At 33.3% G+C, this 72,089-nt stretch overlaps 2 protein-coding genes across 3 annotated transcripts; both read left to right on the plus strand.

Moving 5' to 3' along the window:
* Window positions 1-24,947: 24,947 nt before the first annotated feature.
* On the plus strand, window positions 24,948-27,945 carry LOC105783142 (ureide permease 1). Of its 2 annotated transcripts, none has more exons than XM_012608388.2 (8): window positions 24,948-25,181; window positions 25,818-26,120; window positions 26,200-26,338; window positions 26,419-26,563; window positions 26,674-26,717; window positions 26,795-26,892; window positions 26,975-27,349; window positions 27,454-27,945. In XM_012608388.2, the coding sequence occupies exons 2-8, from the start codon at window positions 25,884-25,886 to the stop codon at window positions 27,604-27,606; spliced, it is 1,191 nt and encodes a 396-aa protein (XP_012463842.1). In that variant the 5' UTR covers window positions 24,948-25,181; window positions 25,818-25,883; the 3' UTR covers window positions 27,607-27,945. The 2 variants fall into 2 exon arrangements, with proteins under 2 accessions (XP_012463842.1, XP_012463841.1); XM_012608387.2 differs by lacking the exon at window positions 24,948-25,181 and adding an exon at window positions 25,241-25,361.
* Window positions 27,946-39,304: 11,359 nt separating this feature from the next.
* Window positions 39,305-40,640, plus strand: LOC105783143 (F-box/kelch-repeat protein At1g15670). The gene has a single exon (XM_012608391.2). It carries the CDS (start codon window positions 39,321-39,323, stop codon window positions 40,422-40,424), a length of 1,104 nt encoding a protein of 367 aa, XP_012463845.1. The 5' UTR covers window positions 39,305-39,320; the 3' UTR covers window positions 40,425-40,640.
* Window positions 40,641-72,089: the final 31,449 nt, after the last annotated feature.

A 72,089-nucleotide genomic window follows, 5' to 3' on the forward strand; every position in this document is an offset into this window, starting at 1 on the left:
TTGGATAATTAGATTATGAATGCATGAAATGACAGTGTAATGATTCATGAAATACTCATGTTTGAGTTGAATAATGAAGTTATAATTGATGAATGAAGAATTATATGCTTATTGTCATTTCTCTTATTGCATTTTAATTAAGCAATTGAATGTTTTGTTTTATGTTTAATTATTCAGATTATAAAATCACACTAAGTTATACTTAGAGTACGTTGTTTTTCCTGTGTGCAAGTTAGGTACCTAGTAGTTCTATCATCGATTCAGCATCTAGCAACGATCCCGAACTCAACAATTGGTGAATGGTCTTTTTTTTTGTTTCGTTTTGGCATGTACTTAGGTTTTGATATTCTAATTTTGGTCATTTTGTATTATGTTAGTCCTTAATGGTATGTAATTATGTATAAGTGGGATGGAAATGGTCAAATTGTTGTTAGCTTGAAAGTGGTTTGCTTTGGTTATGTAACACCCCTAACCCGTCTCCGTCATCGGATTAGGGTTATTGAGGATTACCAAACAATTGGGAAACATTTATCAATATAAAATTAAATAAATAAAATACAATAAAAAAATATAGAACATGAGCATTTCGTCCCTAAATCGGGCCTTCGAGACCTTAAAATAGCTTTAAGGAAATTCGAGACTAATTTGAAATAGTTAAATTTGCAAAATGTTGAAAACAAGGGTCACACAGCCGTGTGGCCAGGCAGTGTAACTTTCGAACAAGGGACACACGGCTGTGTCCCAACCAGTGTCTTCACTCGTGTAACTCATTGAGATGCCCCACACGCTCGTGTGCCAGGCCGTGTAACACACTGACTTGAACACTAAAAAACTCACAAATGGCACACGCTTATGCCGCCAAGCCGTGTGTGTCACACGGCCATGTGACAACCCGTTTCTCAGGCCATGTGAACCAAAAATTTACCTAAAATTAAGCCATTTCACAACCAATTCACACCTAACCAATCTAACTATTTGAGCATACATCCAATAGACTTAAATGTCATTCACACCCACATAAACATGTCATTTTAGACATCCTAATTCAACTAACCAATATGTCATTCAAAGGCACCACAATTATATAAAATATCAAGTATCAAAACATGCCAATGTTGCCTCATTTCATACATGATAATCTAGTTCAAATAAGTACCACAACATACCACAAATAACTATTTCCAAACCATTCTAATCATATCAAGAAGAACCTTATTTACAAGCATATTAAAATAACTAAAATGACATAATTTGGTAAGGTATCAAAGTATACCAAACCAACATATTTATCTATATATACATGTCACTACCCTAGGAGATACAAAAACTACCAACTTAGATGGATAGTGTGAGCTGATTGATTGGCCCTTCCAAAATGTCAGGAATGAGTATCTACAATATAACCCACAAGAACTGGTAAGCTTACAAAACTTACTAAGGACATAGTATAACATTTAATCTAAATACAATTAGAAACAGTTCACATACAATTTACTTCAGGGTTACCAAAGTATAAATAGGGCACGTATGTGTATTTAGGAGTACCGAAGTATAAACAGGGGCATGTATGTGCATTCAGGCGAACCAAAGTACAAACAAGGGCACATATGTGAATTCAAGGGTATCAAAGTACAAACAGGGGTACGTATGTGCATTCAGGGGTACCGAAGTACAAACAAGGGCACGTATGTGCAATCATCAATAATTATATATATAAGCATATTAATTAAAGAAAAATAATATAAGATTACAAGTAAAAATTTATTTGCGTATTGAAAAACTATGGACTTACCTACTATTCAATTACGATCAACACGCAAGGACTATTATGTTATTTTCTTTTTCCTCGGGTATTGTATCTCTGATTCAAATCTTGATCTATATAATAATTAAACACAATATATTAATCTTATACACATTTCACATTCCATTCAATGCATATGACCCTTAATTTTTCATTAATTACACATTTTCCCTAAACTTATACAACTTTGCAATTTAGTCCTCTAACCCAAAAATCATCAAATTAACTATTTTCTAAAAATCAAATTACAGTTGAATATTCTAGGCCCTTTAGAAGTCCCTATTATATATCAAATTCACCATCAAACCTTGAAATTTTGACATTGTAACAAGTTAATCCTTAAATCAAAATCTAACAAAAAATCATTTCACAAAACAACCAAATAACACCATCAAAGCTTCAAATACATAATTATCATCACAAAAAACCAAGATTCGTCAATGGTCACTTCTAAAAATTTTTACAGATTTAAAAACGAAGGTACGGACCTAGTTGCAATAATCTCAAAAACATAAAAATTACAAGAAACGAGTTGGAAATTACATACATCCAAGCAAAGAACATAGACAAACTTCAAGCTTGATAAAAATGGTGTTTTAACACCCTAATTTTCGGTGGCTCCTCCTTTAGGAAGATGATAGCATTTTTATTTTATGTTACTTAAGTTTTATTTAATAAATTACAACTTTATCATTTAAATTACCATGCATTTTAATGAATTCAAAGTCCAAAGCCGTCCATATACTTTTACTATGGTCTAATTATCATATGATTCCTCCCTCATATAATAATTAAACTAGTTCATCATCTTAATGTTATAATTAACAAGTTTTACATTTTAACAATTTAGTACATTTTTCTTAATTAGTCTTCTAAACGTTAAAATTTCTTAACCAAATTTTAATATGATGCTTATGACTCCGTAAATATTCATAAAATAGTATTTACGTGATGACATAACAGAAATTTATGGTCTTGAAACCACTGTTCCATCACTACTGAAAAACGGGTTATTACAACTATCCCCCTTAGGAAATTTCATCCTCGAAATTATTACCTAAAAATATATTCGAATATTGTAATTCCATGGATTCCTCAGTTTCCCAGGTAGCCTCCTTAGTACCAAGCTGATGCCACAAGACTTTCACCAACGATACTTATTTATTTCGAAGTTCTTTGACTTCCTGAGCCAACATTTTCACTGGTTCTTCAAAATACGTCAAATCTGGCTGTAATCTATTCTGACTGGAATAAAATGGGCTGACTTAGTCAATCTGTCAACAATTACCCAGATCGAACATAACAATCACCCTGAAATTTGTTTGCTTTGGCTATATAACAGCCCTAACCCATCTTCGACGTCGAATTAGGGTTATGGAGTATTACCAAACAATTGGGAAACATTTATCAATATAACATTAAATAAATAAACGAAAATCAAAAACATATTGGACATGAGCATTTCATCCCTAGATCAGGCCTTCGAGACCCTAAAAATAGCTTTGAGGCAATTCCTGTCTAATTTGAAACAGTTCAGAAGTTTTAAGAAAAGGTTTCAAAATGTTGAAAACAGGGGTCACACAACTGTGTGGCCAGGCCGTGTGAAATCACCTCAGGCCATGTAACTTTCGAACAAGGGACACCTTGTCCGTGTCTTCACCCGTGTAACTTACTGAGATGCCCCACACGCCCATGTGTCAAGCCATGTGCTTGGCCATGTAACTTACTGACTTGAACACTAAGAAACTTGCAAATGGCACACGACCGTCTCGCTAGGTCGTGTGTGTCATGGGACCATGTGATAGCCCGTGTCTCAGGCTCTGTGAACCAAAAATTTACCTAAAATTAAGTCATTTCACAACCAATTCACACCTAACCAATCTAACTATTTGAGCATACATCCAAGAGCCTTAAACATCATTCACACCAACATAAACATGTCATTTTAGACATCCTAATTCAACTAACCAATATGCCATTCAAAGGCACCACAATTATATTAAAACATCAACTAACAAAACATTCCAATATTGCCTCATTTCATTCATGATAATCTAGTTCAAATAAGTACCACAACATACCACAAATAACTATTTCCAAACCATTCTAATCATATCAAGAACAACCTTCTTTACAAGCATATTAAAATAACTAAAATGACATAACTTGGTAAGGTATCAAAGTATACCAAACCAACATATTTATTTATATATACATGCCACTTGTAACAACCTATTTTTTAATGGTGTCAAAAATAGTGGTTTTAGGGCCACTAAATCCGACGAGTAAGTTCATAAATATCATTATTTAATATTTATGAGTCAAATATGGTTTTAAAAGGTTTTTGATTTGATAATTTATGTTATATAAGCGATTTATTAAGTTCAAGTGGTAAGACCCTAAGGTCAAGTGGTTTTAGAAAATGAGGTATCAGGACCTCGTTTTTATAAACTGAGCCATAAATATTTGTATAAATATTTAAAAAGTGTCATTAAGGTGGTATTAAAGCTTCGTTAAAAAATCTTAATGTTTCAATGGTTAATTAATTAAAAAGGACTAAATCGTAGAAGATGTAAAATTTGATCACTATTTGATTTGAATGATTAATTGACTTATTGAATAAAGGAAAAGGGAATTAAATGGTAATTGAACCATTTAAGGAGTTATTGGACTAATATGGATTTGGATTTGATGTTTTAATTACTTATTAACAAAGGTTAAAATGGTAATTTGATAAATTAATTAAATTAATTAAAACATAAATAAAAGATGAATGGTTGTCATCTTCCTTTCTCTTTTGTTTCAATCGAATGTCCATGGACGTTTTAAGCTAGGTTCGGCCATGCTTTGTATGATGCATGTAAGCCCATTTTAGCCCCGTTTTAATAATTTTTATGTTTTTGAGATCGTTGCAACTAGGTCCAGCTAGCCCGTACCTTTGATTTTGAAACCGTTAAAGATTTTGAAGGTTTCCATTGATGAATCTATATTATTTTAGTTATTAAATGATGAATTTGAATTGTTGGTTGATATTTAAAAGCATTTTGTTAAGTGATTTTGATGAATTTTTCAATTAGTGACTAAATTGTTCAAATAGTAAAACTACAAGGATTTGATGCTAAACTGCTGCAAATATGGGCTTTATTGGATGCTAAAAAAATTCAAATGTTATGAATTTGCAATAAAAATGGTTAATTTGCATGTTTTAGGCTCAGAGACTAAATTGAATAAAAATGAAAAGTTGAAGGCAATTTTGTAAAAGTATCAAAATGACTAAATTGCATAAAATACATTTTTTACTGTCTAAATTAGTATATTGAATAAAATTATTAATTTAAATCAAGATCGAGTGGAAAATCGAGAAGAATGAAAAATTACAAAATTACCCCTATACTTTGTCATTTCTGCAATTTAGCCAAGTAAGTTCGTATGAACTGTATTTTGTATAATGTTGATTAAATTAAGTTTTAATATGTGATTCTATTGTGATTGAATCAATATATATTATTATGCATTTTATTTTGTAAAGAAAATATAGAAATCCAACGACGTATGACGACTATCGAGCCCTATTTGAACCTTAGGAATATTAAGGATACAAATTACATTTCGTTACAGTTATCATGTTTCGAGTGCTGGTCCTGAATGTCCTATAGGTGGCTGGGTTCTGGCATTTGTTGCGGATTCTCGATAGCTTGTGTGAGCAGTACCGTGTGGCTACGTTCCGACCGATAGCTTATGTGAGTAGACCCAGGTTACTATGTTTCGGGTGCTGGTCTTGAATGTCCTACCGATGACTGAGGTCCTGCACTAGTTGTGAATACTCGACAACTTGTGTGAGCAACATCATGTAGCTTATATTTCGACCACAGCTTGTGTAAGCAGGCCCATTTGACAGCTCGTGTGAGCTACGACTATATGTTTAGCACACTTTGTGTGAGCTTTCCCGTGTATCCGGTATTATTCTAAGTGGTTCAACGGGAATAAAAAGGGAATGAGAGGTAAGTATTCACATGACTTATGTCCTGAATTTATGAAATGGAATGAAAAGGTAATGTTTAATTAAAGTATGCATACCCTCATGAAATTGAAGATTTCAAATGATGTTCATGTATATGACTTACCTTATGTTAGTTCAAGTGATTTATGAGTTGATGCTCATGACTTGTGGATGATGCTTAGGCTTGTGCCAAGCTTATGATTGGATTATGTCATCCTTAGTCTTAATGAAATACATTGAAACGGTAAGTGTTCAATTGCTAATATGTTTATGCATATGAAAAAGTGGTATAAATTAAAGTATGTAATTTCTTATGAAATGATTTATCATGTAGTTGATTTCAAAAGAGCTATGTTAAATGCACTAGCTCGTAGTCATGGATGATGCAAAAGAAACGGGTATAAAAAGCTAATGTAAATGGTAGGTTCATAGTTGAAAAGAAATATGATGAAATAAAAGGGAATTTATATGTTGAAAGATGTACTTATATGTAGGAAGCTTACGTATGTTATGGATGAATATACCTAGTTCACAAAAAATATGCTAATAAATGACTTGATGTTTTTATTTAAACTAAAGTAAGTAAACGCAATGGAAAGTAAGTAAATGGGAGGGTTCAAAGTCTTATGAAATCCTACTATGCTAGGAACGATAAGAATATATATGGTGTTGATAGACTTATCCCATTGTGAGTTGATGATTATGGTTCAATAAATATTGAGGCATTGGTATAGGTTTATAATTAACCTATAATGTTTATTATTGAAATGTAATATTATGCTTATGGTTTATATGAGCTTACTAAGCATTCATTGTTTATGTGGTTATCTTTCTCTTACTTTACAGATTACCAAAAACTCGATCGGGTTGGAAGCTCGTTGAAGATCTATCACACTATCCAGCGATTATATTGGTAGATTTTGATGTTTTGATCAAGGTTATAATGGTATGTATAGGTGGACTTGTAGTTTATGGTAACTGATGAGTTTGGCATGTATATATCATTTTGGTTGATGTAAACTTGGTACTTTTGATGCCTTGTCGATATATGTTTTTTTTTTCAAGGTGTTAATGCATGTTTAAATGGAAAAAGTGATAGGTGATGAATTAACCTCAACATGGTCAAGTTCTGGTATGCTTTAGAAAGGTTTTGAATAGATGCGCATGATTTAAATATGGTATGAATATAGGTTGGATGTTGGTACCATTTGGAAATGGCTAGATTTGTGTCATTTATATGGTTTTGATATATGTGAGAAATGGTCCAGATGATAATGTTACTTTGACATGGCATGAATCTAATATGGTATGGTTGTTTTGGCATGGAAACAAATTAGTTGATAAATGGTAAAAGTGCACATATTTAGGTTAATTTGATGATTTATGTTTGATGTGTCTTTTGGCATATTGGTTGTATGAATAAATGACCTATTGAATTGGTCTTAATATGGATATTTTGGTATGTTTTGATGCTTTGGTTAAAAGAGCAAATGGAATGTAAGTGCATGCTTTGAAAACGTGAAAGCAATGGTTTGAATTTGGCCTATTTCTTGTCCACGTGACCTAAGACATGGGCGTGTGTCTCAACCGTGGTGACACATGGCCATGCGACACGGCTATGTGTCTCCTGTAGGTTTTAAAGGCTGCTTTTCAACAGTTACACGGCCTGGCACACGGGCGTGTGGCTTAGCTGTATGACCCAAGGCAAAGAGTTACATGGGCACGGACACAAGCTGGGACACGACCGTGTGTCCCTACTTTGAATGTTCACACGGCCTGAGATACGGACGTGTGTCTCAGCCGTGTGAGTCACACGGCCATGTGACCCCTACAGTGTGAATTATTCCATCTTTTCCATAAAGTTTTAAATCTTCCCGATTTAGTCTTAGATTGTTTCTAAAGTGTTTCTAATGCCTCGAGGGCTCAAATTAGGGACGTTATGCATGTGTTTGAATGGATTTTGCAATGATTATGAAATGTTTAGAATGAATGATTTGAGTTAAATTTTTATGATAATGCTCCGTAACCCTATTCTGGCGATGGATACGAGTTAAGGGTGTTACACCACTACCCTAGGAGAGGCAAAACCTACCAACTGAGATAGATAGTGTGAGTCAGTTGATTGATCCTTCCAAAATGTCAGGAACGATTATCTACAAAATAACCCACAAGAACCAGTAAGCTTACAAAACTTAGTAAGGACATAGTATAACATTTAATCTAAGTACAATTAGATACAGTTCACATACTATTTAATTCAAGGTTACCAAAGTATAAATAGGGCACGTATGTGTATTCTGGGGTACCGAAGTACAAATCGGGACACGTATGTACATTCAGGGGTACCGAAGTACAAACAAGGGCATGTATGTGATATTAGGGGACCAAAGTACAAACAGGGGCATGTATGTGCATTCAAGGGTACCGAAGTACAAACCGGGGCACTTATGTGCATTCAGGAGTACTGAAGTACAAACAGGGGCACGTATGTGCAATCATCACTAATTATATATATAAACATATTAATTAAAGAAAAATAATATAAGATTACAAGTAACACTTTATTTACGTATTGAAATACTATGGACTTACCTATTATTCAATTTCGATCAACATGCAGGGACTATTTTGTTATTTTCCCTTTTCCTCGGTTATTGTCTCTTTGATTCAAATATTGACCTATATAATAATTAAACACAATATATTAATCTCATACACATTTCACATTCCATTCAATGCATATGACCCTTAAATTTTCATTAATTACACATTTTCTATAAATTTTACTACTTTTGCAATTTAGTCCTCTAACCGAAAATCATCAAATTGACCATTTTCTAAAAATAAAATTATAGTTGAATATTCTAGGACCTTTAACAGTCCCTATTATATATCAAATTCACCATTAAACATTGAAATTTTAACATTTTAACAATTTAATCCTTAAATCAAAATCTAACAAAAATCATTTCACAAAACAACCAAATAACACCATCAAAGCTTCAAATACATAATTATCATCACAAAAAACCAAGATTCATCAATTGTAACTTCCAAAATTTTTAACAGATTCAAAAACAAAGGTACGGGTTAGATGAACCTAGTTGCAACGATCTCAAAAACATAAATATTACAAGAAACTGGTTAGAAATTACTTACATGCAAGCAAAGAACATAGCCGAACTTCAAGCTTGATGAAAATGGTGTTAACACCCTAATTTTCAGTGGCTCTTCATTTAGGAAGGTAATAGCATTTTTATTTTATTTTTTCTTAAGTTTTATTTTACAAATCACAACTTTATCCTTTAAATTATCATGCATTTTAATGAATTCAAAGTCCAAAGCCGTCCATCTACTTTTACTATGGTCTAATTACCATATGAGTCCTCCCTCGTATAATAATTAAACTATTTGATCATCTTAATGTTATAATTAATAAGTTTTGCACCTTTTAAAATTTAGTCCTTTCTCCTTAATTAGTTATCTAAACGTTAAAATTTCTTAACCAAATTTTAATAGGAGGCTTACGACTTCATAAATATTTATTAAATAGTATTTACGTGCTGACATAATAGAAATTTATGGTCTTGAAACTATTGTTCCGTCACTACTGAAAAACGGGTTATTACAGGTTAAATTCTTAATGTTGTCATGAATGAGTTGGTTAAATGCCTTGCTTTATGTTTGATGATTGCTTGAAACCAGTTGATACATGATATGCCTAGATTGTGTTAGTATGGAATTGGTAAAAATCAAGTTTATGACTATGTTTTACCTTTTTAATTTTGGTAGTTTTTGGTATCTAGGTTGTAAGGTCAAGATGAAAATCTAATATGGAATAGTTAAGTGACTTAATGTGTTCAAAATTGGTATGTTTGATCATATTCATTTTGGTTGTTTTGATTTGTTGAAATGTGGTGCCAATGAGGGCATATTGGTTAGGCACTTAGGTTGAATGATTTGGTATATTATAAGCATGTTGGAATGTGTTTTGAAGGTATGAAAGTGGTTGATTTGGGTTTGACTTGGTACTCAAGTGAGGAGTGAAGATTTGCCTTGTTTTGGAAGCCATTTTAGGTGCACACGGACTGTCACATGGCCATGTGTCTAACATGTGTCTTATTGATTGTAGGTGCAGGTTTTTCCACACAAAATCAGGCTGTTACATGGCCTAAAGGCATGGTCGTGTGACCCTATTTCGACTTGTACACAATCTAGCCACACGAGCTGAGCTTTGTCACATAGCCTGGCAACACGATCGTTTGACCCCAAAACCACATGACCTCAAGTTTTTACACGTACGGCCATGTGAGTCATCCACATGACTTTGGCCATTTTACACGGGCAAGGGACACGACCGTGTGTCTTTTTTTATTTTTTAAAAATTTTTATTTTTTATTCAAATTTGTCCCTATTCATTCCCTAATCTTTTTTAAGCTTTAGTTTCCTCTATATTTACCTGATTTATCGTATACATACCTATATGAATTATGTAGTATTTATTTATGAATTTTGAATTGTAAATTGTTTGTAATTATATGGTAATTGTCCGTAGCACCTTACAGCTCAGGTCCGACAACTGGACCGGGTGAGAGGTGTTACATAGTGCATCATCGGGCAAGCCAAAGAAATTATACTGACACACGAGGTGCATCATCGAACTAACCGAAGTAATTATACTAACAAGCATAGTGCATCATCAGATAGACCGAAGAAATCATGTTGGCATATAAGTGCATCATCGGATGTATTGAAGCAAATATATTGGCATGTAAGTGCATCATCGAATATACCGAAACAGTTATACTAGCACATAAGTGCATCATCGGATAAACCAAATCAAATATACTGACACGTAAGTGTATCATCGGCTAAATTGAAGTATATACCTTTACAATTAATAGAGTAACCAATTTCCAATGTTATCATATAGTTCAATTCATGTCTCATCATTCTCAATTCAACATCAATTCATCATTTCATTGTATAATATAACATAATTAAGCTCAATTTCATACCAATTTCCTATATTAGTTAAGTCATACAACTTTTTATTCTATTCAATTTAGTCCCTTTCTCGATATTCAATTTCAACCATAGCATTTCAAATAAATAATCGTTAACATCTCACATCAATATTATATAATGCAAAATGTAATGAATATGCAATAATTAGATTGACCTCAAGTCATAGAGATACAAACCGAAAACTCGTGTCACTCGTCATCGCTTCTCACCTTTGCTTTCCCTATCGACAGTCATGCATCATCTTTAGCTACGAATAATAATTAAATAATAATAAAACATCAAATTATAGACAAATTAGAATTAAATACTAAATCTCACATATTTTACAAAATATTCATTTTAGTCCCTAAAATCGGGACAAGCATAACTTCCAATTTAGGGCATTAGATTAAAATTTGATTTTACTAAAACTAATTAAAGATCCTCTATTTTCTATCCCTACCAACAATTCTTGACAGTTTTTTATTTTATTCAATTTGGTACCTAATGTACGAAATTAACAATTAAACTTTACAGTTTAGTCTTTTTTACATACTAAGCTTAATTTTTAACAATTTGACACCTAAATCATTCAATTCTCAACCATGGAAACTTTCAAAAACTTTAACAGTTTTACAATTTAGTACATGGGCTAGCTAAATTAAGCTTTCATGATTCAATTTTCATAAAAATCAAAGAAAATGGCTATAGACTTACTTGAAATTAATGCCAAAAAGCTTGAAAGCTCTTTAATGGCTTCCTCCCTTCTTGCTTCAAAATTTTGGATGATTGGAGAAAATTATTTTCATCTCTCCGTCCACTATAGTTTAATTTAATTATGTTTTAGTTAATTTAAACCTTAATTACTAAAACTAATTTACATACATCATGTGGTCCACTAACATTTTATCTTGGGTGAATGTCAATCTTTCTAATGAACTGAATTTACAATTCAAAGATGTTAATTGGAACACCTTGTTGGGTATACTATGCTGGTTTGTATGAAAACAAAGGAATTCATTTGTTTTTGGAAATGTTCCTCATAATTCTAGTATGCTTGTGGGATCGACTTGGAGTTTGGTTGTGAATGTTAAAGCTAATAAGGAACCAACGGTCAAGGTTAAAAATCAAATCAGACCAAGCACCTGAAAACCACCAATAGTTGGCTGTGTCAAACTGAACACATACGGTGCAAGGAAACCTTATACCGGACTTGCCTGGTCAACTGGGATTGCTAGAGAAAACCATGGCAGATGAATATTTGGCTATGGTCGCAACATTGGGAAATGTAGTGTTGAACAAGCAAAAATTTAGCCAATCTATGATGGACTTAAACTGTTTTGGTCTAAAGGGTGGAAACTGGTTGTCTTGGAATGTAATTGTTTAATTGCAGTTCAAGCAATCAATGGTGGCTATAAAGGCCTAGTGAACAGGACATTGATATGTAAAATAAAAGAGCTTTGCGCTTAAGCATGGGTTGTTTGCATCGAGCATATTTACAAGGAATCTAATTGAGTGGTTAATGCCTTAGCTGGTATGATGTTTGACTATCAATTGGTTCTCCATGAGTTTGCTTTTCCTCCCCAACAAATTGATACTTCCATTCTGAATAATTTGCAAGATGATATTGATGTAATTATTGTTCTGTAATTTGCTACTCTTCTTCTTCTTACAAAAAAAAGGTCTATTTGTTATTTTGGTCCTTTGGTTGATTGTTATTTAAGTCCTCAAGCAGGTCTAATTGAAAATATATAGCAATTGAACTTGTACAATTTAGTCCCTGAGCCATTATTACTCACAATTTTGATTAAATCACTTACTTAAATTTCAATTCATCAATATGATAACCCCGTAAATATCTCTATTAAATATTTACGAACTCGATTTATGGAAACAGGCTCCCGAAATTGCCTTTTCCAACACCAATGAAAATTGAATCGTTACAGAAATTGTATTTTAAATTGCAATAAAAAGACAAATTAATTTCTTATATTTATTATGGCCTGCATTATAATTTAAAAAGGCATTTTAATTAAGGGATATATTATATTTTAAAAGTTAAAGATTCATAGTAAATTTTTAAAAAAAATCATAACTAATATTAGTTAAAATATGCATAATAATTATTTAAAAGCATGCCTAATATAATATTATTTAAGAAAAAGGCTTAATGACAAATTTGGCCACTAACGTTTGCATATTCTGTCAAAATGGCCCTAATTGTATTTTTGAGTGTTTGTTGGCTATCAACTTTTTTTTCTTTTTTTCAATCTACTTTTTCTAACAAATTTAATGAAAGTGCCATTAAAAAAGCTAATGGGGATGATGTGGAATTTCATATGTGGAATATTTTTAATGAGATGTAATTTGTTACTTAGATAACCCAATAAGATAATTACATGGGGAAAATAATAAAATAAATAAATAATACATTAAATTAAAAATTAACTCTTAATTCAGAGAAAATAAACATAATTATCTAAAAGAGTTAAGTTAGAAGAAAACTTCTCAAGAAACAAATGTATGAAAATGGAAATCTTGAATTTATTCATTAAACACGCTAGAAAAGAAGATTGAAAAAAATAAAGGTTGATGGAAAAAAATCAAGAATACAAATAGGGCCATGATGACAAAATATGCAAACATTAGTGGCTAAATTTATCATTAAGCCTAAACAAAATACCCATACTTTATTTTTATGACAGTTGGCCATTTCCAAATTTAAATATAACCTTAACATAAGAACATTAAGAAAAACCGTGAATACCTAAATGTCAATTTACAATTAAAAATTTATATTATTTTAAAATTTCATCCCTATATATATTTAATCAAAATAGTAAAAAGAATGTGATTTTAAAAATAGCATTAAAGAACTAACATAAAATTATGTACAATTATAAAAAAAAGTCTTTTAATATGTAATATGCCAAAAATAATATGAATCTTTAACATGGTACATTAATATTTAGGTAATTAAGTTTTTTATATGGAAAATATGTTTGTATATTAATATTATATTTAAAGTTAGAATAAGCCAACATTTATATAAATTGATTACGAGTGTTTCTTTTAAATTAATATTATATTAGGTATGATTTTATTAACAAGAAATCAGAAAAATTTATTACTTCCTTATTAATTGATTAGAATAAGTCAACATATATATGAAATGATTATGGGTGTTCTTTTTATTTAATATTTTACTAGGCATGATTTTAATAACAATAAATCATAAAATAATTATTCTTTATTAATTAATTTTATTGACTAAATTACATAATGTTTCTCATAATATCATAATTCCTAACCGTAAATTAGGGATTATATCATTAAACATATTATTTGGTCAAATATTACAAAAATTTCATAAATAAAATTTTCAAACCACTATCAATATTAGGCATACATTGGCATTGTTAAGTAAAAACCTGTAACATCCCTCGCCCGACCAAATCGTTGGGTCCGAGCTATAAGATGCATCATTCGTTGCCGGAACAACTACAGTCAAATACGCAATAAAATAATCATACGCACATGCAATCAACAATCAAGTGTCAATCACATTCAAATTATGTTAAACAATAATTTTCGAGTCTAAATCGAGCTTATGAAAGCTCTTTTGTCAACCCGAACACAAAATAGGACCAAACTGTAAAGTTTTAAAAATTTAGGGTCGATGTTGTGACATCATATCTTCCACGTCATGATATTTCTAAAACAGTACGCTACGTCATGATGTCAGGCTACTTGACGCTAGGACGTCACTTACTGTTGGCCAACGTTGGGACGAGGGAGGATGGTCATCAGGACATGGACCCTGTTTTTGATAAAAACGAATCATTTTAGTACATATTTCAAGTTTCAATCAATAACCATTCAATATGCTCAACAATCACCATTTTTACTTTATTCAAAACTTACCAAATCATGCTAAACAAGCTCAAACATTCTAGTTCAACATCTTAACAAATTAAACAACACTTATTCATCAATTAAACTATAACATTTCAAGGCTATTCAATCTAATGATCAAGTCATGAAATTTCCAAACTATAATTATACCATACCATTTTGAAATTTACCTTTCCACTTCAATTACCTAAACTTGTGTACTTTATGCACATTTATGACATACGAGCTTTAAGCTTAACCATCAATCAAAAAAGTAAGCCACATTTTACAAGTATGTTTCAAGTTGCTAATGTTCAAATACATTTCCATTTCATTCACCAATCAAACAAGCAACCATTTCTAACTCATTTCGTACCATTCCATATGACATTCACATAGTTATTGAATATCACATATTTAGCATAAAAATACATATATGTCCAACACCATTGACAATTCAAGACACCAATTTAATATGATAGGCAACAGTTAAAAAAACTTGCCATAAGTAAACACATTTACACACTAAGATGCACTTCATGTCACCTATATACATGTCACAACACTTGACACAAAATGACTAAATATCTACCGAATTGGGGGTAGTGTGAGCTTCAGGACGATCATGCTTGACATGTTCCTCAAGGTAACGATCTATAAGGAAAAAGAGAAAAATAACATAAGCATATACATGCTTAGTAAGTTCATAGGCATTAAACAAAACTTACCTTAGCTTTCAATTAATACAATAAGCTACCATAATTTGGCATAGTTTGCCTAGACATTACAAATCACAACATTAACAATGTGAGTTTTAACATATAATCAAACCATGTAATATCACAAGTATTTATCATGCCAATTCATGTCACAATAGATAATAAACATAAATCTCATTCAATCCAAGATGTAATGTAATAACATATGAAAATATCTAAGGCTTTGTACTCAAATCATTCAATAATCTTTCATTAAAACATCATGTAATTTCCAACTTATTTCAATTTTCTCATTTCATATAAATTGTTTCACCCAATGAACCCTAGTAAATGGACTCGAATACACAGGTAACTACACCACACCAGTTGCTCATTCGAGCTAAATAAATTCGTGTCAAGTTACTCATCAGGCTAAACCTTTATAACAAAAAATTCGATTGCATATCCAAGTTAAATATATATACATGTCAGGTTACCCGTTCGGGCTAAACCTTTGAAATGACATCAAGTTACTCGTTCGAGCTAAACTTATGTCACCTGTATTTGCGAGTCTGCAACAAATGTTGGATCTTGGTAACATCTGTAATCAATCCTGTACAAGCGCGCACAAAACCCTTTTGGCATGGCAATTGTATCCTCACCTTTACTAAGTTCACATGGGTATTTATTACATATATTATCAATACTTTTCAATTTAGTTCAATTTTCACCTTTTGTACTAATTCACAACCAATTTGATTTACAGTAAAACATATGCATATAATTCAAATACATACAATCTAAGTTATAAATACCGTATGAACTTACCTGGTCAAAACAGCAAACAAATTGAATATTTAGGGACTAATCAACATTTTTAATTTTTCCTTGATTATCTTTGATTTGATCCAATTCTTGCTTTATACAATTATTCCATTAAATTTATCAAATACCAAACATTTATACACTATTCCATGGCATGTATAAACCTATATAGTTCTATTTTTCAATACCCTTAATTTTTACATTTTATTCAATTTAGCCCTCAAATCAAAATTACAATATCTTTCAATTTTGAGTTTCGATTTAAAACCAATTCCAATGACATCCCTTAGGGACCCTATACCATCTATTTATACCAAAATTTGACCTCAATTTCACAATTTATTCACTTTAGTCATTACATACAATAAACATTACAATTTAGTCTTTTTCCATAATCTAAGCTTAAAATCTATCAATTTAACACCAATTTCTTCAAGAAATCAACAATGACAACTTTCAAAAGCTTTAACAGTTTTGCAAATTAGTACATGGGCTAGCTAAATCAAGCTCCTATTACCTAAAAAATATAAAAATTACAAGAAAATGACTTGAAATTTCTTACCAATCAAGGGTCGAATGCTTAAGCTTCAAAATGGTTTTGCTTTAGGTTTTTATTTGTTAATTCGGTGGAGAGGAAGGAAGAAAAAGATGACAATTTCCACTTACTTGACATATTTATACATAGATTAAAATTTAATTAAGTTTAATTAAATTAAACTTAATTAACTTAATCTAATTACTTCTATACATCACATCCCACTAACCCAAGTTGAGAATTGGTTCAATAGTCATTTAGAATCCTTGACTAGTTCAAATTTAAATCCCTAAGTCTTTGGCTAATTAAAAACTTATAGCAATTGGACTTTTACAATTTAGTCATTTTACCCCAATTAAGCAATTAATGGAATAAATTGAAAGACCAAACATTAATATTCTTTTATACCAACTTTGTAAATATTCATATTTAATGTTTACAAACCCAATTTACGAAAATTAGGTTCTGAAATCACCCTTTTCGACACCACTAAAAATCGAGTTGTTACAAAAACATATATTATTTTCCCGCATTAAAGATAACGAAGCAATTGTTTCATGGCATAAATATTCCACAATAAATAAGAAGAGGTAATTCTTTTTATTTTAAATATATATATTTTTTAATATTATTTTTTACATCAACTTTATTTTAAAATTTTTATTTTATTCATCACATCGATAATATTTAATTTAATGGAGGAAAACACATAAAATATTATGCCTAACCCTAAACCCTAAAACTCAATATTATAATGTAACACACCTTACACGACCTGATATTTGGATTAGAGTATGGTATGCCACAACTTAATATCAAATGATTGTAGTAAAAGTTTTTGAAATTTTTAATAACTTAAAATATTAACGTAGTCCTCAAAACGACAATTACAAAACAAACAAATTAATTATGCGCCAAGAAATGTATTTTAGATAAAACGTTTAGCGGAAGCATTATAAATGTCGATAAAGTTATTTCTTTTACAAAAGCTTCAAGTGCATCATTGGCGGTTAATAATCAGTCAAAACAGTTTAGCGTACACGCCTAAAACATTATCTCATAAACCATAGTTCATTAGATAAAACACACACACACATATACTGTGAAAGTTTACAAAAGACTTCATAAAAACAGAGTTTAACAAAACTACAAATCATTACAATAGTTGATACAAAACATTTCAACATGCCACTTTGCCCACAGAATGCATGATAATGAAATTAACAGAAGGTTCACAATCAACAATACTCTGGCGTAGTCCCTTCAAAATTCTCTTCCTTTAATTAACACTCCTAAAAAGGAAAAGATAACAAATTAAGTTCAATTGAACTTAGTGAGTTCTAAAGATATAGGAAGCTCATATAAAACATAAACATTGAAACCCAAGATGGTACCCAACCTTTCAGGGAACTGCAACACAATGATCACAATACGTCAAATGGCGTTTACAGAATATAAACTGATTCAATATGCCAAATTAACACAACACATAGGCGGTTACTATCCACCAACTAAACCATAACTTATAAACACAACTCATCCTTATGCCAGCCTCATACCCAGAATTCAGAATCAAAATCATGTCGATTTATCATATTCATATGCATTCACACCCTATTAACTCCACATTCATTTATGTTCAACCAAGTATGTTTCCTTGTGATCTGTCAGTTTGGTTTGCAATATAGTTTCCCTACTAGAGGCATCACAACCATAACCCCCTTCTTCAACATTACATCTCACATATCACCTATTGGTGGTATTGGCTTGTGCAATAATGAGGGTATGTATTTCATAACACGGACAAACTGGTGACATACCCAAACTGGTGTGATAATTATTATTGTATGCAAATTTCGGCAAAGGAAAATATCTTTCTCAATTCAACCCAAAATTCATCACACAACTTCTGAACATGTCTTTTAGGACTTGAATCACTCTTTCAAACTGTCCATCTAACTGAGGGAGAGAGGCATTACTAAATTGTAGTTTAGTTCTTAACGATTCTTGCAGTTGCTTCCAAAATCTCGATGTAAATCTTGGATCACGGTCTGAAACTATGGATGTTAAAATCCCATGAAGGTGTACAATTTCTGAGACATGGAACTCAGCCAAAATTTCTAATGGATAATTGGTGTGCACAGGCAAGAAATGAACTGACTTAGTGAGTCGATCCACGATCACCCAAATTAAATTGTTCTTCGAATGATTGAGAAGAAGGCCAAACATAAAATCCATTGTGATTTTATCCCAGTTCCACTCAGGTATCTCTAAAGGATACAGCTTACCTGAAGGAAATTGATGTTCTGCTTTAATCCGTTGACAAGTCAAATAAGTTGAGACATATTCTATTATTTCTTTCTTCATTCTATGCCACCAATACAGACTTCTCAAATCTCAATACATCTTAAAACTTTCTGGATGAAGAGAAAAGGGTCATTGATGAGCCTCTCTTAACAATTCTTGCCTTCAACCATTCTCAGTAGGCACATGCATTCTTTCTATAAACCGAAGTTCACCATCTTTTCTTAAACTAAAATTCGTTGTACCACCAAACACCAAACATTGCTTAAACACATCACATTGTACATATTTCAAATGCTCTTCTAAAATTTGATAAAAGAAAGCAGGTCGAACAATTAATTATGGCAAAAGAGACCTATCATCAACAAGATATACATTCGCTGGAAGGAATACTAATGCTGCCATCGTCTTCTTGCTTAAGGCATCTGCCACTACATTAACCTTTCTAGGATGATACTCAATTTTCAAATCATAATCTTTCGTAAGTTTAATCCGACGTTGTTGGCTCAGATTCAAATCTCATCAGATACCTTAAACTCTTATGATTTGAGAACACACGACACATTTTCCCATAAAGTTAGTGTCTCCAAATCTTTAACGCCAAAACCATTGCTATCAGTTCTAAATCATGAGTTGGATAATTCTTTTCATGCGGCTTGAGTTGACGAGATGCATATGCCACAACCTTACATCTCTGCATAAGTACACATCCAAGCTCATTTGATGATGCATCAATGAAAATAGTATACTCTACGCCAAATTCTGGTTGGGCTAAGACTGGAGCTTCTATTAGAATTGCCTTCAAATTTTCAAAACTTTTCTAACATGCATTAGTCCATTCAAATTTCTCTTTCTTTTTCAATAAATGTGTGAAGGGTGTTGCCAACATTGCGAACCTTTTTACGAACCTTTTATAGTAACCCGCCAAACCCAATAAGCTAAGAACCTCACTCACATTTTTTAGCAAATTCCATTCAAACATAGCTTTAACTTTATCAATGTCTACCATAATACCCTCAGCAGAAATAACATGGCCCAAAAAATGAACTTCTTTTAGCCAGAATTCATATTTTTTGAATTTGGCTTATAACTGATTCTCGCACAATATTCTCAATACAATTCTTAAGTGCTCTTCATGATCAACCACAATTTTAGAGTAAACCAGAATGTTATCAATGAAGACTACCACAAAATGATCTAAATAGGGCCAAAACACTCTGTTCAACTGCTGGTGCATTCACCATATATGCTTTGGCGAATACTTCAGAGTTGGGCTTAATGTAACTTTTCCTTGGAGTCCCCTGAACTGATCCAAATTTTGCTACTATGCCAGACCTCGTTTCTTACTAAAATTTTTGAGGCCCACGAATAGATTGTTCTGTACTTACCTCAACCTTGGAGGGACAATCTTTAACTTGATGGTCCAAAGACCCATATCTAAAGCAAGATCTGGTATGCCTTCAGCATTCACCTCTGTGATTTCTTTCACAATGCTCACAACTAGAATCCCTCATTGTTTTAGATCCTCCTGAACTTGCCATCGAAGTAGTTTGTCTACTATTTCCATCACGTCTAAAACTCATAGACTGTGAATCATTCATTGATGTTGAAAAAATCTTATCCCTCGACTTCTTGAGATTTGATGCAGGTGGAGGACTAGTCATTCCACGTTTAATTCTTTCCCTTTTGAAACTTCTACTCCTATCTTAAACAATCATTTCCATTTTATGAGTCTTAGTTGCCATGGCTGCTAAGCTTTGACACTCTGAGGCCGCCACTAAAGAGTGAATCTCATCTTTTAAACTCCATTCAAATTTCCCACACATAGATTTCTCAGTTTGAAACATATTTTTTACATAATGAATTAGTCTAACAAACTCACGTTCATACTCTATCACTGACATCCTTCCCTATTTAAGATATAATAATTTACTCTTCATCTGTTCAACATACATTTGATCCACATATCTTTCTCTAATTTTTTCCAAAAAGAATTATAGTCTATTAACTCCTCAAAAATATATATACTGCGAAAGTTTACAAAAGACTTCATGAAAATAGAGCTTAACAAAACTGCAAATCATTACAAGAGTTGATACAAAACGTTCCTACACGCCACCCTGCCCACAGAATGCATGATACTAAAATTAACATAAGGCTTACAATCAACAGTACTTTGGCATAATCCCTTCAAAAAAATTTTCCTTCAATTAACACTCTTAAGAAGGAAAAGATAACAAAGAAAGTTTAAATGAACTTAGTGAGTTCCAGAGATAAAGGAAGTACATATAAAGCACACACATCGATACCTAAGATGATACCCAACCGTTCAGGGAAGTGCAACACAAAAATCATAATACGTCAAATGGCGTTTACAGGATGCGGATTAGTTCAATATGCCAACCTAACACAAGACATGGGCAGTTACTATCCGTTAACTAAACCATAACTTATACACATAACTCATCCTTATGCTAGCCTCATACCCAGAATTTAGAATCAAAATCATGTCGATTTATCGTATTCATATGCACACACACACCCCTTAACTCTACATATCATTTCTATTAACCAAGTATGTTTTCTCGTGATCTATCGGTCTGATTTGCAATATAGTTACCTTACTAGAGGCATCACAAAAATAATCCCTTTCTTTAACATTACATCTCACATCTCACATATCACATATCATATATTGGTAGTGTTGACTTGTGCAATAAGGAGGGTATGTCTTTCATAACACAAATAGACTATACTCACACTAATGATATTAGACAACCACCAACACGGACACTATTTATATGCTATTGAGAGATTTCTTACCTTACACAGTTTAAAAAATAAAGGAATTTACAACACATGGAAGTAAGAAAGCACTAACCAAAAACTCTAGTATGGTGATTTACACAGTAGGTCCTTTGCCCTTATCGCTGAGACATTCGTTAGCTTCTTGAGCTAAAAGAAATATAAATATCTCTATCAGATCATTAAACTATAGAAACTTAACATGCATGCAAGAATCGATATCAAACAACCCAAATTTAGGAAGTTTCCTTCCTCAGAAATAGTTCTAAGGTCTATGCATGCAATACTATAAACACGTAAATTCTTCAATAATAGCCTAAGGGTTTATCAGACATTACCAGCAAGCTAGAACAAATGTGGGTGCTAACTAAACACTACGAGCCCTCTCGAAGAAGTTTTCTATGCTAAGGCTTTTCAAAAACTTACAGAGTAATTCAAGGAAAAAGAAGAAGATGTAAAGGTGATTCCTGATGGCCAACGATATTCTTATATACTCATGCAACAAAGACAAGGTTTAGTGGGAAAATTAGATAATTCCACTAATACCCTTGATTTCCATAATTAAACGCACTTAACAAGTTTTAGGTCAACCATTTACAATAGTCTAGTTCAGTTCTAACTAAGTCTCAACTAAATACCAACATGACTGAGTCATCATAATATACCCTTAATATAGAAACAAATCTATTAAGACTGTGAACTTAACAAGTTCGTCCAAAACATCTAGGGTGGGTGGATAAATAATATAAGAGTCCGTCAAACCTTAGAGTTCACCAAAACTTAAAATTCGTCAGAACTTGGAATTCGCCAAATGACGAATCCCACAGAGTATACTATCATCCAAAACAAATACTTTATTTACTCAATTTTACCCTTGACTTAACCAATTTATACGTCAATCAGTAACTTGATATTAAGTCTCCGTTGGACGGGCGGTTACATATAATTAAACTTAATCATTTTAATCGATAATATTAACACATATCTTGTGCATAATCCACCAAAGTAGCTACTAAATGTGATGCAAGAGGATAGGGATGGCCACGCTATAGCTCGAGAAATTATGTTGTAAACTTTCCTGTTTAATTTTTTGCTTTCTCGCCAATTTTTTAAATGCAAATTACTATTAATGCTAATAACATAATATTAATACTAGACCTGTGCCAATGAACCTGTGTTGTTGTTCGATATATTAAATTAAAATGAACAGGTGAATATAAAATTACCTAAACGAATAGATTTTTTTTAAATAGATTCATAAATATTAAATATTCAATACACAGTTAATGCCATTGAATTAAACAAATTGATATGGGTTTATATTAATCCACATTTATTTTAAATTATAATTTTTAATATATATATATTTATCATAATACAAAATCATAATTTTAAAATTAAATATTTATCTTAGTTTATTATTATATTCTAAATATTAATATTGTTGAAATGCTATAAAATTTAATTGATTTATACAAGCAATGGATCCTTAAAAATCTGTCTCAGTTGTATAGATATTGTTTTAATAAATTGTTAGTTTTTTTAGTAAAAATAAATTATTAGTTTTAATATGTATTAGTAACGTATTATTATTTCATTTATTTAAATTAATATTAGCAAAACTTAAAATTTTAATTATTTGTTATTTTGAAAAATCAATTTATTATTAAATAATTGATTAAAAATACTAACCATTAATAATTATTGCAAATATATGAAAACTATAACTTTAAGTTATAATATGTTAAATTATTTATTACTCTTTAGTCTTTACTAAATTATATATGAGCTTTTGTTTAAAAAAGTCTTATGAGTCTAATTTATAATTAATATTGAACAATTTGGCAAAATAAAAGTAGGAATATATGAAAATAAATGGAAGCTTATCATAAACACTTCAAAGTATATGTTTTTCTTTTCTTTTATGTTTAAAAACTGTAAAAAAAAGTTAAATATTTTAGCACATAGACAATGTTATATTTTTAAAAATAATTTTATAGATTACTTTTACATATTTCCATAAACACTTTAATAAATTTGAGAGTTAAAACAGTTTATTTTAACATTCTCAATATTTTGAAAATATTTTAAATTAATATGTTTAAAATTTTAAATTAAATTATTCTTTAAAATGTCTTGTACATTGAAATTTTTAACAGAATTTTTAAAAACTTTAACAAACTTATTCAAAACTTTTTGAAATTATTAGAATTTTTACTTAAATGTTTAAAAAGTGATTAAAATATGTTAAAACATCCTACAGTTTTTAATTAAAATGTATAGAAAATTTAAACTTCTTTCAATAAATTAGGTTTTTTTTCTTCCAAAAAGCTAATTTAAATTTAAAATATATATATAAAGTATTTAAAATATTATACAACTAATTATATTTGGAATAAAATTTAAGCAATTTATATATTATTTATATAAACATTATAATTATTTAAAAATAGTAAACTAATTATAAAAATTACAAAATTATAAAATATTATTTTGATTGATACAAGGATACAATATACTGCTTCTTCTACACATTCATGGCTAACCCATAAAGGGAATGCCTAATAATAAGGACTCATAAAAAATCGATAATTTACTCATGAGAAAACCTTTACCACATTAGGCACTAATTTCTTTTTAACGTTTAATTAGATCGGTAATCATTCAAATTGACCGAATTAGTTTAATATATGGGAATTCTCTTTTTTTTCTTTCTTAGCACAAAATTGAAAGATATATATATGATAATTGTTTAATGTATGAAATTTGGTGGTTTCGTTTCTGTTGTTAGTTATTTGTTTTTTATAAAGATTTATTGTATTATTTTTCTACCATTTAATAATTTAAACGTATAAACCAAAAGTACTATTGCAGAGTAATTTTCTGCTTTCTTTTATTCTAGGTGGTGCTTTGATGGGTTTTTTTTTTTCGAAAGTTTTGTTTTTGATTATTTGTTAAGTACACATTCTTATTTCTTTGTTGTTATTTGACAATAATTTTGGATGTTATGCAATTAAATAAAGCCCCATATTGACTTTACAGTAAGTAGCGATAGTCTATGCCTAAGCCAACCAACCATTGAAAATCATTTGCAAGGAGTTAAGGTATCCTTATCAGAGTCTGAATCTAAAGGGAATCTCTTACTGAGGTTTCACATTCCCCTTTTTTTAGTTTACTTGCGGCCTTTCCACCCTTTTAATTTCTATATTCTTCTTTGTCGTTTGTTATTTTCCTTGAATCTGCACGTATCTCAGCTTTGCTTTAGCACAATTCTCTGAGTCACAGTTTCTTGCCATTAAACTGGTTAAGGTAAAAACTTCAAACAATCATATCATTCTGATATCATGTGTATTCATGTGTGGCCTACTGAACTTTTCTGGGTTATTATAGTTTATTTGATAACTAGACTATTGTTGGGACTCTGGGTGGTCTACCTTATTTGGTCACTTATTTTCATACCCTTTTGCTTTTCCCTATGATTTGCATATGGTAAGTGTCTAATTCATAACAAACATGCTGTTCATACTTCAGGAATTTGAGTTGTTGCTGGAATTTTTCTTTGGTTTCTTTGTTCCGTTGACTTTTGATTACCAATTCTGGATCTGTTTTTCCCCACAGAGCATACTCTATTGTTGTTTGTTTATTTGCATATTCCATGTTTTTCTTTTCTGGGAATTATGAAGCTTTATCTTTCTTAAATATGAGCTTTAAACCAATTATTTCTAAGGAGGCCAATCTGGTTTTATAGCAATGTCTTCTCTGTGCATGTGTTTTTGCCTACTCAGATAGAGGCTTCTTTCTTTCACCAATTGCAAGCTTCTTGGAGCCTCACCTATGGTGTTGTAATAGTTTTGGGACATATAGGGCTTAATAGCCAAGAAAATTAACTAAACTTTGCTCAAATGAAAGATTAGATTGGACTCTAAAACTTCTTGTTTATAACAGGATTTTGCAGGCACTGCATCTCTGATATATCTACCAATTGAGAGGATCATTTGTAGTGGTTTGAAAATGTATGTGGTGGAAAGCAAAGGAGGTGCCATTGCCTGTATGCTTCTGGCATTGTTCTTTTTAGGCACATGGCCTGCTATTATGACGCTACTCGAACGTCGAGGTCGTCTTCCTCAACATACTTACCTTGATTATACAATGACAAACCTCTTGGCTGCTGTTATTATTGCTTTAACATTTGGTGAAATTGGCAGCAGCACTCCTGAGAAACCCAATTTTATTGCTCAACTATCTCAGGTTAGTCCCCTCCATTTTCATGGTGGAATTGAGACTCTGAATGTAGACTATCGCAGTCTTTTAATGGTGATTGATGCAGGATAACTGGCCTTCCATTTTGTTTGCGATGGCCGGCGGGGTGGTTCTCAGCCTTGGGAATTTGTCTACACAGTATGCATGGGCTTTTGTTGGTCTATCAGTGACAGAAGTGATCACTGCAAGCATTACAGTTGTTATAGGTCCGCGTTTCAGTCCGTGCATAAACGGAACTTGATCTTCGAATTTCTTAATTTTAGTTAACCTTGTGCTGATTGAACAGGCACAACCTTGAATTACTTCTTGGATGACAAGATCAACAGAGCTCAAATTCTTTTCCCGGGCGTCGGTTGCTTCTTGATTGCTGTTTGTCTCGGATCAGCTGTTCACTCATCAAATGCTGCAGATAATAAAGCAAAACTTAAAGGGTATTTCCTGTTCAATTTGCTTCGACAATGAACCGTATACGAACTTTGTTACGTTTAAAGCCTTTATAGTTCCTATGCATATAAGTTGCTATATCTGTTCTATTTTCCAGGGCTGGATATTCCCCCACATCGAATGGGGCAATCACAAATGAGGGTACAAAGCTCTAATATATCTTACCTTGTTACTTGCTGCTCACTTCTTATTCTGAGACTCCTTTTACTAGTAAACAGAACTAAGGAATCTGGAGAAGGGGAGCGGTATTATAGAGGAGGCAAAGGCCGGAACTGCGGAATTCCTTTTAGAGCTCGAGAAACGGAGAGCGATTAAGGTTGGACTTTCGAGGTTTTAGTTTCTTCATTCAATGGCTTTTGCATATATTATACATGATATTGGTTTGAATGTCATTGCAGGTGTTTGGGAAGAGCACTATAATTGGTTTATCCATAACTTTCTTTGCTGGTGTTTGCTTCTCTCTATTCTCTCCAGCTTTCAACTTGGCAACAAATGATCAATGGCACACTTTGAAGGAAGGGGTTCCACACTTGGTTGTCTATACCGCATTTTTCTACTTTTCGGTCTCTTGTTTCGTGATCGCCCTCATCCTTAACATCACCTTCCTCTACCTCCCTGTATTAGACCTACCGAGATCATCGTTCAAGGCTTACATCAATGACTGGAATGGCAGAGGCTGGGCACTTTTAGCTGGGTTGTTGTGCGGGTTCGGGAATGGTCTCCAGTTCATGGGAGGCCAAGCTGCAGGGTATGCAGCTGCGGATGCTGTGCAGGTACTTTTAGTCCATCTTCAATACCATATTTAAAAAAAACATAACATAACATCAATTTTCATATATATTGTTTGAACTAATCTGGAATTTGGTGATGAGGTAAGGCACTTCCACTTGTGAGCACATTTTGGGGCGTACTATTGTTTGGAGAATACCAAAAATCGTCGCGGAGAACATACGTATTACTTTTCGGGATGTTGTTTATGTTCATTGTAGCTGTTGGTGTTCTAATGGCATCGTCAGGGCATCGAAAATGAGCATTGCAGGAAGCTTTTGAGTGATCAAAATAAGTTATTGCATTGCACATAAACTCAGGGCTTGATGAAACAACTCAAAACAGATGCTGATATTCATGTCCATAGATTGTTCATTGTATTTGTGGAAAAATACAAAAGAATTATTAAAAGAAATAATAAAAAAAAGCAAAAGCAGACAGGGAGCATTGCTTATGAAGATTGTGGAGAGGGATGGGCTTAAAACAATGTTGTAAAATAAACATACACAAAATACAGCCTTCCTCAAACTTTACTGTCATTTATGTTTTTTCATTTTTTCCCAAGTATGGTTTTTTTTTAAATGAAATTATTATATTCACACTTTTTGTCTTTTCATTATTTTATATCATCTTCCAAATAAAATAATTAAAAATTATCAATCTAAATATTGAATATGTGTTCAATAATATTAAAACTTCATCTATATTCATTATTAAATAAATTTTTTTTAAATATTTCTAACATAACACATTTAGTACTTTAAAATTTCAATATATTATTTAATAATTTTTGTGGTGTAGTAAGAAAATGTGGTAATTTTAAAGTTAATATTCAACCTGTTGGTTGATTTCGTGTATATATAAAAATAAATTAATCCGTCAAAATTGAATTTAACTGATAATTCTATTGCCAATGCCAAAATAACCGATCTGAACGTTTTCGGCCTTTTACTTTCCACGAGCTATTTATTTATAAAAAAGTATTATTATTGCGGGGAATCCGCTTTTAATGTATAAGTTCTTGAAGTTGTATTTTTTAGGTAGTTTATCCGGACCTCAAAAATTAAAGATATTATTTTCGTATTAGAGATTTGTCTCCAATTTTTATAGAGAGCCATGTATAGTTTACGGAGGGAACGTCTCGATCAGTAGAGGTAGATAACTTCAAAACTCAATATAAGTGTTATTATTAAACGTGTGAATAATAATAGAGGTATTTAAGCGTGTCATAGCTCAAACCACCAACCAAGGCCCTATATACAGTATGTGTGTAAACATGATACCACTTGAGCTACGCGGTTCAAGAAGGAATGGTACAAAATGTCAACACGAGAATAATACTTTCAATTGTTGAGGTTCAAATCGGCTGCTCAAAAGATGATGCTTCAAAAACTTATCCCAGAGAAACCGATTCCCTTCAACAATTATCATTGCAATTATAAAATTATAAAATTTATGATGATAAATTCCTTTTTTATTGTTTGATTCTTTTAACATTCATTCAAAAGTAAATTATATATACTAGAAATATTATCACACGTGTCATTGTAGAAATCAAGAATTTAGAATACATATTTGTGTTTAAAAATAACATACAATAAATAATGAAATGTATTGTTCAAACTAGTTAATCATAACAACACATGAAATATGTATAATATTAAAATTAAAAATAGATTAAATTGTGAGTAAAAGCGAATTCTAAATACATCGATAAACAATACTAAATGCACTACAATTATTTATCATGTCGGTGTCAATTAAAATGTATAAAATATTAGAATAAAACTTTAAAAGTTTTACTAATACAATTAGTTCATGTTCAAATTTCATTAAATGCATATGTTTATTAGTTTTTTCAAATGAAAAGGGCATTTTCATAATTTAACAACTAAGTTGGTAACGGTTGAAGGTAATACCAATTCAATAAAACAATAATTGCATGCTCACTTCTCTTATTAATTACTTGTACACTGACGGCAACAAGTTTTAACTTTACAATCAGGATTAAATTTTTGTCATGTATTATTAGGTTGTATTCAATTATCTTTTTAACTCTGCGCTATTTGCAACAAAAATTGTAAGTTATTAATATTTTATATAAGAGAAAAACTTTCAGTAGAATAAAGGATAATATAATTTGATTTTCTCAATCATTCCTAGTTTCAATCTTAAAGAATAAACTTGAAATGGAATGGAATTAAGACTATGGTAATATTTATATATTATAATATTGGATTTAAAATTTAAAATCTATTTTCTTAATTCAAATGTAAAAGCTTTAAAGAATTTTAGATTAAGGGTTTTATTTATTAAATTTAGTTTTCAAATTAGATTATTTGAGCATTTAATTATCTCAGTAATTAAATTTAGATGGATTGGGTTTGATTTGAATGTAGGGTTTGTTAATTAAATAATTAATGTGTTTATTCAATTTGGAAGTTAGAACTATTCAAATAAACCGGTTAATAATTTAATCCTATTCAAATATACAGGTTAATCACATTGTGGTCGCCTTTAATTAAAAAAATTACAACCAAGTTGAAATGGATTATAATTGCAATAAATTGAATTTTTTAAATTTAGAAGATTTTGAAAGTAGAATTCCACCATTTTGGTGAGGATGGGATGACTAATTCACCTAGCTGAAATCGAAGATTGAAGGAAGAGAGAAAGAACAGAAAATGTTTGGAGGATATTTAATTTTCTCCTGTTTTGGGTTATAACCCTTTGAGAAAAAAAAGACTAAAATTGATAAAGTTGAACTAAAAGAATATAAATCTAATAAAAATACAACCCTTCTAGAGGGGTATTTTTTTTTCCAATGCTTCTAGAAGATCTTTAAAAAAGGGATTATCATTCCCACACCTTGAAAGGGTGAATGTGGCCCAATTGGATAACAGAGCAATGAATGGGAGCTTTAGGGACCACTTTCTGGCTTTTGCCTTGAGCAAACGACCAAGTTGCTAGGCTTGCAAAATTATGAACCCTCCAAACATCCTGTTGCAAAAAGCTGACATTTACATGTTTTATTCATAAAATTTAAATATCACCTAAATTTAGCCAGAAAAAGCTTGACCCAAGTTTGAAACCACTGCAAAACAGGTTGGATTCGTAAATTTTCGGGTTAATTACATTAATTTAGATTTTAAATTTCAAAAAAGTTTTAATTAAATGATTAATGTATTAATTTCATATCAATCAAATCTTTTCAAGTATATACCTTGGTGCTAAATATTAAAATATATTGATGAAATCGTAAATATGTGTGTATTTATTTCATGAATAAGTTATCTATATATTTAAAATTAAAAATATTTATAAAAATTTCAAAAACATCTAAAATATATATAAAGAGAATTTTGGGGACTTAAATAAGTTAATTAATGATTCAATTTTATCATACTAAAGTATTTTTTATTATTTTTCTTTGAAAAAGTTTTCAAATATTTATGATTTCAAATTTATGTGCTCTAACATAGAATTAGTTATCTTGTAACAATATTTTAATTTGACGTTTTCAATTTTTTAATTTAACTTGAATAATTTCACCCGATTCAAAAAAAATTCAAATAGAATTAGGATAATAAAATAAGACTCGTTAACTCCGAAATTTTTTCACTCGATCCGGTCGAATGCTCACCCACTTAATTTATATAAAACAAATTAATGATATTTAAAATTTAACTCAACCTTTTTCTTCATTTATCACAAAGTTATTCTTTTTCGTGGCTTATTCAAATGCAATGAAAGGTCGTTTTTAGCGCAACACAATAGAAAAAGTGAAGACTAGCACTAGTTGTTGCGCGAGAAAACAATTGGCGACCTTGGCATTACATGTTGATAAAAGGAAAAAAGAAAGAATATATATTTCTTTTAAAAGAAAGAAAAATCAAATATGTTCACTCTCATACACTGTTAATTATCTAATTCCAATGCTTCACCTCTCGGAATATTATGTTATTTAATATTATCAAAACGTTGAAACGTTTCTATTTTTTTTTGTTTAAAAATTAAGAAGGATTATTAATAATTTAAAGCACATAATTTTATGTAATTCGATTGATAATTATTTTGTTCATTGTTAGTAAAAAAATATTTTATTAGCAAATATAAAATTAAAAAATTTCACTATTTTTATATCAAATAAGAAATGAAAAAGAAATTCTAACTTTTGGGTTACTTTTCTTGGTTAGAGAACTGATTGATTGGGACAAAAGTATGAATGTGACTTGTAAAACTTTATCATCAAAGTGTTGCATAAAAACAGCCTTCCATGTTGCCTTTTGGACCTTTTGATTAACTTTCACTAACTTTTGTATGCATTTGATGGCTCGTGTTTTCGTAAAAAATATTAATCATGTAAAACATAAATAAAAAATATGTTAGATATCACACTTCTCTAACCAAAAAAAGAATCATGTTAACATGGAAAAGGTATTTCTTTTTTAAATAAAATAATTAACGATTTTAATTAAATTTGAAATAACTAATTAAACCAAATTCAGAATGAAAACTATAATTTAATCGTATCCTATTTTTCGTAAAATGATAGAATCTCAAGTCAAGCAAATTGGCTTTGTGATTGCCATGCCTAGCTAATGTAGAAAACTCACATGTCGTCGGTGGCCCGTCGTATTAAATAAATTTGTCGATTGTAACTTCTTTCTTTTGAACTTTTGTTGATTATTTTAAAAAAGAATATGGGGGCATAAAAAAACATAACGTTGAACAGTGTTAAACCTTTTAATAAATTTGTCCTACTGTCACTTATTACTTTCATTCAACATTTCATTATGATTAATTCAAATTCTTGCAAATTATTAGTTATTTCAACTTTGACAGACTTTGGGAAAAAAAAAAAAAAACTTTGACAAATTGGAGTGGCGGCATAGCTACGCCTTGGTCCCGCTTCGTTATGATTTTTGGACAATTTACCATTAAAAGTCTAATATTTTTTAAATTTATCGAAATGAGTTCGGTATTTTATTATTTATCAGAATGGGCCCTTTTCCCCTAAATCGCGTCTACATCAGCGCGATATCAGGAGACGTGTCAGCAAATCGCGTTCATGTTAGCGCGGTTTGCCACATGGCAGCAAATCGCGTCCAAGTAAGCGCGGTTTGTGTCCACGTTAGTAAAGCACGCTGACGTGGACGCGATTTGCTGACGTGTAGCGCACTCTTGGGGACGCGATTTGTCCCACGCGTGAACAGTGCAACGGTCATTTTTTTTACTGTTGCCCCCTCAACGGTCCAAAAAAAAACTATAAATACCCCCACCCCTTTTTTTTACAAACTAATCCTCTCTCAAATTTTTTCTCAATTTCCTCTAAATTTCCTCTCAATTTGCTCTCAAATTCCTTCCAAATTTCTCTCAAATCTATATTTAATCTCAATTTGCTCTCAAGTTCCTCTTAAATTTCTCTTAAATCCCTATTTTTAAATAATTTTAAAAATTTATTTTTAAAATTTTTTAAACCGTAAAAATTTGTACGATTTCAAAGAATGGTAGGAGAATTGACTCGTCTTGATAAGCAAGCACATATCGATGGAACAAATGAAAATGGTAGCGTTAAATTTAATTTTTAAATATTATTTAAGAATTTTTTATTTATGCATTTTTAGATAATTATTAATTTATTATTTGTTATAAAAGTCTGTAGATCGGATATTGGAATGCAATATCCGGAATATGCATGCTCCTCCATCACCGTTGGTAGAGAACTACCTGCGGGAAGCGGGTTTTTGGCACGTGGCGACGGTAGGCCGGGGATGCAAGGTGGACCCGAAACTAATCAGTGCGTTGATCAAGAGGTGGAGACTCGAGACGCACACATTCCATCTTCCATGTGGAGAGTGCACTATCACTTTGGAAGATGTCGATCACATTGGGATTGCTTGGTGGGCGGTACCGATCACGGGTCTGCCTAATCTAGCGATTGGGGAGCAGTGTACGACGAGCTTTTGGGCGCTATTCCTAAGAAAATAGAAGGAGGTAAGATCGAGATGGGCTGGTTACAAGATACATTCCCGAATCCGGATGAAGATTCAACCGAAATAGAAAGAATCCGATATGCTCGGGTATACATTCTTCAGTTAATTGGAGGTTATCTGATGTCGAACTCATCACGAAGCCGCGTACATCTAAGATGGCTGCTGAAACTCGTTGATTTTAGAGTAGCTGGTGAATTGAGTTGGGGGTCTACCGTCTTGGCAACGTTATATCTGGAGATGTGCGGGGCGACGCGACCGAGGAAAGTAAAAATCAGAGGTTGCCTGTCACTACTGTAGTCTTGAGCACAGTTTCACTTTCCATTTCTACGTCCTCGAGTGGACCACCCATATACATTCCCACTCATAACGAGGTAAATTTTATATTAGATTTTACAATTATTATGTAGATTTTTAAAAATAAAAGTATGCTAAAAATTTATTTAATTAGGTGGAACCATTCGGTAAGTCATGCTCGATTACCTACCTCTCTTGAAGATATACGGCTTCTATTAACCAACAGTCAGAAGCACATGTAAATATTAAATAAAATTGATATTTCCATCATTCGCTAGTCGATTGGTATTTAGTATTTAGTATTTAGTATTATGTATATAACTAATATTTCTATCATGTTCATATAGTTTCAATGGACACTATACGAGGATCCGGTAATTCGGGCAGTAATTCCGGATGAGTTCTTACAAAAACCAAACGCTTGGCACGCAAAAGTCGTGTTGATCAACTACGCAACCGTAGAGATGCATCAGTCAGACAGGGTGTTACGGCAATTTGGATGTAGACAACCGATTTTCGTGGAACCTGAGGTGTTTGACGATCACCACAAAATCGACCTTCGGCAATTGAATATGGATTGGCCGAGATTCTGGCCCGAGTACATCCAAATGTGGGAAGATCGGTATGATTATATACCTACTAATGAACCGATCATTGTTCCGGAGTTAGCATGCGTGCCGGAATACATGTCATGGTTTAGGATCCATGGCAAGCTGTATTTACTGTCGCCAGAGGAGAGGTAGCGGCAATTACGTGTCCAAAGGGAAAGACGCGGGCCTTTAAATCCAAGACGACCGGACGACGACGTTGGCCCCTCAACGAGGCCCAGACATTCACCCGGCCCATCATCATCGGCCATTCAATCACCAAGCCCAGCAATAGTACCGACACAGTCACCCGACCCAGCAGTTCAACCGATGATACCCACGCAACCGCATTTTCAGATGATGTCAGGTGCGTTTCCTAGCCCTTTTATGTATCCTAACCCTTATATGTTTCCTTTTCCGAGTCCTATGACAGGTTGGAGCCAATGGCCCGGTTCAGCTCCATTTCTTGTTACGCCGAGTGGACCACCGATGTATAGGCCAGCGACGCACGAGGGATCGCCAGAGGGGCCGTCGGGGAGCTCTACTTTTTACCAATCCCCACCACCATATGGGTTTCAAACACCGTCGCCGTTGGTGATGCAAACACCTCCACATTCACTATTCTATCAAGGTGGCTCATCGTCCCAACTCCGACAACCAGATGCCCTACCGAAAGAACCAGAATCCCCGCCGGAGAAACCACAACTGACGCCAGAAGCTGGACAAATGAGGAATCTAGCGCGTAACCGTCGACGGCCGTCATGTGGCACTGAATCCGGCGGGCACAGACATTTATTTTTGTATTTAAATTTACTTGTACAAATATTTTGAATATTTTGATATTATTTGATGTATAAAATAGAATTTTTTTTAGTTATTACTTAAAAACCCTAAATTAATTTATTAAAAATTTATAAATTTATTATTTATAATTAAATGCATAATTTAATTGACAACCTTAAACCCTTAACCTAAAAACCCTAACCCTAACCCTTAACTTAAAACACCAACCCTTAAATTCAAAACCTTAAACCCTTAACTTAAAAACCATAAACCCTTAACCTAAAAACCCTAACCCTTAACTTAAAAACTCTAAACTCTTAACCTAAAAACCCTAAACCCTTAACCTAAAAACCCTAAACCCTTAAATTAAAAACCATAAACCCTTAACTTAAAAATCTTAAACCTTAAATTAAAACCCTAACCCTTAACTTAAAAATCCTAAAACCTTAAATTAAAAACCCTAAACCCTAAAACTTTAAAACTCTAAACCCTTAAATTAAAACCCTAAACTCTTAACTTAAAACCATAACTCTTAACTTTAAAACCCTAAACCCTTACCTTAAAAATCGTAACCCTTAAATTAAAAACCCTAAACCTTTAACTTTTAAACCATAAACCCTTAACTTAAAAACCTTAACCCTTTAACTTAAAAATCCTAACCCTTAACTTAAAAACCCTAAACCCTTAAATTAAAAACCCTATCCTTGTTGGTAAACTGATTACCAACTTCACATTCACTCGAATCTAGCCTTGAACTTGTACGACCACGCAATCGGTGTGGTAGATCTGGAAATTCTAACGCATCATCTATAGACAGATCGACATTATGCATGTGGGCTAGAGGTGAGTATGCTCTGAATCGTGGATTTTCTTCTTCATCTGAACTCCTTTCAGCATCTTCAGGTTCTGTTGGAATAGGCTCCGGTTCAGAAAATAAGCCAACTTCTGCACCATCGGGCCCGGGCTCTCGAGGTGGATCCATATCGGAGTCATCTTCTAACCCACAATCATCTGCAGCGTACGAGGTCCCCTCACCGGTTGACGACGTAGGGAGTACATCATCTCTTCTTCTGGGTATTTCATAATGTCTCCAATTGGATTTAGATTGCCAACCACTAGAACTTGATATCATTCCCCAGTACGTATTTCCAGTATCAAACATCGAGCCACTGACGTATATGTCCCATCCACCGACAGAGTGTCTTGTGGGGGATGTGCATTCAACACCGCTACCAAATATGGGTTGTTTCGTGTTTTGTAACCCGCTAATCGAATGTTGGCCAGGGGTCGTGTATACATCTCGAACACCGGTCGCAAGTACATCATTTGGCGATGTAAATTGTACATATAACTCAATATAAGGTGCTCCACTAGCATGATGAGTCTGCGCCATTGCCTCCAAGCTACGAGTACCTTTTATGTCGAACGAGTCATATGTCACAGGATCAACAGAAGAACAAAATCGATACATAATAGATAGAACTTTCATTTGCATCGTTCCGAAAATTTTACGCCTAATTCTTTTACGAAGTTCTGTCAAATCTATATTCTGGTTAAAAACCAGTCGTACCGTATTCTCCGACAAAAAAACAACACCATTCTTGGTGTGGCAAACCTCACCATCGTAGTAAATAACAAAGACTATATCGTTCACTCATATTTGAAACTCTAACCTTCTTAGCCTCTCTAAATTGTTTCTGCTGTGACTTATGCATTCTGAGAACATTTTTTGCCTCATTTATAGCCTCAGCCCAAACATGCTACTGTAGCAAAAGTGCGTCCACTGGGTGCGATTTCACAAATTCTTCTCATAAAGCATCCTGCTAAAAGCGATTTTATACTATTTGCTCAGAAACGTCAAGTCGAAATTATTTTTCCAGGACCTACTGTAGCAAAAGCGCGTCCACGTGGGCGCGATTTCACAAATTCTTCTCATAAAGCATCCTGCTTGAAACGTTTTTTAAAACAATTTACTCAGAAACGTCAACTCGAAATTATTTCTTCCAGTACCAACTGTAGCAAAAGTGCGTCCACGTGGGTGTGGTTTCACAAATTCTTCTCATAAAGCATCCTGCTTGAAGCGTTTTTTAAAACTATTTACTCAGAAACGTCAACTCGAAATTATTTCTTCCAGGACCAACTGTAGCAAAAGCGCGTCCACGAGGGCTCGATTTCACAAATTCTTCTCATAAAGCATCCTGCTTGAAGCGTTTTTTAAACTATTTGCTCAGAAACGTCAACTCGAAATTATTTTTCCACGACCTACTGTAGCAAAAGCGCATACACGTGGGCGCGACTTCAAAAATCCTTCTGATAAATCATCCTGCTTTGATTTTATCTTCAAAACCCATAAACACGAAACGTAATCCAATTTTGAATAAAATTTAATTAATTTAATTATGAAACCCTAAACTGTAATCCCTTATTTGTTTAGTTTTTTCTCCAAAAACCCTAAAAATCCTAACATGGGAAACACGGCGAAATCACGTCCACAGGGGCGCGCTACGTGGCAGCAAATCGCGTCACGTCGGTAGCGCTTTTCAACGTGGACACAAAGCGTCTTGGCGTGGGACTTAATTCTTTGCCACGTCAGCAAACCGCACTGACGTAGACGCGATTTGCTGACACATCCCCTGCCATCGCGCTGACATGGACACAATTTAGGGGAAAAGGGCCCATTCCGGTAAATAATAAAATATCGGGCCCATTTTGGTAAAATTAAAAAAAATTGGCTTTTTTTGGTATTTTACCCACGATTTTTCTCTTAAAATGAATATTTTAATTAAGTTTTAATTTACAATTTACTATTTAAATTATACAATTTTCTCTTTTTGCTACTTGTATTTTTTTTTATCATAAATGGTATTTAAATTATTTTTTTCTCTTAATTCGTGTTCCTGTTAGTCAAATCGTTAGGACTATTTTATAAAAAAATAGCGAACCTACAATTGGCATCTAAATTGAGTTATTTTTTTCACATTTTTATAAATTGAAATTTACGATTGCATCGAATTTCTCAATATCAAATCTCATTACCATATCTAAACGGGTTAATTACGGAATCCAAACTAAACTCTGATACCAATTTGTTAGGGATCGACCCGTATAAACAACGAAATAGAAAATGTAGAGAAGATCAAATACAAATATTTTACGTGGAAAACTCCTCTGAAGAGGATAAAAATCATGGGAAAAAAAAGCTTCACTAAAACGAAAAAATAATCTGAATGAGTCTAAGATGGAGATAACACAAAAATAAACAAACCCTAAACTTCGAAAACAAAACTCTCTAATTAAAACAAGAAATTCCCTTGAAGCTCTCTCAAAACTCTTAATCTTCTCTTAATCTTAATGTGATGAAGATATCAATTCTAAAGTAACAAAGGCCCTTTAATATGCTGAAGTTCATGTGAATATATGACTATAATATCCATAGAATAATTATAGTTTACATGGCAACAAATAACAGAGTTTAACGGAAAAGAAACTCGATTTATGTAAGAACACGTCGCTACATCGCAACGTCCCAAATCGCCTTGTCACAACATCGTCTGTCATCATGACGTCGAGAAACTCCTCGTCATGACGTCGAAAATCTCCAAATAGTGGAAACTCATTAACACCAAATAAGTAACTGCTAGTTGACAAAAAAAAAAAAACTAAAGACTCTAATTACATTTACATTGATAATATTATAAAAATAAATCGTCAAAATTAATTATGCTAAAATAAGTATAATAATTAAATTTAAAATAGGTGTACATTAAAGAGACGAAAGTCATAGTTTCACCATTTATAATAAATAAAACCATAACATTTCACTTAATAAATGTAATTTATGAAATATTATTCTGAAAATATTCAAAGATCTACCGTATCGTATCTTTCATCACATGCATGCATACACGCCAACTCCTTCAACTTTGAAATTTGAATTCTGAAATTAAATTTATTTCAAACTTAAACAGGGCCATTTTTAAAAAAATTCTTTTGAACCTCTAGCCACGTAAGCACATACGAGAGAACTTTATCCATTTACTACCACGTGTCCATATCTTATTAACCTGATCGATCAGAACCATCCATTGGATTTGGACCCACTAGCAGTAATCGGATTGCTAAGATAATGCCACGTGTAATTATTCTTTGTACTTATCCTCTCTATTATAATTTATAACAAGCAGTCAAAAGATCTGTTTTAGAGTTGTATTAATTTTTTTTAAAACTTACACGTGTCAGTAAATAAAAGGCTTTCGTCATTGTCCGTTACCCAACTGTCTGCTATAAATAAGCCGTGGCTTATAGTTTGGCTTCCAATGTTTCCATGGCCTTTCAGAGAAAATAAAAGAAAAAACCTTCTAGAAACTTCAAAAGAAATGGAAAGTTTCGAGTTTTCAACTGAGTTGGTTCCGGGTTTACCCAATGAACTCGGTCTTGAGTGCTTAACTCGGTTACCTTACACAGCTCACAGACTCGCCTCCGGAGTATGTCACCGATGGCGGGATTTGTTCCAAAGCTCAGATTTTCATTATCACCGCAAAAAATTAGGGTACACCCAGAAAGTCGCTTGCTTGGTTCAAGCCTTTAGTGGTGGAACAGTGAATGGACCTAAAAGACCGGGTGAGTTACCGAGTTATGGAATTTCTGTGTTTGAATCGTTGAATCGGGGCTGGTATAGACTGCCCCCTGTTCCCAAGTACCCAAATGGGTTGCCTTTGTTTTGTCAATTGGCTAGCTGTGAAGGGAAGCTAGTGGTGATGGGCGGGTGGAACCCAGTGAGTTACGACCCGGTTGCTGACGTTTTTATCTATGATTTCACGACTCAGCAATGGAGACAAGGGAAGGATATGCCGTCCACAAGGTCCTTCTTTGCAATTGGAGCATGTTCAGGTCGGGTCTATATTGCGGGCGGGCATGACGAGAACAAGAACGCGTTGAGAACCGCGTGGGTTTATGATTTGAGAAAGGATGAGTGGGATCAGCTGGGTGAGTTGAGTAAAGAGCGAGACGAGTGTGAAGGTGTGGTGATTGGGGAAGACGAGTTCTGGGTCGTGAGCGGGTACGGGACAGAGAGGCAGGGTCAATTCGATGGGAGTGCTGATGTTTACGAGTTCAAGTCGGGTGAATGGAGGGTGGCCGAAGGGATTTGGGAACCGGGTCAGTGCCCGAGGTCGAGTGTTGGGATCGGGAAAGGCGGGAAATTGATGAACTGGGCAGAGCTGAACACTGCCGTTCGGGTCGGAGCAAGGGGGATTATGCTTGGGGGACGGGTGTTGGTTACCGGGTCGGAGTATCAAGGTGGACCGCATGGATTTTACATGGTGGAAGTCAAGGAAGGGCAAATTGGTAAATTGGAGAAAATCAATGTGCCCGATGAGTTTTCTGGGTTTGTCCAGTCAGGCTGCTTTGTGGAAATCTGATGCAGTAAGCATAAGCAATAATATCAGAGCGGAAAGCAAAAATAGTAAAAAAGGAATATTATTAGGTAAATTTGTTATGATTTCGGTTTTGGACCTCCAAATTTTGTGTACTTTCAATTTTGATGTAGATAAAGCAGCAGTTTTTCTTCGTCTTTTTTGAATTTGATGGATAAGTATTATGAATACATATAAGAGAAAAAAGTATTTGAAGTTTTAGATTTTAATTGTAGGATACACACACCTTGTAGAATTAAGAGTTTTAAATGTTAAATTTACAGCATATTTTATTTGGTTTATCTGGCCACCCTTTTACTTTTGTTGAAGTCAAAGTTTTGCTATTGAATTTTTTACTGTTTGAAACCATTAAATTTATTAATCAGAATAATATGATGTATTTTTAAGTATTTAAATTGAAAATAGCATATTCAGATGACATTATATATTTGTTCTTAAATCACATCATTTAACTTAACATATTTCATATTTAATAGTTAGGGTTGGGTCTTAATTTAAACTATACTCATTAAATTTACTAATTAAAATATTTTGATTTTTTGTGAGGATAATGTCAAAAGTTGTATAAGATTTTGTAGATAGCAATATTTGACTTAATGAATTTAATTATCACCATTTAATTATGATTAAGATTTCAAAATATAAAAATTTAAAATTTAAAATATCAAATTAAAAATAAAAATTAAATTCACAATTTACCTTTAATAAAATAGTTGAATTTTGTTTTATGTTATACCCTTGCTGATAGGATTCTTAAATAAAAATACAACTTCGTTGATCATTTCTACAAATTTATTTAAGCTTGCTTGAGTTGACTAATATATGACATGATATCTTAGCTCTATAAAAAGAAAGAAAAATAAATTATATCTTAGTAGGTCTCAACCAAGAGCATTAAATAATCAATAGGCTAATATCTAGAGGTGTTCATGGGTCAGGTCGAATCGGATCTAAGCATGATATTGACATACTTTTTATTTGTCCAATCTCGACTCGGCCCGAAATCTAGGTCTGAAATTTTGCCCAAATTTGCTCATATTTGTAAAAGACTAACCCTAGTCATTTTAGGCCCGTCCAAATTATTTTTTAATTTTTTTTAAAAATATTTATTTTATTTTATTTTAATATTTAATAAATTTATACATTTTTTATATAGTATCTTAACATTATTTTAATATTTACATTATAGTAGCATTATATATTTAGTATAAGTTTATTTTTTTAATGTCTTCTAAATTATATAATATATAAAAATAACATAATATAAAATATTATAAACTTAAAACAACTCGGGCCTTGAATGTTCAAGCCTGAGCTCAACCCATATTTTATACGGGCTTAATTTTTTTGCCCAAGCCCAATTTTTAGGCCTAATTTTTTTCCCACACCCTCCCAAATTTTGGGCTGGCCTTTAGGACTAAACGAGTAGCCTGACCCGTGAACAGGCCTAGTCATATTGAATTTTGAAACTATAAACATTTTTTTCTGCCTTTTTTAAACATTTTGCTGAGGACCATAAAAGAGAAGTTGTGCAAAGTTTAGAAACAAATTGCATACAAACACATAATTTGTTGTCAAATTTTGAAGCTTTTAAATTTTAATAGTAGAGTTTAGGGCTTGTCGTTGACTTCGATCTTTGTAGAAGCCAATATTTGAGACTCCCTTACTGGAGTAGCAGAGTAAACCCTTACATCCCTAGGCTTTTTAAATCCAACATTTGAAAATGCACCAGAGGCTCCATGTTTGTTCATCTCCCTGCCTCTGACTTTATTTCTTTTTTGAATCGTTGATTCCATTCTTTGAGCCTTTGCCGTCAGGATAGCAAAGTCTCAAATTTCTAACATGGATAACAACAAAAAGAGTTCTATGTTCAATCCTCCTTCAAATCTGATACAAAGGCCTTCCTTATATGGGACCAAATCTTTAGTGTATTTCCTCAACCGGATGAATTCTCGTTCATACTCGAACACAGTCATTTTCCCCTGTCTGAGCACTAGGAATTCCTTATTCATTTTATCAATGAAAAGCCTATTAATAAACTTCTCTCTAAACTTCTTCAAGAAAAATTCCTAGTTCAATTTAGGGGTGAGCATTCGATCGAATCGAATCGAATCGAAAATTTTCGAGTTAATCAAGTTTTTGAATCTCATTTTATCATCCTAACTTTATTTGAAGTTTTCTCGAATCGAGTCGAGTGAGATGGAATTCGAATCGAATCGAATCGAATCGAATATATTTGTTCGAGTTAAATTTTAAAAAATAATTTTGGGTCCTTTTTACCATTGTCACCCATCGTAATAAAATTTGTCCACCTTAATCAAATTTTTTATTAACTTTCATCACCTCATAATTTATTTATTAATTTTTTATATACTGGTTAGCTTCTTTGCTTGCTTAGTTGTTTCAATTATCTTGATTCTTGTCACTATGTAATTTGGAATTAAAAATATATTAAATGTAAAATATAATTTTTAATAAAAGTTATTCTAAAAATAAAATGTGAAATTGATACCAATATAAAATTTTAACACGAATATTTTATGGCATAATTAATAATTCAATTTTAATATAAATATTCAATATGACTAAACAATTCAATAATATAAATAATATAAAATGTGAAATTTAATTTAATAATATAAATAGTAGATATAAATAAAATTATTACTATTTATGTTTAGTGATTTATTTTGGGATAATTTTGATTTTTTATTTGAGAGTAAAGGGTGAGAAGTAAAAGTTTAAAGGAAAAAAAAAGTTTTTGGGAATAAAAGTTTGAGGGAAAGTAAATAGGGGAGAGTAAAATTTTGGAGGGAAAATATAAAAAAAAAAATTGGAGGGGGGAGGGTTTGGGATAGATGGGAGGTGGGATGAGAAGGGAATAAAAGTTTTAGGGGAAAAGTGAGAGGGAGTAAAAATTTTGGGGGAAAATAAAAGGTTTTGAGGGTTTTTGGGAGTAAAATTTTGAGAAAAAGTAAATGGGAGAGTAAAATTTTGGTGGGAAATGGATTTTGGGTAGATTGGGGGGTTGGGAGGGGAGGGGAGTAAAAGTTTTTGGGGGAAAGTGGGAAGGAGTAAAAGTTTTGAAGGAAAAGTAAAAAAGTTTGGGAGTTCGGGGTAAAAATGTAAAATATTATAGTTTGATATTCGAATTATTCGAATTTGAAAACTCAACTCAATTCGAACTCGAAATTCGAAAAAAAATCGAGTTGATTCGAATAACTCGATTAACTCGAATAACTCGATGAACTCGAATAACTTGATTCGTTTAACTCGAAATTCAAATTTTTTTTCGATTTTTTCGAGTCGAATCGAGTTTTGCTCACCCCTAATTCAATTGATCTCTAGGAATGGTAATGGTTACAATATTCCACCATTGATAAGCTTCGTCTTCTAGCAAGGAAATCGTGCGTTGAAGACTACCAATTAGAGAGCATTGTAACTCTTTTGCCACAGGAAAAACTCGCGACAGCCAATTTTCGGCCACCAATGAGTCATCCTCCTTACTTCCTTTAAATTCTTTCGTCATTGTAACACCTCAAATCCGGCCTCTATCGTTGGATTAGAGTCATGGGTAATACTAACCAACCAGAACATTTAATTACAATAGAAGCAAAGGTGCAAGCTGAATATTAACATCATATTATACAGAGAGTAGAACATGCTAATTTAATGTTTCCATATTATTATCTTAAACAACCGAATGATGAGATATGCTATTCAATGCTAAACTTGATCTTCCACTATTTACACTCTTATCACTTTTTATCCCCTCTTAAAACTAGAAGTTGGATACATAGCAAGACTATTCTAATTATTAGCATCAGAGTATCAGATTATACTCTGGCTATCTACATCCTAAGATATTAGTAGAATAACCTACTTCACCTAGTTAAGATTCGCTACTTCATTTAAAATTAGCGTAAAAATACTCTTATAGTCCTTAATATGAATTTATGGGACCCTTAAAATAACTAGAAAATAAATAGGAACTAATTTGAAACAATTTAAAAGGGTTTGGGGAAATTTTCAAAAAATTTAGAAACAAGGGTCACACAGCCGTGTGATATGCCCTAGGCCATGTGGCTTTCAAAATTGGGACACATGGCAGTGTCCTAACCCGTGTCTCTACCCATATAACTCACTGACTTGAGACACATGGTCGTGTCCCAACCCGTATAACTCACTGACTTGGGTTACACAGTTGTGTCGTAGGTCGTGTGCCAGACCGTGTGAAACCTGCACTAAAATTTACAATACACACGACTGTGTGTATCACACGGTCGTGTGATAGACCGTGTCTCAGGCCGTATGTACCTAAATGCACCTTAAAACTCAAGTTTACCAAATCATGCTTACTTGGACACTAAGCAACCCAACTACTAGCCATTTAACCTATTCAAAACACAATTAAACATGTTTAAAACATGTCAAAACATCCATCTTAAGTGTCTAACCAATGTACCTTCATTGGTACCACATTTTATATTTCCAAACATATCATTAAGACATTAACCATCCAAACATTCATTCATACCAAATGACCATAATTGAGCTAATGTTTTAGCTATTTAAGCTACCAAGCTTAAAAATAAAACACATGCAAAACATTAAGCTTGACTACATACCAAAACATAAATTAAGCCTCAACTTTAAGATAGTGTCTCTAGATCATTAGACTAAAGACTATTGCAGCTAACTCTAAGTCATGTGTGGATAATTACGTTCATGCATTTTTAGTTGACGAGACGCATACGCGATCACTTTCCTGTATTTCATTAAAACACAACCTAGACCACTCAATGAAGCATCACTGTAGACCACGAAATCTTTTCTCGATTCTAGTAAAATTAGCACCGGCGCTTCAGTTAACATCTGTTTCAATTTCTCAAAATTTTTTTTGCACTGATTGCTCCAAATGAACTGAACATTCTTTTGTAACAGCTTTGTCATCGGCAAGGCTATCTTCAAAAATCCATTTACGAATCTTCGGTAATAACCAGCTAAACCAAGAAAACTGCAGACTTCTGACACATTTCTCGGTGTTTTCCACTGAACAATAGCCTCAATTTTTTTCGAATAAAATCTAACTCCATCCACCGAGATAATATGCCCTAGAACACGACTTCTGATAACCAAAATTCACACTTGCTAGGCTTTCCATATGATTATTTCTCTTACAACAAGTGCAAAATGATTCTAAGGTGTTGCTCATGCTCGGATTCAAATTTCGAGTAGATCAAGATGTCATCAATGGAAACTACCACAAATTGATCCAAATAAGGTTGGAAGATACGGTTTATGAGATCCATGAATACCGCCAAGGCCTTAGTCAACCTAAAAGGCATCACCAAAAATTTATAATGGCCATAACGCATACGAAACACCGTTTTAGGTACGTCACTATCTTTTACTTTCAGCTTGATAGTAACCAGATCTCAAATCAATATTAGAAAAGACAGAAGCTCATTTTAGTTGATCAAGCAAATCATCGATACGAGGTAGGGGGTACCGATTCTTAATCGTCAACTTATTCAGTTGTCGATAATCTATACAAAGTCGCATTGAGACATCTTTCTTTTTAAAGAATAATACTAGAGCTCCCCAGGGTGATATATTAGGGCATATAAAGCCACGATCCAGTAAATTTGCAATTTCACTTTCAATTCCTTCAGCTCTATGGGTGCCATATGATAAAGGGACATTGACACTAGAGTCGTACCAAGAAACACTGCAATTGCCAATTCAACCTCCTGATCTATTGGTAATCCTAATAATTTTTCAAGAAACACATCAGGGAATTCACAAATAGTATGAATCTTACTGCTCTGACTATCACCAGAATTTGAGTCAAATAATACGAAATAATACGAGTCAAACCACTCGTTCAGACACCATTCAACTCAATCATGTTATCGTCTGCACTCTGAACCACAAACTTCTTTTTATAGCAATCTAGAATCACTTCATGTTCAGTAAGCCAATCCATACCCAAAATCAGATCAAATCGCAAAACGGAATTATCAACAAGTCAACAGGCAAGGATATATTTTGTATTTCTAACGGGTACTTTTTACGCACTTGATCAACTAACACAAACTGCCCCAAAGGACTTGACACAACCATAGATACTCTAGACACTTCCTGATTTGACTAACTCAGAAATAACATGCGAGTGTGAAGATCCCAAATCTATCAAAGCATAAATATGTTCTGAATGTAAAAAAAAGAAACCTGCAACAACGTTGGTAGCATCACCTTCCTCGCGTGTCCGTGCAACATATGCTCGAGCTGGCGCTCTAGCCTTTGTCTTATGAGTAAAAATATCACTTCCCTTTCTAATATTGCCTTTGACAAAAGAACCACCATGGCTTGATCCACGACCCCTAGATGCAGGTACATACCTCTGAGAAGAAATTGGGGTAGCATTATCATTTTTTGGACACTCTCAAGCAAAATGCTCTATAGATCCACATCGAAAACAAGCTCGAGTTAGCTCCCAACATTCACCCCAATGTTTTTTCCCACAGTATTCACAATTCAAAATGTCAATATCCCTGGATGGACCTCGCACATTACCCGTAAACATAGTCCATTTTCGATCACTATTTTTATCAGATCAGTCAGACTTAAAGGTCGATTTCTAACAGTACAAGTAATCTCACCCATTTTATCAAGACCCAAAGCTTGTTCTATCATTTTTGCCCGTTCAACTAGATCAACGAACTCTATGGTTTGATGCGATACTAGATGTACTCAAAGTTCATCACGTAGCCTGTGCAGAAATCATTTACAACTTTCAATTTTAGATGACACAAATTCAATAGCATACTTACCAAGTTGTAAAAATTCCCGTTCATAATCAACCATTGTCATTTCGCTCTGCTTTAATAGTAAAAACTCTTGCTCCTTATCTTCGAGATACAATTCTCTGACGTATTTCTTTTGGAATTCCTTTTGAAAGAATTCCCAATCAGCCCGTGTGATAGGTACGTGGTGTGTTACTGACTGCCACCAAGTATACGCTTCTCCTTGCAGTAGAGAAACAACAAAAATTACACTTTTGCGAGGGTTGCATTCAATTTGATGTAAGACACGTTTATTAGATTCAATCCAAACTTCAGCTGCTGTGGGATCAACCCCTTTCAACCCTAAAAATTCAGTTGTACCAAATCTTCGCAATTCTTTTATCGGAGCCCGTCGAATAGTAGGTGTAGGTATTGTAGCCGAAGTAGTTCCTGCAACACATTGAAGAGCATCAGCGATAGCTCGAAGTAAATTTGAATAAACTACTCCCTCATTATTACCTCGCTCAACATTAGGTTGTTGAGCACTAACTGGGTTAGCATTTACTATTATCGACTCAATTTTTTCATAATCCGCAGTATAATCATCGCTAGAGTAAAACACTTATTCAATTTCATTATCTGATTCATTTGCTAACTTTTAACTATAAAAAAATAGTTATAATTAGCATCCAAATCTCGAGTCAGACTCGACTCAGTGTTGGCATGTACCTCTAAACTCAATTCTGAGTTTGATTTAGTCCAAGAATTGGCTAAACTTGTAACTCTAATACCACTAAATGTAACACCCCTAACCCGCCTCCGTCGTTGGATTAGAGTCACGGGCGTTACTAACAAATCAGAACATTTAATTACAACATAAACAAAGGTGCAAACTGACTATTAACATCATATTATACAGAGAGCAGAACATGCTAATTTAATGTTTCCATATTATTATCTTAAACAACCGAATGATGAGATAAGCTATGCAATGCTAAACTTGGTCTTCCACTATTTACACTCTTATCACTATTTATCTCCTCTTAAAGTTAGAAGTTAGATACACAACAAGACTATTCTAATTATTAGCCTCAGATTATCGGATTATACTCTGACTATCTATATCCAATGATATTAATAGAATGACCTACTTCACCTAGTTAAGGTTCACTACTTCATTTAAAATTAGCATAAAGGTACTCTAACAGTCCTTAATATGACTTTATAGGACCCTAAAAATAATCAGAACACAAATAGGGACTAATTTGAAATAATTCAAAAGGGTTTGGGAAAAATTTTAAAAAAATAGAAACAAGGGTCACACGGATGTGTGATATGCCCTAAGCCGTATGGCTTTCAAAGTTGGGACAAACGGTCGTGTCCCAACCCATGTAACTTATTGACTTGAGACACACGGTCATGTCCCTGCCCGTGTAACTCACCGACTTGGGTTACACAGTAGTGTGGTCGGTCGTGTGCCAAACCGTGTGAAACCTGCACTAAAATTTACAAGACACACAACTGTATGTATCACACAGTCGTGTGATAGACCGTGTCTCAGGCCGTGTGTACCTAAATGCACCTTAAAACTCAAGTTTATCAAATGATGCTTACTTGGACACTAAGCAACCCAATTACCAACCATTTAACCTATTCAAAACATAATTAAACATGTTTAAAATATGTCAAAACATCCATCTTAAGTGTCTAACCAATGTACCCTCATTGGTACCACATTTTATATTTCCAAACATATCAATAAGACATTAACCATCCGAACATTCATTCAAACCAAATGACCATAATTGAACTAATGTTTTAACTATTTAGGCTACCAAGCTTAAAATTAAAACACATACAAAACATTAAGCTTAACTACATACCAAAACATAGATTAAGCCTCAACTTTAAGAACAAATCAATATCATTACACATAGGACTCCTAAAATCATCACATTACATAACAACTATCATTCAAGAGACCTCCTAGGTACATGCCATTACAAAATAAAACATCACCACACTTGAGTCTGAGATTGCTGATGGATGACGAGTTGGCGATAAGCTGAAAGGTACCTAACCTGCGACGGGAAACAAAACCATGCGCTGAGTATAATTCAGTGGTATTTCCATAATTCGAACAATTAAAACTTGATGTAAATAATTAAGATATAAGGTGCATTTGAGTAATGTCATATAGTATATCAAATTCATCATGCTAATTTATTCATTCTTGTTCACATTCAACAAATCTTGCAAATTCCAATACATGACAATAACATTTCATAAGGTATTTGATAAATCAACTCATACAATGGCGTTATTCATTTCTATTTCCAATCCATGAGTTCAACAAACATAATTTATCAAAAATCACAACAAAATCTACCATTTCATATTTCATTTCACATCTCATTTTAATTTCCCATCCTTTATTATTTCAATATCCACCTCATTGATTATAATAATTTATTTTCCCTTATTAACACATCTCGGACTCGGATGGGTATACTGATCCGACCAATATACCAGTTTGACACCCAGTGCCTCATCAGATAAATCTGAAGCAAATTACGCACAGTGCTATAAAAAGTTGGTACCAAGTGTCTCATCGGTTAAACAAAAGTAAATTGGTGCACACTGCCTCATCAACTCAAGGTCGAAGAAATCCCTGAACTCTTCTTATTCTATGGCATGCGATCTATATCCGACCTAGCCCGAAACAGTTCATAGGATTTCATTTCACTTTTCAATACAACCATGTCCCAATTTCATAAATGTACAAGATACATATAAGTATATATTCAAGTTGGTAGCAACCACAATTTCTCGATACACACATTCATTTCAATATTCATAAAAATACCACACTTCTTGATATTCATAGTTAGTTCATTCTAATCATCAATTGATTCAATTCATCCCAAAATACAAGAGTTCTCACCTCAAATACTTACCATATGCAAACAATTTAGTATGCAATAAGTTGTAATTTATTTCGGTTTATAGAAACACAAATTGTATATTCTAAGCTACTCGACGTCGACCTTTTCTTTCCCCTTCTTACTCGAGGATTCCAAAACGACGTTCGCTATAGAATAAAATAATTACAATAGATTAATAATACACAACTTAATTTTTATTAAATTTCAAATTTTATACTATATTTTGCTTAATCTTCGATTTAGTCCCTAAAACGAGACTAGTTAAATCTCCACATTTAACCTCAAATTTTTATACTAATTTCCTTATAAGCTAAATTTAGCTCCTTATTTTCAATTCTACCCCTAAGTTTTGAATTTTTCACAATTTGGTCCCTATTGTTCAAAATCAACTATTAACTCCACAATTAGTCCTTTTTCACTTCTAACTTTAAAATAGATCAAATTAACCATTAAAATTCTAACAAGTTAACGATGGTAACATCATCACTCTTAAATAATACTAAAAATTATAACGTGAGTCAACTAGTTCTAAGTATCGGGATTCTAAAAATGTAAAAATTATAAGAAAATGGACTAAATTGACTAACCAATTTGGATTTGAACCCCCTAGCCATATGTTTCCTTGATATTTTCTTTCTTTCTTCTTTCTTTTATTGTTTACATGAAAGAAATCCATCCCTTCCACTTTCATTCTTATTTCACTTATTTTACTTTAATTTTTATTTATTTATTATAATATTTTTAAAGTTAACTTAAATGTGTAACATATATATAATACACATAACATTAATGACCTTCCTCTACAACTAAAATGAAGGTATAATTGCTAACTTTAGCCCCTTTAATTTATTTTAAATCTATAATTCAACTTTTAGCCCTTACGTAATTTAATCCTTGTACCTTAATAGCTCTTAATTTCATAAAATTACTAATCCAAAAACAAAATATTATTCGTCTATAATATTATTAAATATTTACGGATTCAGTTTACGGAAATAAAGATCGAAAACTACACTTTCCGTCTCCCCTAACTATCGGGTCGTTACATGACCCTAATATTGGGTGTCACGACTTAGTACAAATGTAACTTAATTGTTTACTTAAGTAAAAAGTTGTTTTTTCTTGAACATTTGCATAGTTATGAGAGCTTTGAATTGAATTACTTAGTTTATATATATACAATGCATGATTAAAATTGTGACGTATCGTAGTTAAAATTTTAGTAACACCTATGTTTAACTCCAAATCTAACATAAATGCTTTTAGACGCTGATTTACAACAATATATTCAGGTTTGAACCCGCTGCTCAACTTGCTCTGTATGCGTAATAGACCCATCTCGCCACTCCTTTGGCATGGTCCTGGCATCGTCCCTCCAAGCGTGGACCCATTTTAGATCACTTCCTTTACCCACAACAATAAGTTTAAGTGATTTTAGTGAGGCAAACATCAATTACCTGTATTGTATTTAACACTTCCTTTATCCACCTCATTATACTTATTCTTCAACTTAGCTCTGGTGTATATCATTCTAAGGTTTTTCCTCCTTCATACCATGGTGTTGTACCTTACCTTGACATCATATCTTACATCTGTTCCTTTTCTTATGCAATACTTGCATTTTTCACTTCACCTTCTCATGTTTTCCTTAATCAGACTCATTCTTTTGTATTCGCCACATACTCTGGTGAATGCTCTCGTAATTACTCTATTTATCTCTTATCAGAGATCTATTCACCCAAAACGCTGTCATTTCAGCATTCATCAACCCTTGGTTGTCGTATCATTGAAATCCTTTAACGGTTACCCATAGTCAGTCAACATTATTTCAAAATTACACGATTAAGATCCTTTATTGAAAATATGCTCCCATAAGTTGGCTTATAACTTCTCTATCTACTTTCAATTTATCATTCTTATCAGAACAAAATCTAGTATTCTACAACATGTAAATTACACTAATTATTCTTACGAGTCTTGCTAGTTGTGCCACATCCATTTATTTTATGGCTCACTTTAAGATTCAACCCTCTTAAGACTTCACCGTACATACAGTTTCATCTGATTTTTTGCTATAGAAGCTTTTCCTCCATACTGTGCCATAAAGGCTTATCTTTTTATGACATGTCACAAAGGCTTCCTTGTTACATTATGCCACAAACGTATTTCTTTTTAGAATTTCCTCCAAGACTTTTCCTTCAGACTATACCACGAGGACATTTCCTTTCATGGATTACCATAGAGGCTTTTCATTCTATATATTGCCATGAGGCTTTCTTTTTTAGAGGTTGCCACAAAGGCTTTCCTTTATAAAGGTTTCCTACAAAGGTTTTCCTTTATAGAGGTTTGCCATAAAGGCTTTCCTTGTAGAGGTTCACCACAAAGGCTTCCTCTATAGAGGTTCGCCATAGAGATTTTCCTTTGCAGAGTTTTTCCACAAAGGCTTTCCTTTTGGAAGTTTACTATCAAGAGTTTCCTTTGCATAGTTTTGCCACAAAATATTTCCTTTCAGAGTTTTGTTACAAAATCTTTTCTTTTTCTAGCACATTCATAATAGGGATTCGCTTAGACTCATATTACGTGAGGTTTCCCTTCATCGCCTTGGGTCATGCAGAAAACTCTACTAGGTAATAACCTTTTTATAGTTGTTTTCATATGATGCCACAACCTACCAGTTATGGTCTTATACAATATGGTCTTTCCATATGACGCCATAGCCCACCAACTATGGTATTACATGATATGGTGCCATGGAGTTTTCTTTTCAAGGAATTGTGTTTAAAGTCCCAACGGAGTCCTTTAGACAACTCCGTGAAGACAGACATAGACTCATCTTACATTGATTTACTCCTAACAGACATGACATTAGACCTTAATGTTCTTATACAAGCATTCTTCGTCCTTAACATATTAGACCTCTCATGCATTTAAACCAACTTAACATATATCTCAGACATTTACTTATAACCATACTTTCGACTTTAGACTTCTCATCATATACTCTAAACCTAACAGATTCATACAAGCTATACAGGTAAATCTTGTCCAATAATCATATGCCAACATATTCATCATACCATCCCTATTAGGTTTAAATATCAGTTCATACGATCTTTTGTAGAAGCATCTAGAATAAAAATCATACATATACAAGAGTTAGCTTAGGGACTCACCTAATAACCTCGAAGGGCAGCTTAGACTCCAGATCCCACTCTTAGCAAGATATTGCATAAACCAATGCCTTGTACAATAGAATATCACCATTAAAGCCTGTTTGAGTAGCTTTTACAATAATTTCAAACACTAAATAACCCATAAATGAAGCCTTACTTTATTAGGCATTGATGCAAAATTTACTTTTCCCAAGCCATAAATTTACTTTAACATTGAGAAAAATCACTTAGTAAAACCCAAAATTTTAGATCTATCTTAAACAAGAAAAAAGCTTCTTGTTTCCTTCAGTTCTAGGTTTTAATACTTTAAAGGAAAAATGGAAGAAGATAACTCCCTTTAACCAAACTAGAGTACCTTTTTAACTTAACCCAAGTCTCTATTGGAACTTGGTAAATGTCACATCCATACTGAGTTGACTTATTGCAAATTTGTCACTTTCAAAGAAACCTAATCAATTATCTCATTAACCTTTAACTCTTTTAGTTCAAATTCGGTTAGTCCTAACCAACTTACCTTGTAACCTAATGGCATGAAACCACAGCCACCATGTACACTATGCTACTAGTGTAAACCCATACCTTAAAAATAATTTCACTTAACCACAAATCTCATCCACTAATCATGATAGTTTGACATGGAACCCTTATTCACTTATTTTCATTTTAGAGTCTGCCCACTTTATGTGCCAAAAAAATTGTTACACTACTCCACCAATCATATTGCTTTACTACTATGCAAAATATGCCACATTATCCCATATGGAATCATTTCCCTTAACGTTTGCAATACGCACTATTCATTCAAAGTTTGCCATACCTTTCAGTCCTTTAAGGCTAACTACACATTCTTCAAGGATTCGTTGTAGTCACCGTTCATCTCTTCCAGGGTTCGCCAAAATTGGGGCTTTTTAGGCACATTTATAGAATTCTTATACTTAGCCAAATTCTAATACTATATACACTAACAACTTACTCTATACCTTAATGCCTTAAATAGTATTTGAACACTAATGCTTCACCGGATGGAATGTTATAGCCCCACGCTTGTGAATTACCTTCACTAGATCCCTACCGGACATTTTTACGACATGAACAAGGGGTGTGAGGTTTAATGGTTGTACAACTTTAGTTGTTCTCATTGTTTCTTTCAGTCTCATCGCTTCATGTCACCGATGAGGAGAGGATAGAGAAACACCCATATGTTAAACCAACCATTGTCCCATAACATGACTCCTCATTTCCAGGAGGGTTCTCTAGCTTCAGCTCCTAGAGCTCTCCGACTTGCTGTGGGACTTGGGCTACTTGCTTGAGGAGGAGCGTTGCTTTCGATCTCCTCTCTTTAAGCATTTCTTGAATTCACAAACATTTTTATTTTTTATTACAAAATACAAACTTAGTTTAGTAACACTATAATAGACTAAGCCAGAATTATATAACATGTATTGTGGGGTTTCTAACTAACGTCGATTTTTGAGAATCGGCTAAATTGAAGCTTTGATACTAATAAAATCATAACACCCTACACCTGACCTGATCGTCGAGTCCAAGTATGAGGTGCTACAATTTAAAACAAATTGGACATATGAACCAAATAAAAATCTGACACATTGAGTTCGATAAACTATTCTACAAACTGTGACATTAACCCAAAATATCAAATGACATAAGCTTTAATAGTAGACTTTATGAGGTAATACGCTATGTACAAATAAACAATGTCTAATCAAACATTTGGCGGAAGCCCTTCCATAATTGATATTTATATAATATAAAATATGCTAACTCTCATTCAAAAGTTTAAAATTCATTATTGGTTGGCTGCCATCATTTAAACAGTTTGGTGGAGTGCCCTAGTAACATGGCTCATAAAAACCCAAGAGTACAAAATCAATTGTTTAGATACAAGTTTTTAAATTAGAAACTGGCGAAATCTAACATTTTTCCTATCCCAATGAATACATGTTACAAGTGTAAATGAGAAATGGCTCACGAAAGAGGCTAATGTTCTAGCTGAATCCCTTCTAAATAAAATTTTTCAACCTAAAAACTGAAAATAAGAAAAAGAAACTAAGTAGGTTCATAAGAACTTAGTGAGTTCCATAGAAGTACCACATCACATCAAGATTCAACCAACACTGCATGACCAAAATACTTAGACCATTTAAAAGACACAACACTGCAAGCAGAATACAAATTTCCCTTTTTGAAGTATCCTCTGGCAGATACCATCTGCAAGTGGATATAGTTACTTAGTGGATATTATCCGCCGCCAAATATTGATACCAATATTTGGTGGACACATGTATTGATAACTCTATTAGCATCCCACCATTTTAAACTAACTTTTATAACCATTTCCATGTACTATTTACACTTCATGAAAATATCCATACATCGTCTAAACAGATTTATGCACCTTTATACTAATACATCTCCTTATTTGTTCTAACTTTTTATCCTTTCTCTGAAGAGCCAACATTCCATTTCCATCATGCCGTTTCGTAGAGCCAGTAGACTAATTATACCAACCGAACCTCTAAAAATTCTCCTTGTTAATTTGAAAACTTAAGTGTTCCCCGCAAAGCTGGGTATTCACCAGTCATTGTTTTCATCAATGTGCCATACCAGAAACGAAACATATAGTAACAATTCACCTTTCTTCTTTTCACCATCACACGCATCAATAGTCTGATACCTCTTTTTATCGATCCAGATATGAAGCTTATGCACTAAGGAAGGAGTATTCATATCGATGTACATGCATGACTCATATCTATGATTTACCAACACTACCAGAACATGTATTGCCTCACTTCCATATTTCTTTAGCAGACACACCAAAACCAAATGTTATGAACTTCATGCAGAAATTGGGACAACTCACTTGAGTAAATAGTAGGATAGTTTAAACATATTGATACAATTAAAATACATAAAGTATAAGTGAACTCACCAGAAACCTTCACGCAGGGTTTTATCTACTCGACGGGTTCTTTTCAATTTGCATTGGGACCTTCTCCCATTTCCTTGGCTTAAAATAATCAAATAACTCTTTTAAATATAAAAACAACAAAAATTAAACATAATAGTAAGAATCGATAAACATGGAAACAATTTACAGAACGAAGTTTTCTTCGTGTCTAGTATTTTAGATGAAAACCCTAATGAACAGCTCTTACAACTACCTTTTTCTTTCTGGTAAAAACTTAAAGAAGGATTTAAGAGTTTACTAGCAGACAACTTAGAGAACGTCATTTCCACAAGCTTAATGATCAGTTCCTCTTTTAACAATAAAGAAGACTTTTGAGTTTTCTTTGATGATAATGAAGGTGGTTGTCTTATTTATAGTAAAAGTCTAATCCTAATCTTACTATAAGTAGGTTCTCTAATCAATATCCATGCATACACATTTCCACTAATTAATCACATCTTTCGAGGTTCTCCAAGTGTCTTGGTTATTGACATACTACCTCCACTAGAACGCCATTTGACTTATACATTCTCACTCACCACGCTTTCCAACACAACTAATAAATTTACAGTAACACAAAACACGAATGGCAAACTTTATTAGTGGGAGGATCTGCCAAACAAAGAACTCGCCAACTGCAGAATGAGAGTTCGCAAGCTTGGCGAAGCTTAGTGAAATACTTCGCTAGGGAATTCGCCAACTCCTACTAGTTTAAATCACACGAATTAGGTGGTTTCACCAATTCGATCTTCCAAAAATATCGATTTCCTAGTGAGGGTGTGACAACTCTCCCACCCTTAAAGAAAATTTCATCCCCGAAATTTTGTACCTTTGAAGAGGTGAGAGTACTACTATTTCATGGTGCTTTCCCTCTCCTACGTAGCTTCTTCAACCTTCTGGTTCCTCTACAAAACTCTTACTAAAGGAATTTCTTTATTCCTTAGCTTCTTTATCTCTCTATCCAAAATGCAAATGAGCTCTTCTTCATATAATAGATTTGACCCCACTTCTAACGCCTCTTGTTGCACTGTATGATCTGGATCAGAACGATATCTTATTAGCATTGACACGTGGAAAACATTGTGGATCTTAAACAATTTTAATGGGAGCACTAAACGATACACCACTAGTCTTATAAGCTCCAATACCTCATAAGGTCCAATAAACATTGGGTTAAGTTTCTTTTTAACCTAAAACAAATAATTTTCTTTTAAGGCGAGACCATGATAAATACCTTGTCCCCAACTTCATAGGACACATTTTTCTTTTTTCGATCCTCATATGCTTTTTGGTGATCCTGCATAGTCTTCAAATGATTCATAATAATTAACACTTTCTCTTCTGTTTTGTAAACCAATTTTGGACCAACAAGCTTCTTTTCACTAAGCTCTAACCAGTGGACTAGAGACCTACATTATAACATCCTATTTTTTAGTAGTGTCAGGAACAGTGGTTTCAATACTATTATTTCAACTAGTAAGTTATTGAATTGTTACTTATTTAGAATTTATAGAATTTGGATAGTCTCTTATTAAATTTTTAATTATAAAATTTGAAGTTTAGTGGATAATTAAGTAAAAATGACTAAATAATAAAAGTTACAAAAGTTAATGATTATATGTTAAAAGTAGTATATAGTTTGAAGTGCTTGAATTGTTGGCCTTATATAGTAATTTGACCAGTTCTCAATATAGTTGACGGTCATGATTAATAAATTATGAAATTTGGCTAAAATTTTAACGGCAAAAAGGTAAATTAATTTATTAGTAAATTAAACAAAAGAAAGAAAGCTATCATCTTTCTTTAGTTTTGTCAAAATTTGAAGGAGGGGGAAGCCATTGAAGGAGCTTGGCTTTTGCTTAGATTTCTCTATTTCATGGTAGGAAATTTGCATTTATTTTTAATAATTTTTAAGGTATCAAGATAGTTATAACTAGGTTTAGTTAAACTGGGTATTATTTTGTAAAATTATTGAATGTTTTGTTTTGGATCGTTGTTAAATTTATGATATTTTTGAATTTTTGAGATGATGTTGCAAGTTTGATGTTTAAATCATATTGTTTTGTTAAGCAATTTCGGTGATTTTGTTCATTTAAGACTTAAGTGTTAAATGGTAAAAGTTCATAGGATTTTTATGAAATTATGTCAATTATAAATTGATATAGAGTTATAAGGAATTTGGTTGGTGCGGAACTTAGCTAGGGATGTGAATTGATAAAATTTGAAGTAAGGATTAAATTAAATAAAAATTAATTATTGAGGATAAATTTGTAAATTTTAATTAAAGGGAGTATGGCTTGAATTTAAGTGTAATAGGCCTATTTTGACCAGGCCCAAAGCATACCCAAATCCAAATAAATAAAACCAAACAAAACCAAATTAAAAGTCTATCAATCCAATTACAATAGGGCCGAATTCAGATTGAAGCCCAAATACCAGACCCGATTACAAACCCAGTAGCCCAAAACAAAATTCAGGAGTAGAAACCCTAGGCGCCGCATGACCGCATGGTTTCCAGCACCACCCTCTGCGCCCTCGCCACGCCATGCACCTCCGTACATAGTACCTGCAACAAATACGAAAAACAAGCCACAAGAGAGAAAAAAAACAAAATAGCAAATAGAAAAATAGGAGAAAAGCAGAAGAAAAATTGATGTATTTTTCAGGGCTATAAAACCCCATTTCTGTATTGTTTCGGGGATCTTCTCCCCCTTTTTTTTTGACACGAAGATTGAATGTAAAACACACACGCACACTAAATGAAAAAAACACGCGAAGATTGTATTGAAAAACGATTGAAAGAAAAGCAATAGAAAAACAATATTTGAAGGTGATTTTCGAAATTTTCTTTTCGTTCTGTTCTTGCTCTTCTTTCATATACACACGAAATAAAAAAAGAAAAGGAAGAACTCATACCTGGGGTCGGTGCGTCGCCGAATCCCTCCTCCGTTCGGATCGAAGTTGAATGAATGGGGGAGGGACTTTCGATTTTTTTTGATGCGGCGCAGAATGGAAGGCTTAGGGTTGCTTAGGTTTAGTTTTCTTTGTTTAATACATGTTATCGAAACGGCACCGTTTGGGCCTTGCTTCGATGGCACCAAAACGGTGCCGTACTGGTCATTTAACGCTCATGCCCGATGACCCGGTCCAATTGCGGCTAGATCCGCATCTTTGGTAGAGGGAGGGGTAATTGCTCGCCGAGCCCTTCTTGTTTTGCGCTGTATTTTAATTCGATACTTTTTTATTTTATTTCCTTTTTAAATTTAATCTTTTATTTCATTTTTGTTTCGATTTGATCCGTTACTGCGCCACGTTTTGGGGGATGGAATAATTTCCTATTTGGCCCCCCTTGTAATTTGTGAATTGCAGTTTAACCCTCCGTTTCTTTTAAAATTCATTTGTGGCCCGTTAATTTAGTTCTGTCCGCAGTTTAGTCCCTTTTGTTTTTTTTTTATTATCATCGTTATTACTACTGGCATTATTATTGAGATTATTATTATACTAGTGTATATGTTTAATTGCTATTACTTACGTATATACATTATTTTATGTTATTATGTAATATTATTTTAAGTTTTTAACATTTTTGTATAACATTGTTTTATATCTATGTACAATTTACATTAAATCATTTTATTAAAACATATACGAGTATATAATACATTATTATAGCTTTTCATTTATCTATACGTACATGTAATTTATATATTTTTAAGGACCCTATTTTAATTTATTTTGGTTACTTTCAACTTTTGTATATATTATTATATATTTTACTTATTCCTATATATATATATATAATTATTTTCTTTTAAAACCCTATTTTATATATTTTGTTTGATTCTACCGTTTATATATTGTTATTTGTGTATTATCATTCATATTGTTATTAAAATCTTCATTTCATATGCATTATTTATTTAAAATTGATATGTATTTTAATTTACTTCTTATATAATATTTACTTTAAAATTCATTTAGATGCTACTATTTTATGCGGTATTTATCTCGAGTTCTATTTTTAAAACATTTCAAATCTTCAAATTAGTTACGTTGTGTTTGTGATAGATTTTATATCTTTAACTTTTAATTGTTGGTGTTAATATGTACATGTAATATGTGATTATGAATGTTATGTACATTATATTATCTCGTTTGTGTTGATAGATTAATCGAGTTCTTTAGCATGTATTTTAGGATTATGAGTTATCCTTTCGTGTTGTACATTATCCTTATATTGCATTTCATTCCCTTAAAAGGTTATGTTTCATATCATTTAAACATCCAAAGCATCTTTATTCAAAAAAAGCTTTTCGAAAATAACGTGACACTCGGAGTTTGGGATTCTAGAAAAGATTGTGTCCTAACTTACTGGATTCCAATCTTCCTCGTTGAATCTAAGAAACCGAGTATCCTTTTTAATTGAAACAAAAATAAAAAGCTCATTCTCGAGAATTCAATACGTCGTGTCCTAACGCATTGGATATAACATGTTATTTTCTCGAGACGGGGATTTTTCTAACAAATGAAAATAAAGGCAATATTCGATATTTAGGGATTTTGTAAAATCGAACCCTAACTTACTGGGTTTTGATTTTCTTATTTGATCCAAATAATCAGATATCCTTCTCAAAATGCATAGGTTTTAAAAGTCAAAGGATAAACTTAATTTCGAGGATTTGACATGTTGCTGAGTGTGACAATTTATTTCTTTGAAATAAGTGAACCTTATCATCCAATTCATTTTATTCAAGATAAAAGGATCGTATTTTAAAATCTTTTCAAAATTCTGACGTTAAGACATTAAACAATCAATTCGATACCAATTTTGGGCGTTACGAGGGTGCTAGCCCTTCCCGTGCGTAACCGACTCCCGAACCTATTTTCTCAAAATTCGTAGACCAAAAATCATTTTCAAGATGATCCGGTCACACCTCTTTGAAAGATCGGTGGCGACTCCCATTTTCATTTTCAATGTCGACAAATTTTTTTGTTTTTTTCAAAAAAAGTGGTTTCGACAGCTTGGCAACTCCACTAGGGAGTAAGAGAGTCAGGCCGTAAAATTGATTGTTTTTTGTCTTATTGTTGAAAATTGAAAAATTGATTAGAAAAATGACGACCCTCTTGTTTGTATGATTACTGTAAATTGATTTTTATACCTTGGCATCGTATTACATAAAGACTGTTTGGTCTTACCCTTTTTTAAGTGGGAGTGAGAAACTACTCCTTCGTGAGGTTTTCACCTCCGTGCAGGATAGTGAATCACTTTCGAAATACATCTGTACCTATGTCTTCGTGAGATTTTCATCTCCGTGCAGCCATAGGGAAATGTATTCCCCTGAACCGAACTCAGTCTGTATGAGCCTATAATGGGTGAAGATCGAGGAATCTGTTGGTTCGGGTACCTTAAATTTAGAGCCAAACTACATGTAGAAGACCTTAGGAACCTATCCTAGGTAAAGCCCCTCCAAATCCCTAGCAGTTACCCGACTAGGTACTTTTGTTTTCCTTGTTTACTTCTGTTTTGTACTAATCCCTCTTGTTGTGTTTTGATTGTAATCGCATTGCATTTGCATCTTAGGAAAGATATATTGATTCAAGTCCAATTACTAAATTAGAAAGCTTGTCATGGAATACGGATTCCTTGATAAAGTGGAAAACAATACGGCTGCCTTAATATATTCTGAAAAACACATGGAAGAGTTCGTGACCTTGCTTCATGGCCCAAGAATTCAAGACGATTGTCCAAGAGCCTTCGACTTTTCAACTCCCTGGAAGAAGCTGACGAGCCTTATGAAGATGAGCGGATGATAGATCGCGACCAAGATCGAGAAAAGGAGCTAGCAGTGGTATCTATTGGCGAGATTATCTCCGACATGTGGATGAAGAAAACGATCAATATGGTCTCTTGGAATATAAAGGCGAAGCCGTACATGCATCTGCTTTATGTAAAGGAATTTGCTTTCTAGAAAAGTTTTCTAAATGTAATTGAATCAGATTCAACGTCTCTTTCGGCATTCATTTCATGCATTTGCATTACATGACATTACATGCATTAAAATCCATTAAAAGAGTCTAATTGAGTAAGTTTATTTCAGCTAGTCAACCTAACACCCTTACGGTATCCAAGAAAAGACTAGAGAAATGGAACAAAGGTTAGAGAAATTAGAGCGAATGCAAATACAGATGCAAGAGCAGCTGACCAAATTTCAACAGGAAATGAGAGACCAGATGCTAGAATTGCAGAGAACTATGATAAGCCAGTTCAACTAATTGCTAGCTTGAAAGTCAAAAGAAGTGAAAGACCCGGTGGTTTACTTTGGGGTTGATAATGAGGATCTTTCCTATTCCTTAGATTGTACTCCGACAAGTGTCCAGGTCTAGCCAGATGGGCGCCCACAAGGGGCACTCTTTACTATCAGATCCCAATATTATCAGACTGGTGCATCGACACCAGTGAATTGCCTGATAGGCCTAGGATCCAATTCGAGGGACAATTTAGCTAATCCTGTTGCTGATCTAGCAGAAATAAAGCAGATGAGGGTAGAGTACCCAGATACTATAAAGGCCCCAAGGAAGAAGGGGAATAAAAAGGATAATGCAGGCGGATATAACAGGGGCCACTCAAAACCAATCACTGTGGGCAGGCCAAAGACGGAAACCACCAGCCATCAGAGCCCTTTAAAGCAAGAATCTGGAGTGAAACCATGTACTGAGAAGCTCCAGTTCACACCAATTCTGATGTCATATAAGGAGCTGTATCAAAGCTTGTTCGATGCGCATGTTGTTTCTCCTCATTACTTGACCTCTTTAGAACCTCCTTATCCCAAATGGTACGATATAAATGCACAATGTGACTACCATGCGAGAATTTCAGGGCACTCAGTAGAGAATTGCATTGCCTTCAAAAACCTAGTTGAAAGACTCATCAATATAGACGTTGTCAAATTTGATGATTCATCCAGTGCAGAAAATATGCTACCCAATCATATTGATGACGAGGCGAATGTGGTGTACGAAGAGGTGTTGGGAAATGTTTACATTAACGACCTGTCTGAAGACACAAATGAAAAGGGGCCTTTTTAGATATCCGCCCTTACAAATTTGGGAACGTTCTAAGCAATTGGCTTGCGAAAAAATCCCTGTAGTTTTTAGAGCTTATCTAGAGTAATGTTCAGAACATTTTTGTTGTTTTTAGCCTAAAATGATAGAAATTCCTTTGTAAAAAAGGCTCATGTCTAAACGTTATTATTCTAATGAAATACATCTTTGCGATCACTTTTGAGCCAATGTTATTTCATTCTTTTTGAATAATTCTTTTTGATTATTTTATTCTTTTGTATTTTCTTCCACATCATTCATTCATTGATTCATAATCATATTGTATAAATAATTGTTCATAAATTTATACATTCTTTTGTATATTCTTTGGTACTTATTATGGGTCCCCAGATATCAATTACATGAATGACGCTGCTACAGACTTAAATTTTCCTCTTGAGCGAGGCATGTGTTTAGACAAATCTTATGACTTTGAAAATGAAAAAGATTGTAGCTTATCGTAGACTTTTTGAGGATGGTAGAATAAGAGAACTGACAGATCCTACCTCACGAGGAACCGTTAGAAATTGTGAGCTTGGTGATTGACCTGACCTCAAAGACGAAGCAACTTCTCATTAAGTTATTCTAGAGTTCAAAGATGTCTTTATATGGTCATACCAGGATATGCCCGAGTTAAGCATTGATAATGAAATCTGCACAACAGCACAATGTAAGAAATTTGCAATATGAACAATGTAATTCTTCGCCGAGGCAATGCCTTTATCGTCGACTCAGCATAGCTTTGCCCATTTGAAGTCGAGTTCCCATCCCTTCAAGATGTTGATTGGAATTCTCTGTCATAGTTACGCCCCAAGAGGCTCCAGGAAAGAAATCTGATGCCAAAGAAGATTTTTCATATACAAGATGAAAGTGGAAGATCTTATCAAAAGGGATAACATGGACTTGCCTAATCCTATGGGTTCAGATCCAATTTCAAAAAAAAAAAACAAAAAAGAGAAAACAAAGAAAAATCAAAGTCAAAGTCAAAATGAAAATGAAAAAAAAGAAGGAAAAAAGGAAAAAAAAGGAAAAAGAAAAGGAGAGGCCAAGGCGAAAACCCGCAAAGGGCGCTTTGTGACCAAAGGTGGTTTTGAGTTGAAAACCCGAAAAGGGCGACTCAAATTTTGAGCAAAATGGGGCATGGACATCACCATTATCGAAGACTTCTAATGGGCATTGCTTCACTATTAAGATCATTAATTACTTCATCAAATGGATAGAGGCTACTAGATGCGTCAATGTCATCATATGCTGATGGTATGGGAAAATGTATTGAACTTGAATGATAATGCGATAGCTGAGAGCTGTAATCAATTCAAAATCAGACACCATGGTTTGTCACTGTATTGCAAGGCAATGAATTGCAAAAATGACTGATACTTACAAGGATTGGCATGAGAAATCACTATTTGCCCTCCTTGCTTGCCAAACATCTATCAAGATTTCTATCAGAGCAACGTTGTTCTCTTTGGGTTAAGGGATTGAGGTAGTTTTACCTATTGAAGTCCCCTTTCTCCGGGTATCAGGGTTGGAAGGATCCAATCATGATATGATCAGTTAGACCTAGGAAAAGGGTTAAAGGCTATTCTCCAGGGTCGGATGTACCAGAAACAAATGATACGAGCCCATAATGAACAGTGTCATCTCAGAGATTTCCACGTGAGGACTGGATGTCGAAAAAGATCATTCCTCTACAAAAGGATTTTAGAGGGAAATGAATGCCAAATCAGGAATATCCCTATGTTGTAAAGAAGATTTTTTTTTCAGAAAGGCACTGGTTCTGAGTGAGATAGCTAATCCTATAAACTCGAATCTAGTCAAGAAATACTTCGTTCAAAGAAGAAGAAAGGACCAAGGTGAAAACCCGCAAAGGGCACTCTGAGTTAGAAAATATGAAAAATGAAAAAATGAAAATGAAAATGAAAATGAAAATGAAAATGAAAAATGAAAAAATGAAAAAGTAAAAATGGAGAGGCTAAGGGGAAAACCCGCAAAGGGCAGCTTAAGCCAAAGGGGATTTGAGTTGAAAACCCGAAAAGGGCGGCTCAAATATTGGTTAAAATGAGGCATGAGACAATCAGAGCAACTCGAATTTTGATCATATTGGGGCATGTGGTGATCTTGCTATGCCTGAATCAACAAGAAAGGATAAGCGACATCTTGGGGCATCGACAAAGCAATGTAGATCTGCTAAACACATGTCAAACTCAGAATGGTATTCAGAAAGTTTGTACAGAGAAGTTCAAGCAGCGATATCTAGGGCACCCAATTCTCATATTATTGAATTTTTTGTTCTTGGAATACTTTTTTCTTTTCCAAGATATACATTCCCAATCAATTTCTTTATTATCCTTCTTTACTATTTTTGATAATTTATTCATTTTGAGCTATGCCCAGAACCAACTTTATTCTTACCCATTGTTTGACCCTTTTTGTAAGCATGCTGCATTGGAATAATGATTAATGGACTAATAAAACTTTCACAAAGGAAGTTTTGCATATTACTCTGAAAAGTTTCCAAATAATACGGGAACCCGAAACAGGACTATTGTTTAGAACGCACCAAATTTAAAGGTTGGAAATTTGAGAAGGAAGAGTCTAAATTTAGATTTTCTCTTTGGATTTTGTTGTCAAATGCATTGATTGATCAAAATGATAAGATAACGGGTTAATGACAAAGCTTAAATAAACAAGAAAGCGATGATCATCAGGCAAAAGGAAGAGGTTACCTTGGAGAAGAGAGCCTTTACCTGCGCATAAGTCTTTGGTACGACACCCTGAGAATGGTGTAAGAAACTAGAACGATTCAGATCCTATATCCTTGAATTGTGATAAGAGAGGATTGAGGAAAAGCCACCTATTTCTACCCTTGGATTGCAGTGGGAGAATGATGGCACAAATTGTGCGCCCTAATGGATTAAACTTTAAAGTTTACAGTGGGGGGCAACCTGGCTAAATGTTTCTTTAGAAAAGCCAGTCAAGTGAGAAGGCGTTGTAGCACGACAGTGTTAAAGCCTTGATAAATTTCGAGTAATGAAAACCTAAGCGGGATCATTCTCGAAAAAAATAAAACTCTGCATTCATGCAAACACTATTCACATGTCTAGTTAGGAGCATTTGATTCATTTTGATCATGCCATCCTAATCATTAGGCATAATTGGGTTCATTATACAGGTCATGTTCCCTAGAGAACAGATCTAAGAAATTACAGATCTTGTCTCCCTAAGCAATAGCGGACCAGATCGAAGACGACAAATCTTATCTTCAAGTGTAAGGAAATAGATTTAAGCCAGAAATATTATCTCCCTGAGATTACAGCGGAGTAGATTGAAGTTATTAATCCTATCTCCCTGAGATTACAGTGGAGCGGATTAAAATAAAGGATCTTATCTCTCTGAAGTTACAGTAGAGTAGATCGCATCAGATTGAAGCCAGAAGTCTTATCTCCCTGAGATTACAATGGAGCAGATTGAAGCTAGTAATCCTATCTCCTTGAGATTACAGTGGAGCGGATTAAAATAAAGGATCTTATCTCTCTGAAGTTACAGTAGAGTAGATCGCATCAGGTCTTATCTCCCAGAGATTAAGGTGGAATAGACCGAAGAATTACAGATCTTATCTCCCAGGCAGTGCAGTGGAACAGATTAAAGCCACAACGGTGAATTTTGCCTCCCTAACATTGTAGTTAAAAAGATTAAAGCTATAGCAGCGAATCTTACCTCCCTGGTAGTGCAGTGGAACATATTAAAGCCACATCGGTGAGTCTTGCCTCCCTGACATTGCAGTTAAAAAGATTAAAGCTATAGCAGCGAATCTTACCTCCCTGGTAGTACAGTGGAACAGATTAAAGCCACATCGGTGAATCTTGCCTCCCTGACATTGCAGTTAAAAAGATTAAAGCTACAGCAGCGAATCTTACTCCCCAGGCGATGCAGCGGAACAGATTAAAGCCACAACGGTGAATCTTGCTTCCCCGACATTGCAGTTAAAAAGATTAAAGCTACAACAGCGAATCTTACTCCCCAGGCGATGCAGCGGAACAGATTAAAGCCACAACGGTGAATCTTGTTTCCTCAATATTGCAGTTAAAAAGATTAAAGCTACAACAGTGAATCTTACCTCCCAGGCAATGCATTGGAGCAGATTAAAGCCACAACGGCGTATCTTGCTTCCCCGACATTGCAGTTAAAAAGACTAAAGCCACAGCAGGGAGTGTTACTTCCCTGGCAACACAGTGAAGCAGATTAAAGCCACAACGGTGAATCTTGCTTTCTCGACATTGCAGTTAAAAGGATTAAAGTCACAACGATAAATCTCACTCTCTCAGCTAGTGTAGTAGAGCAAATTAAAGCCACAACGGCGAATCTTGCTTCCCTGACATTGTAGTTAAAAATATTGAAGCTACAAGCTACGAATCCTATCTCCTTGTCGTCACAATGGAGTGGATCAAAAACAGCAATTCCTATACCTCTGAAGATGCAGTAGGATGGAATAAGGCTACTTAAAGAAAACGAGCACCAAGAGGTCAATGTTTGACAGAGCCAGGCAAAATAGGCCATTTTTAAAGTCTTTGCTCCATTCTCGTTACACGACAACGAGCAAAGAGGGGCAGCTGTAATAGGCCTATTTTGACCAGCCCCAAAGCATACCCAAATCCAAATAAATAGAATCAAACAAAACCAAATTAAAAGTCTATCAATCCAATTACAATAGGGCCGAATTCAGATCGAAGCCTAAATACCAGACCCGATTACAAACCCAGTAGCCCAAAACAAAATTCAGGAGCAGAAACCCTAGACGCCGCATGACCGCATGGTTTCCAGCACAACCCTTTGTGCCCTCGCCAGGCCACGCACCTCCATACATAGTACCTGCAACAAATACGACAAACAAGCCTCGAGAGAGAAAAAAACAAAATAGCAAATGGAAAAATAGGAGAAAAGCAGAAGAAAAATTGATGTATTTTTTCAGGGCTATAAAACCCCATTTTTGTATTGTTTCGGCCGTCTTCTCCCCTTTTTTTGACACGAAGATTGAATGTAAAACACACACGCATACTAAATGAAAAAAACACACGAAGATTGTATTGAAAAACGATTGAAAGAAAAGCAATAGAAAAACAGTCTTTGAAGGTGATTTTCGAAGTTTTTTTTTCGTTCTGTTCTTGCTCTTATTTCATATACACACAAAATAAAAAAAGAAAAGGAAGAACTCATACCTGGGGTCGGTACGTCGCCGAATCCCTCCTCCGTTTGGATTGGAGTTGAGTGAATGGGGGAAGGACTTTCGATTTTTTTGATGCGGCGCAGAATGGAAGGCTTAGGACTGCTTAGGTTTAGTTTTCTTTGTTTAATACATGTTATCGAAACGACACCGTTTGGGCCTTGCTTCGATGGCACCAAAACGGTGTCGTACTGGTCATTTAAAGCCCATGCCCGATGACCCGATCCAATTGCGGCTAGATCCGCATGTTTGGTAGGGGGAGGGGTAATTGCTCGCCGAGTCCTTCCTGTTTTGCGCTGTATTTCAATTCGATACTTTTTTATTTTATTTCCTTTTTAAATTTAATCTTTTATTTCATTGTTGTTTCGATTTGATCCGTTACTGCGCCGCGTTTTGGGGGATGGAATAATTTCCTATTTTGCCCCCTTGTAATTAGTGAATTGCAGTTTGACCCTCCATTTCTTTTAAAATACATTTGTGGCCCATTAATTTATTTCGGTCCGCAGTTTAGTCCCTTTTGTTTTTTTATTATTATTATCATCGTTATTACTACTGTTATTATTATTGATATTATTATTATACTAGTGTATATGTTTAATTGCTATTACTTACGTATATACAATATTTTATGTTATTATGTAATATTATTTTAAGTTTTTAACATTTTGTACAACATTGTTTTATATCTATGTACAATTTACATTAAATCATTTTATTAAAACATATACAGTATATAATACATTATTATAGCTTTTCATTTATCTATACGTATATGTAATTTATATATTTTTAAGGACCCTATTTTAATTTATTTTGGTTACTTTCAACTTTTGTATATATTATTATATATTTTTACTTATTCCTATATATATATAATTATTTTCTTTTAAAACCCTATTTTATATATTTTGTTTGATTCTACCGTTTATATATTGTTATTTGTGTATTATCATTCATATTGTTATTAAAATCTTCATTTCATATGCATTATTTATTTAAAATTGATATGTATTTTAATTTACTTCTTATATAATATTTACTTTAAAATTCATTTAGATGCTACTATTTTATGCGGTATTTATCTCGAGTTCTATTTTTAAAACATTTCAAATCTTCAAATTAGTTACGTTGTGTTTGTGATAGATTTTTATATCTTTAACTTTTAATTGTTGGTGTTAATATGTACATGTAATATGTGATTATGAATGTTATGTACTTTATATTATCTCGTTTGTGTTGATAGATTATTCGAGTTCTTTAGCATGTATTTTAGGATTATGAGTTATCCTTTCGCGTTGTACATTATCCTTATATTGCATTTCATTCCCTTAAAAGGTTATGTTGATATCATTTAAATATCCAAAGCATCTTTATTCAAAAAAAGCTTTTCGAAAATAACGTGACACTCGGAGTTTGGGATCCTCGAAAAGATTGTGTCATAACTTATTGGATTCCAATCTTCCTCGTTGAATCTAAGAAATCGAGTATCCTTTTTAATTGAAACAAAAATAAAAAGCTCATTCTCGAGAATTCAATACGTCGTGTCCTAACGCATTGGATATAACATGTTATTTTCTCGGGACGAGGATTTTTCTAACAAATGAAAATAAAGGCAATATTCGATATTTAGGGATTTTGTAAAATTGAACCCTAACTTACTGGGTTTTGATTTTCTCATTTGACCCAAATAATCAGATATCCTTCTCAAAATGCATAGGTTTTAAAAGTCAAAGGATAAAATTAACTTCGAAGATTTGACATGTTGCTGAGTGTGACAATTTATTTCTTTGAAATAAGTGAACCTTATCATCCAATTCATTTTATTCAAGATAAAAGGATCGTATTTTAAAATCTTTTCAAAATTCTGACGTTAAGACATTAAACAATCAAATCGGTACCAATTTTGGGCGTTACGAGGTTGCTAACCCTTCCTCGTGCGTAACCGACTCCCGAACTTATTTTCTCAAAATTCGTAGACCAAAAATCGTTTTCAAGGTGATCCGATCACACCTCTTTGAATGATCGGTGGCGACTCCCATTTTTATTTTCAAAGTCGACAAATTTTTTTGTTTTTTCAAAAAAAGTGGTTTCGACATTAAGTATTGTATAGTATTTCTGGACTCATGTATTTGAATACTTTTACAAAGATTCATTGGAAGAATGAAAGATAATTGATACAGAATTTGATTATCCGTACTGTTAATTGTTATTGACATGAAATCAATGGTTTGTGATTGTGATAAGGTTAAGGTTATTTTCTATGTGCAAGTATCAATTAAATGAGCTTTGGTAAGCTATATGTTAAATCATGAAAACTTAAAAAGTAATTTACGTACTTACTTCGCTATTACTTTTCTGTAGATTTTGAACTTTTGAAGTGTTGATCGGATCATCGAAGCTCACACCTATCATTAATTTGCACTGGTTGATTTTTAGTTGAAGTCTTGTTGGAGGTTAAATGTGGCATGTATATAGGATGTTTGGTATATAATGTTTGAAGATGTTTTGTAACAAGATGAAAATGGTTGTTTTTGTGTAGTTGATAAGTGTTATGCAAATTTGGTTCATTTGGGAGTGTGTTTCATATAAATCATGCTAAACTAAGTTGACATATGGTATGAAGTTGTAGGTACAATGTTGATGACTCTTGATTTTTTAATGAATGAAATGTATGGTTTAGTTAAAGTTGAATGGAATTTTTTAGTTAATGATTGATTGTCGTGTTAATGAGGGCACATTGGTATTGCACTTAAATTGTTTGTATTAGAAATATTTTAGACTTATTTGAAGGTGCATTTGATGGTAAACAAGGTTAGTTTTTAGGTTTGGCTTGGCATTCAAGATAAGTGTGAAATTTACCTTGTTTTTTAAGCAAATTTGTTTGCAGGCGGCTTGGGACAGAAGCTGTCATATGGCCGTGTGCCTCACACGGTCACCCCACATGGCCGTGTGTTACTTTTTAATTTTGGTACAGGTTTCACACGGTCTAGAACACGGCCTATGACACGGTCGTGTGTCTCAAGTCCGTTTGTAACACGGTCTGACTCACGACATGTACCACAACCGTGTGACCCAACATCGAATGAACACCCGATTAGCACACGACCTGCGACATGGTCGTGTAGCCCTATCTTAAATCCTCACACAGACAGAAACACGGGGTGGGACATGGCCGTGTGCCCAAAATTTGAATGTCCATGCGGTCTGGGCTATGTCACACGATCTGGCCACACGGTTGTGTGGCCCCTGTTTTCAAAATTTTCGAATTTTTCTAGATTTTTCTATTTTGTTTCAAATTAGTCTCTGGTTGTACATAAATTATTTTTAAGGCCTTGTAAGCCTAATTTAAGGTCAATAATTATATTTATGCTATGAATGACATTTGAGTTTTTTTATATGTTGTTAAATTTGATATTTGAATAGTTAAATTTTAGTAATTGTTATGATG

This window comes from Gossypium raimondii, chromosome 13, assembly GCF_025698545.1.
Source record: "Gossypium raimondii isolate GPD5lz chromosome 13, ASM2569854v1, whole genome shotgun sequence".
In the NCBI taxonomy this organism is placed as follows: Eukaryota; Viridiplantae; Streptophyta; class Magnoliopsida; order Malvales; family Malvaceae; genus Gossypium; species Gossypium raimondii.

Bases quoted from the DNA above. Each gene is read 5' to 3' on its own strand.
- LOC105783142 (XM_012608387.2), top strand. The intron at 26,121-26,199 runs GTTAGTCCCCTC...TGATTGATGCAG, and splicing joins TTATTGCTCAACTATCTCAG to GATAACTGGCCTTCCATTTT. The intron at 26,564-26,673 runs GTATTTCCTGTT...TCTATTTTCCAG, and splicing joins AATAAAGCAAAACTTAAAGG to GGCTGGATATTCCCCCACAT.
- LOC105783143 (XM_012608391.2), top strand. From the start codon at position 39,321: ATGTTTCCATGGCCTTTCAGAGAAAATAAAAGAAAAAACCTTCTAGAA.